Source organism: Rutidosis leptorrhynchoides, chromosome 4 (genome assembly GCF_046630445.1).
Source record: "Rutidosis leptorrhynchoides isolate AG116_Rl617_1_P2 chromosome 4, CSIRO_AGI_Rlap_v1, whole genome shotgun sequence".
Lineage (NCBI taxonomy): Eukaryota > Viridiplantae > Streptophyta > Magnoliopsida > Asterales > Asteraceae > Rutidosis > Rutidosis leptorrhynchoides.
In genome coordinates this window covers 29,659,204-29,731,292 of record NC_092336.1, presented here as the reverse complement: position 1 = coordinate 29,731,292, position 72,089 = coordinate 29,659,204, and the positions used below count along the sequence as shown (strand labels likewise).

At 32.9% G+C, this 72,089-nt stretch overlaps 1 protein-coding gene across 1 annotated transcript; it reads left to right on the top strand.

Annotated features, from left to right (window-relative positions):
• The first annotated feature begins 32,611 nt into the window (after positions 1 to 32,611).
• Positions 32,612 to 32,983, top strand: LOC139840529 (uncharacterized). Its single transcript, XM_071830792.1, has one exon. It carries the CDS (start codon positions 32,612 to 32,614, stop codon positions 32,981 to 32,983), a length of 372 nt encoding a protein of 123 aa, XP_071686893.1.
• The last annotated feature ends 39,106 nt before the right edge of the window (positions 32,984 to 72,089 follow it).

The following is a 72,089-nucleotide window of genomic DNA, read 5'->3' as shown; positions in this document are numbered from 1 at the left end:
AGCCCGCAGTGTTACTACGACGGCGTATATCCGGTTTTATGGTGTTTTTCGTGTTTTCTGGTTTTAAATCATTAAGTTAGAATATCATATAGATATAGAACATGTGTTTAGTTTATTTTAAAAGTCAAGTTAGAAGGATTAACTTTTGTTTGCGAACAAGTTTAGAATTAACTAAACTATGTTCTAGTGATTACGAGTTTAAACCTTTGAATAAGATAGTTTTATATATATGAATTGAATGATGTTATGAATATCATTAATACCTCAAGTTTAGTAGGTAAACCTACTGGAAGTGACAAGAAATGATTTAGCTTCAAAGGATCTTTGATGGCTTGAAAGTTCTTGAAGTAGAATCATGACACAAAAACAAGTTCAAGTAAGATTTTTACTCGAATTAAGATAGTTTATAGTTATAGAAATTGAATCAAAGTTTGAATATGAATATTACCTTGAATAAGAAAGATAACCTACTGTAAATAACAAAGGTTTCTTGATCTTAGATGATTACTTGGAATGGATTAGAAAGCTTGGAAGTAAACTAGTAAACTTGAAAGGATTTTCGAAGTGTTCTTGAAGTGTTCTTCCTAAGATGATTATAGCTTGATTCTTGAAGTAATTCTTGATGAAGATGATGATTAGCTACTAGAAAAATTCGTTCATAAGTGTGTGTGTGTGTGTTGAGAGAGAATTAGAAAGAGAATTGAAAGTGAAATGGAGTGAATGATGAGTGGTGAGTGGTGAGTGGGGTTAAAAGGAGTTCTAGTTAGTTGACTAGTTCATGGTAGAAGTTAAAATTGATTAGTCATGCATGACATAATCAAGAGTGGAATCCCATGCTAGTTCCTATTGGTATATACCCATAGTAAGTACGTCTAGAAGCTGTGTATAATACGGGTATGAATACGACTAGAATTCTTGATGAAAAAAGAATGGGAATGTAGCTGTAACCATTTTCATAAGTATGAGTGTTTTGATATATGTCTTGAAGTCTTCCAAAAGTATATTAATACATCTAAATACACTACATGTATATACATTTTAACTGAGTCGTTAAGTCATCGTTAGTCGTTACATGTAAGTGTTGTTTTGAAACCTTTAAGTTAACAATCTCATTTAATGTTGTTAACCCATTATTTATTATATCTAATGAGATGTTAAATTATTATATTATCATGATATTATGATATATTAATATATCTTAATATGATATATATATATATATATATATATATATATATATATATATATATATATATATATATATATATATACATTTAAATGTCGTTACAACGATAATCGTTACATATATGACTCGTTTCGAAATCCTTAAGTTAGTAGTCTTGTTTTTATGTATATAATTCATTGTTAATATACTTAATGATATGTTTACTTATCATAATACCATGTTAACTATATATATATCCATATATATGACATCATATAGTTTTTACAAGTTTTAACGTTCATGAATCACCGGTCAACTTGGGTGGTCAATTGTCTATATGAAACCTATTTAAATTAATGAAGTCTTAACAAGTTTGATTACTTAACATGTTGGAAACACTTAATCATGTAAATAATAATTTCATTTAATATATATAAACATGGAAAAGTTCGGGTCACTACAGTTAATTTTGGAATTTTTTGACAAGGAAAAGTTGAAGTGCTCTTTATCGAAAGTTTTCGGTTCATCGTGGTTGGATTGTGCGAGTCCCAAGTTTCCTTAGCGGTATATACGGGCGTATTCAACGAAGTTTGAATGAAGATCATTGTTTAGGTTAGTTTAAAATCTTCGAGTGAGAGATTGTTGTGGGTGAAGAGCTTTAACAAAACGAAAAGAAAACATTGTAGGTAGGATCTCGTGGACCATGAGAGTGTGCTCGCAGATCATGAGGGTGAGAAGGTACTCGGGCAAGATGGCTGGAACGTGAGAAAGTAGGCCGATGAAGTTTGATGTTGGAATTTACGGATCGTGAAGTGGGGCTAGCGAAACACGAGGCTGGCTTGGCTGGCAAGTTTTGCGATATTGTTTCCTTTTATGTACTCTCCTATATATCGTAACCCTAGCCTCCTGGTTATGGTGTGCCTGAAAATTATAGTGAAAAATATATGGTTTACGCTCGTGGACTAAATCCTTCTTCATGTTGGAGTTGGTATATAACCACGTTACATTGTGTTGTTTTACTTATTTATCGTTGCTCATTTATCTGTTTATTGTATTGTGTGTGTAATTCAATTACACGAGTTATGTGTGGATTGTTTTTTTTTTTTTTTTTTTTTGCTAATGAGGGAATAGTTAGTTTGGGATTTTTCGTTGCCAGTTCTTAACAACTGAGCCATCAATTAAGGTCCTCTAGTTTAGTCTTGGGTAATTTAGCTAACATGTGACGTTAAATATTCATAGCGGTTCATTTGAATATAAGATTTCTACAAAATTACGCGGTTGGTCTCTGATGTATGTTAAAAATTGCATGATAGTCATTTGTGTTTATTTTTAGCGTAGTTTGTCACTCAACTATGCAATTGTTTCGTGATTGGTCTCCCAGCCTACCCGACTGTTTAACTTTTTCTGTTTAATCATGTGTATTGCATGTGAGGCAATTTTTTCGTTTTAAGTATCCCCTGCATTCACTTCATCCCTACGATAATCATTTTCTAATTTTCTTACTTCATAAGATTCAAAATCAAAACTGAAACCCCTAAATCACGTAAACACAAAATTAAAATCAAACATTCGAAATTATCATTGTATTATCATTGTTCTTATACAATTTGGAACTCAAGTTAACGATTGTATCCATACGGTTGATTTTTAAATTTGTCAAACTTAATCACATTAGAAATTACATTCTCAAGCCATTCTCTATCTTTAACATATTTAACATAACATCTCTCCTCTACATGCTCGCTACATAAGCACAAAAAAGTTTAATATTCATTTAACTAATCCCTTCTTATCTTACACTCCACTTCAAATTTTAACTAATTTTAAATTATTATTTAATATATTAAATACGTTAAAATAACACTTAACTAAATTAATAAATAAAAATAACACATTACATTAAATAATTAAAAATGATTACATAAAAAAACAATTGAATAAAAAAAAGATACAGTCGAACTTAAAAAATAAAAAATAAAGTCTAACCTAAAAAAAACATTACGATTACACAACTAAATAAATATACGATTACATAAACGATAAAAACGAATATAAAAATTAATCGGTGTTGTATCCCTCATCACTGGTGTTATGAAGGTCTTCAAATATACTGTTACAGTACAACGTGATTCGTTCCGAGTGTAGCACAACTTTCCTGACAATTTCGTACCATTTTTTTCTTTTTTAAGAAAACGGAGTTCTTGCCCGCCTTCATCTTAAAAGGAAAAACTCGGATGCCTCAAAATCAACTTGTTGTCTTATTAAATCGGATAAAGTGCTTAAAACAAAGCTGGTAACGTCAACATCTTTTAAAAAAAATTTGGAACCGCCGTGGTATTTTGTCATGTCTCCTTCAAAAAACCACCATAGTGAACGTCGAAAGTAATAAAAAAATAGAGTCATGATGTTTGTTGAAATGGTAAAATGGTATTGAAGAAATGTGAAATAGTGAGATTGTATGAAATGAGAGAGTGAAATGGTAATGCTAAATGGTAGTGTTGGGTTGTATTTATAATTGGTAAATTATTGTAAAGAAAAGGTAAATTATGGTCGGCTTGGTTTGAACATCCTAGAAAGTGAACGTTTGTCATACGCCAATTGGTGTAGAAATGATCGACGGAAAAGTTGACGAATACTTTCAAATGGATGAAAAGGGTCATTCGATTGTCAAAAAACCTTTTGTATGTGTGTGTCAAATCTAGGTTAGGGGCAGTGTTGGTGATTTTAGCATGATCCAACGTTATTTTAGTTGATTGGATTACTATGTTGAAAGTATTTTCGAACCATTGATACGTTACACGAATTCGGAGAGTGTGGAGTACACGTTCGTAAAAGGTGAGGTGATTTGAGGTTTCCTTTGGACTTGGAAATAATGTTTGGAATTTAAGAAATGCGAATTGGACTTGAAAGAATGTGAAACGTGACTTGAAAGGCTAAACACACTTGAAAATGAGCTTAAATAAAATTTTGGTGTGCAGTAGCTTTAAGCCGCGGAGCGGCTCCTGGACCCGCGGCACGGCTTAAGGCATGATTTTCATGTCGAGACTTTTTGCATATTTTGAAGTCTAGTCCTTTGTTAGCCCGCGGCGCGGCTCTTGGGCCAGCGGCGCGGCTTAATACTGAGTCGCTGAAAAGGTGCCTTTTCAACCCAAAAGGCACATTCGAACCCCAAACATTTTGGGGTTGTTCCAGGGCATTTTAATTTGCGGTTTTTACATGTTTTAGACCATTTTAAGTCTAAATACATGAATGTTAACTACCAAGTCACTAATGGGTGTGAATCAAAGGTTGTGACTTTTTAAGAAACCTTTTGACCCATTATAAATACACCCTTTGTGTATTTGAAAAAGGTTACATAATTTTGATCCTTTTACACACTTTCAATTTCATACAATTAGAAGATACATCTCTGCAATTGTTTGATTGTTATCTTTTAGCCAAGACGACAATCTTGTCTTTGTCTTATCCCAATCAAAACTTCGTGTAACCCGTGGCTAATATGGTCGAAATATTCGATTAGGAAAGTGTTCACACGATTCAAAGATCAATCCGAAGTCATCACCGTTTCAGGCACGAAGGTGTTACAACCCCAATTTCTAACAATCTAATCGAATATTTGTGCATTCTATGCCCGGAGAAACGGTGGGAGAAATGACTTCCAATTTGGTGTGAAGTGTGAAGGAATTGTATTGTGTTGATGAAAGGATATTATGGTCTTGTGGGATTCAAATTGGATGTGCATAAGGGATATAATCTTCAAATTGATGGTTTGAAGATTCAAGTGATAAATCTGCACATTGGCATACTCATCATGACAAGTACACAATTTCTTACCCTTTATTTTATCATGATGCATATATAAGGATAAGGATTAATATCATGTTATATAGATATGTTAATATTTTAACATATAGTTTAACATGGTATGAGTATATTCATGCTTGATTTTGGATATTATAAAATGATACATGTGACTGTACGTATGTTTTATAAAGATGATTAACTTGATGATGTAATGGGCATTGAATCTGGATATTTATGTGTATGATCCCTGTAAAGGGATATAAGTTTCCCATAATGCTTAATGGAATTGTCTGCTTCATGTATTTATTGGTCAATGATTATTAATAGTCAACTTTGACAAATTGAAATTGTTGCAATGGGTGTACTGGTTATTGTGTATGACGGATTTCAATGTTTGACCAAATAAATTCTTGATGGTAGAAAAGCAGTTAGTGGGAAAAAGACATATTTAATGAAAAGTCAAAATGTTTGACTTTGTATCCAATTACTAAAATACATATATCTACGTGCATGTATGTTGGTGGTTTAATTTCATTGGCATAAATTAATGATCAAGATTATGATTATAGAAAGTTGAGTTCATATACTACTATGAATTAATACATGTGGTATAGCATATAGAGATAACACATAGTGGATTAATTTATGTGCATATAAGTCCATAATTTTTTATTTTGCTTAACGTGTTTGCCTTGAATACATGTTTGCATGAATTTTGAGGATGTGTTATGATTATGATAAGTAAACCGATCATTTCGGGGTTTTGGACAATTATCCACTGAATTGAATGTTGTTGTTATGGGACAATTATAAATTATAAATGGATAGAAGTGTCAATAAAAGAATGTTGTTAACATATTCTTTGGATATTGACATAAAGACCCCCTATTATTGACAATTGTGATTGTTGGTGAGACAATAGATTAATTGATGAAAATTGTTATGCTATTTGACGGATGGAAATAATCCGTTGGAAAAGTTACAAGACAACTTTGTATGGTTGTGAAGTGACTGTTTTTTACTTAATAAAAATGACCATGTAATCTTTATTCATTGGTGAAGTGTGTCCATAACCATTTGATGATTTATCAAAATAGTACAAGTTAGTGAAACTAATATGTTTTAATATGAAGGATTAGATGTTGCTTAATTGTTTTCGAGTATCGGTATGCCAGGGAAATTGGTGGTATAGTGTATGTGATTATATCAAGTGACCAATATAGCATAGTGATGGAAAGATTAAGCACAATCTAGTGGAATTCATTGTGATGGGACTTAAGTATTTTAATACTTGTGAAAGCCAACCATGGACTATGGTTTAATTCACAATGTGAATCCTTAAGGCATATTAAATTATTTTGAGTTTACTATTGATCAAGAGGATTATACATCTACAAGTTGTTGGATTTTAACACTTGGTATAAATGGGGTATCTTGGATCAAAAAGGTTGATGTTGAGATTATGGATATTATAAACTTGTTTTCATTACTTCTTGGTTTTAGAAGTGGATTGACTAGGGTATGTTTATAATTATAATCTCATGCCTAATGTAATGATAATAATTGTGTACACAAGGATAATGGGGATACATTATCAAGTGTGTATAAATTATATGTTTACATTGATGACTTGTGGAAAGTGGACATGTGCAAGGACTGATCAATCAATTGGTTTGAGTACTCACAAGTTTCTTATGGTATATATAAGAAGTTGGGAAATCCTTGGTTAAAAGGATTGTAAAAGAGAAATTGATTGAAGTCATAATGAATCAGATAAAAGTTCATGGTGATCCCTAGTTACGGTGTAATGACCCGGAATTTTCTGACCAAATTATACTTATGAGATTAATATTTACATAAATTAAACCATACCAACATGATAAGCAATCCAAATTGTTGAGACTTGTGTTTTTGAAAAGAGTTTTACACAACGTTTGACCGTCCAATATGACCGATGATATCACGAACTATATAACATACGATAATTATACATTTGTGTATATATATGTATTTATATATATTTAACATGATCTAAGGATGGTTTAACATCTCATTGTGTACTAATGACAATGAGTTATAAGTATATTTTGAAACTACTAACTTAAGTTTTCAAAACGATAACTATACGTAACATTCTTTGATATATATACTTATAATCTATAATGCTTATACATGTATCGTATATATAATGTATTTAATCACTTTTTAAGGACTTAAATACATAAAACAATATAAGTATATTCACAAAAGATAGCTATATTTGAATTCTCGTTCCGTTTCCTCAAGATTTCTATACGTATATCTAGGGTATATGTACCCGTATCATACCCAGCTTCTATATATATATTTACTATTGGTATATACACATCAAATCAACATCCTAATCAACATTATTACTGCCCTAGATATGAGGTAACTAGAATTTGTCAAGTAGTATGAATTATTAGTAAGAAAACAAAATTAGGAATCCTTTTCTTTCTTTATAAACTAAAAACGTTTTTATAAATGAACACCATTTCTTCACTCCATTTTCTCATACCTACACCCTCATTTCTCTCTCAAAATACTCCTAACTTCATACTTGATCATCTCCATGCATTTTCCCCATCATTTAGCTTCAATTACAAGCCTTAAACACCATAAGAAAACTCTTTCAAGAACATATCAAAATAACCACCCATTTGAAGAAGTTTACTTCCAACCTTTTGATCTAACTCCACCACTCTTTGATTCCAAGATTATTTCTTATCTTTTGCAGTAACTTTGTCCAAGTAACTTGAGGTAGTAACCTTGTTTATAATCTTATTCAATTCATATTCATATAGCTATCTTATTTTGTGGTATAAAATTTTAACAACAAGAACATAGTTTGAATGATTTCAAACTTGTTCGCAAACTAAATAGATCCTTCTAACTTGACTTTTAAAACACTTCAAGACCTGTAATATATCATAATGATATGCTAACCAAACAAGATATAACTTGGTTTTACAAAGAACATCTTAAAAACTGAATCTACGTCGTCGGAGTGCAACCGGGGGGCTGTTTTGGGTTGGATAATTAAAAACCATCTTGAACTTTGAATTGGAAGTTTATGTTCTGGAAAAATGATATTTCTTATGAATATGTTAACACATAAAAATTTCATGGTTTAACTCAAAGTGTAAGTATTTTTAGAAAAATGATCATTAAATGTTGTTTTTATGATGGAAAATGATCACTTTCATAAGTTTCACCAAAGTTTGACCTATAACCTATGATTTTGAATACAAACTAAGGTATTTTCAGTTCATATTCTTAAAATTTGACTCGATCCAAGGAAGTGGCAAGTTGAACCAACAAAAACGGAGTTGTAATGAAGAAACTACGACTAAAACAAGATTGGGTATCCGAAGCTAGTTTAGCTACGAAAATATTTGGAGAAAAAGTAAATTAATCATATCTTTTCTAATTAATATGATATTTTATATATAATTACTTATGATTTGATGTTATATATTTCAGGACCACCCGTAAACAACACGAGAAGATTAATCATAAGACCTCATGATTGTACGCAACACGTCATTTAACAACTCGGTACTTTATGTACGCAACACGTCATTTGACAACATGGTACCATGGGTCGAGATTAATTCTGATCAATACGAATACGATGGGGTCTTTATTTATTTTATTTAAGCAACTAATTGTGAACCACTAACATCGGACTGCTAACTACGGACTAAGAAAATATTAAAAGTATTAAAAGTATATATATATGTAACGATTACTTAAAAAGAAAATATGTTGATATATTATATATATGGTTAGGTTCGTGATATCTATCGGAGACCAAGTCGAATTAAATACCTTCAAGGCAAAAGTGAGTTTCATTTGCTCCCTTTTTAATTGCTTTTGCAATATATATTTTTGGGCTGAGAATACATGCGCTGCTTTTATAAATGTTTACAAAATAGACACAAGTACTTAAAAATATATTCTACGTTGAGTTGTACCACTGGCATATTTCCCTGTAGCTTGGTAACTACTATTTACATGGGTATTGTAAACGCGAATCCTGTTGATAGATCTATCGAGCCTGACAACCCCAACCGGACTGGACGACCAGTATTCAACGGTTGCACAGTACTTCGTTTTGGTGACTACACTTGGTACGGTGTAGTGAGATTTCATAATAAAGGGAATATGCGACGTTGATTAAATGTTAAGTATGGTTACCAAGTGCTCAACCACTTAGAATGCTTTACATACACTTGCGAGTGTATTATGTTTATGATTATGAAATCTTGTGGTCTATTAATATATTGAAATGATTGTTATGATAAACCTATGAACTTACCAACCTTTTGGTTGACACTTTAAAGCATGTTTATTCTCAGGTAAGAATTAAGTCTTCCGCTGTGCATTTGCTCAATATAAGGACATTACTTGGAGCCGATCATCGTAATGGGACCAAATGTTAATGACTTCGTCCAGGTGGATTAGGACGGGTCCTTTCAGTTGGTATCAGAGCGGTGGTCGTAGCAAACCAGGTCTTGCATTAGTGTGTCTAACTAGTAGTTGTTAGGATGCATTAATGAGTCTGGACTTCGACCGTGTCTACATGTCAAAAGTTTTGCTTATCATTTCTAGTCGTAAATCATCTGCTTATCATCCTTAGGAAATTACCTGCTTATCATTCATAAGTCTAGACACGTTTTACTGCATTTACTGCATTGATAGTGTATAGACGAATTCTTATCTTAGCATATCTGTTATTGCGAACTTTGACTGATATCTTTTCAAAGATTTTCCGTAATTTACGGGATTTTGGTATTATATATACATATGTAAATTATGTATTGAAGAGTACCAAATCTAACTCCTATAATCTATTCCATACCAAAAATTCATTTTCCCCATTATACAAGATGGATTCCGCATCTAGTTCGAATTCTTCAGATTCTGACAGTTATGCCCATATGGATTTCCATTCGGACTCCGAAAGCAGCGTCACTGGAATGGATCAACCAATTTCCCATCATCTATTCTGGATGAATTGGGGATAGGTTCGTAATATACTAAATCACTGGAGACAAGAAGAAGGTGATCCATTCCATCCATCAAATTGCCCTCTTGGCGATGAACCTGAAGCACTTACCGGCGAACATATTCGAAACACCATTTTCTCTCTCATTTCTAGAGTATCTCGTCACGATTATATACTATCCCATATTACAAATCTTGTTCATTCACTCGCTCCAACCGCCAATCATCCCGATGTACTAGCAGAAGTTAACGAACTCCGCGCTCGCGTGACGGCTTTGGAGAACATGGTGCGAAGGTTGCAAACACCAGCAGCAGCACCAGCAGCATAATCAGCACCACCATCAATAACATCAACAATACCATCATCACCACTAACAAACAACATCCGCATCACACGTCTCGACATCATAATCTATCCCACAAATATCAACATCATACACACCATAGATACCAAGGAGCACCAACAATAATGAACGATGAAGTATTGATCCATAACTTCATTGATATTCTGCGAAGAATATGTGGTTTCAAAAAGTTTTAGAGATTTCTTATTCAAGCTCAAATCGAAAAGCAAATGAGATTAATATCATATTAACTCATTAAATTCATGATTTCATCTGAAGAAAATATATATGTATATATGTTTTCATAAAGATTGTAATTAAAAGTTCTTTTGTACAAAATATTAATGGTGAAATTTTTTTTTTAACGGGTAGGTAATACCCGAGGAATAATTAGATTTCATCTTAATAAGTTATATTGTACATTCGTCGAAGCTGATTCAATAGTCATTTACTATCCTACTTACAACCATCGATATACGTATCCGTTCACCGCAGAATAACCATTTTTATTCAATTTCATATTTGGATTTTGACTTCCCAGAATCCAACAAGTGGCATATGAAGAAAACATATGACAAAATAAAATCTGTTAGAAACAAACAAATTAACTATTAAAAATTTTGTTAAGAATCCACGCTAACTGTTCCAGCTAACTGTTCCTAGCTAACTGATTACATTTTATTTATCGCAGTTTATTTATCGCAATTTAATTATCGCACTTTTATTTATCGTCATTTAATTTCTGTAATTATTTTACGCACTTTAAATATCGGGACACGTATACAATGTTTTGACATATCATATCGACGCATCTATATATATTATTTGGAATCACCATAGACACTCTATATGCAGTACTGATCGAGTTTTCTATACAGGGTTGAGGTTGATTCTACAATAATATATATAGTTTGAGTTGTGATCGATTCTGAGAGGTATACGGGTCACGACACGTATTAATTAATTCGTATATTATATATTAAACTATATATGAATTATTGTACTGTTACTGTGGACTATCGACTGTGGACTAATGACATTGGACAATTAAAATGAATTAAAATATTGATTATAACATATGAAACTAAACATTTCTTCAAGATTGCCACTTGATTTCATCTTAAACCTCATTGTATCTCGACAATTACAATCAGCGTTTAAATCTATCATGATTCTTAAAAACACCTCAATCGAGAGGATAAACCAACCGCACTTCATCTATGGAAGAAAAGATTGATGCATATAGTTATGCACCTGAAAAACCCTCGAAAACTGAGTAAACGTTTGACACGTATCTGTTCTAGTTCCTTTGACATTGTTATTACCGAAGATCGTTTTGCAATCCCTTTCCAAAGTAGCTAATTTTGTCACAGCTCCAGCAAGTCAACTCCGACTTTTCATCCGAAACAACTTTATTATAACCGCGATATATATGCGTACTCTTTATTGTTACTGGGGAACCTTTTATATTCCACAATATTACCATCAGCGATTAATCATTCTAAAAACACAATTCTCCTGAAACTACCTCGATTTGATAACCGATGACCCAGATCAGTTAACTTTGAAAATGCTGACGAAGCAGCATGTTGTAGATGATCTTACTGGCCAAAAGTTTGATGATAAAGAAAGGAGTGTTAGGAACGCTCGATAGAAAATTTAGTACCGAAAAGCGGATTATGTGAAACTATGAAGAAAGCCGTGGACAAATCACAAAGAATAAGTTTGCCTTCAAAGAATCCAAATGATTCTGTGCCTGCTGAAATCGTTAGCAAACATCTTATTTCTCATTCTAAACCTTCACAGACAAATCTTCTTCATCATCCATTGATATTAGAAATTCTAAGATATTCTCGTATGTTCTATTATAAATATCCTCCATATTTCTGGCGATATTTTCACAACTATTCTTATCTGAGATCATTTATCTCCCCGTAATATCTGTAACATAAAAGAAACTGTGTTAGTTTCTAAATTCTGAAACCTTCGAGTTTAAAATATGAATATTTTGAAGTAGTATTGGGAACTGAAGCATGGATTAGTATAATATAATGACACTTGATCAACGTCATTATATTACAGTAAGTCATGATGAGTTTCTAATGAAGCATGATGATTCACAGTACCGTCATCATGTGCCATTTACATGACTCTTACATTCTATCTAATCTCTAAACATATCAAGAGAATATTTTTCTGGATGACTCGGTCTTCTCCAGGGTATTCTGGTAATTTAACAAATCAAAATCATTCTATTACCATTTTATTCTTAGAGCATTAGCTATGTTCATTCTGAATTTCATATCTACGAATTCCGGACCATTACTCGCTTGACTCGAAGTCGGGAAGAGAAAACGAAAGCATGAAGCTCCGAAAAATAATGAAGAATATAAACTTCGATAATAACCCCGAAATTACAAACCGTGTATATCGATGCAGATAGCAATATAGAGACACGGGAGAATTAGAAACACTATAAACACAAGAGTATAGTAGAAGTAAATAGATTCTTCTGGTGGTAGATGAAAAAGAAGAATGACAGATATAAAAGTTAGGAGTATATCAAGAATCAGGACTGGATGTAGCATATTGATGAATGCTTTAAAGTAAGAATCAAGGGAGAAAGAATAGAAGGTGTGAGTCGTGGAAAATAAGGAAACGAAGGGATGAATTTATAGTGAAATATCCGACAGAGCAATCGAAACAGATTATTGCATATAATCAAAGAAGATCCTGATTTCCTTAATCACCAAAGAACCAAATCTTATTACGTAAGATTCTCTTTAAATCCCTTAAATCCCGGAAATCAATCATAACTACGTCATCGGTTAAGACGAATATATTTTACTCATCTCACTCTTTTACGATAGTCTCATTTATATTCTTCGCATAATCGAATCGTTTTATCTACATTACTCAATGATGATAAAACTCCATTATCACCTTATATTTGTCATGAAAACCTTCTTATTGTTATCCATAATAACCTCTATCAAATTTCGGGGACGAAATTTCTTTAACGGGTAGGTACTGTAATGACCCAGAATTTTCCGACCAAATTATACTTATGAGATTAATATTTACATAAATTAAACCATACCAACATGATAAGCAATCCAAATTGTTGATACTTGTGTTTTTGAAAAGAGTTTTACACAACGTTTGACCGTCCAATATGACCGATGATATCACGAACTATATAACATATGATAATTATACGTTTGTGTATATATATGTATTTATATATATTTAACATGATCTAAGGATGGTTTAACATCTCATTGTGTACTAATGACAATGAGTTATAAGTATATTTTGAAACTACTAACTTAAGTTTTCAAAACGATAACTATACGTAACATTCTTTGATATATATACTTATAATCTATAATGCTTATACATGTATCGTATATATAATGTATTTAATCACTTTTTAAGGACTTAAATACATAAAACAATATAAGTATATTCACAAAAGATAGCTATAATTGAATTCTCGTTCCGTTTCCTCAAGATTTCTATACGTATATCTAGGGTATATGTACCCGTATCATACCCAGCTTCTATACGTATTTACTATTGGTATATACACATCAAATCAACATCCTAATCAACATTATTACTGCCCTAGATATGAGGTAACTAGAATTTGTCAAGTAGTATGAATTATTAGTAAGAAAACAAAATTAGGAATCATTTTCTTTCTTTATAAACTAAAAACGTTTTTATAAATGAACACCATTTATTCACTCCATTTTCTCATACCTACACCCTCATTTCTCTCTCAAAATACTCTTAACTTCATACTTGATCATCTCCAAGCATTTTCCCCATCATTTAGCTTCAATTACAAGCCTTAAACACCATAAGAAAACTCTTTCAAGAACATATCAAAATAACTACCCATTTGAAGAAGTTTACTTCCAACCTTTTGATCTAACTCCACCACTCTTTGATTCCAAAATTATTTCTTATCTTTTGCAGTAACTTTGTCCAAGTAACTTGAGGTAGTAACCTTGTTTATAATCTTATTCAATTCATATTCATATAGCTATCTTATTTTGTGGTATAAAATTTTAACAACAAGAACATAGTTTGAATGATTTCAAACTTGTTCGCAAACTAAATAGATCCTTATAACTTGACTTTTAAAATACTTCAAGATCTGTAATATATCATAATGATATGCTAACCTAACAAGATATAACTTGGTTTTACAAAGAACATCTTAAAAACTGAATCTACGTCGTCGGAGTGCAACCGGGGGCTGTTTTGGGTTGGATAATTAAAAACCATCTTGAACTTTGAATTGGAAGTTCATGTTCTGGAAAAATGATATTTCTTATGAATATGTTAACACATAAAAATTTCATGGTTTAACTCAAAGTGTAAGTATTTTTAGAAAAATGATCATTAAATGTTGTTTTTATGATGGAAAATGATCACTTTCATAAGTTTCACCAAAGTTTGACCTATAACCTATGATTTCGAATACAAACTAAGGTATTTTCAGTTCATATTCTTAAAATTTGACTCGATCCAAGGAAGTGGCAAGTTGAACCAACAAAAACGGAGTTGTAATGAAGAAACTACGACTAAAACAAGATTGGGTATCCGAAGCTAGTTTAGCTACGAAAATATTTGGAGAAAAAGTAAATTAATCATATCTTTTCTAATTAATATGATATTTTATATATAATTACTTATGATTTGATTTTATATATTTCAGTACCACCCGTAAACAACACGAGAAGATTAATCATAAGACCTCATGATTGTACGCAACACGTCATTTGACAACACGGTACTTTATGTACGCAACACGTCATTTGACAACATGGTACCATGGGTCGAGATTAATTCTGATCAATACGAATATGATGGGGTCTTTATTTATTTTATTTAAGCAACTAATTGTGGACCACTAACATCGGACTGCTAACTACGGACTAAGAAAATATTAAAAGTATATATATATATATATATATGTAACGATTACTTAAAAAGAAAATATGTTGATATATTATATATATGGTTAGGTTCGTGATATCTATCGGAGACCAAGTCGAATTAAATACCTTCAAGGCAAAAGTGAGTTTCATTTGCTCCCTTTTTAATTGCTTTTGCAATATATATTTTTGGGCTGAGATACATGCGCTGCTTTTATAAATGTTTACAAAATAGACACAAGTACTTAAAAATATATTCTACGTTGAGTTATACCACTGGCATATTTCCCTGTAGCTTGGTAACTACTATTTACATGGGTATTGTCAACGCGAATCCTGTTGATAGATCTATCGGGCCTGACAACCCCAACCAGACTGGACGACCAGTATTCAACGGTTGCACAGTACTTCGTTTTGGTGACTACACTTGGTACGGTGTAGTGAGATTTCATAATAAAGGAAATATGCGACGTTGATTAAATGTTAAGTATGGTTACCAAGTGCTCAACCACTTAGAATGCTTTACATACACTTGCGAGTGTATTACGTTTATGATTATGAAATCTTGTGGTCTATTAATATATTGAAATGATTGTTATGATAAACCTATGAACTCACCAAACTTTTGGTTGACACTTTAAAGCATGTTTATTCTCAGGTACGAATTAAGTCTTCCGCTGTGCATTTGCTCAATATAAGGACATTACTTGGAGCCGATCATCGTAATGGGACCAAATGTTGATGACTTCATCCAGGTGGATTAGAACGGGTCCTTTCAGTTGGTATCAGAGCGGTGGTCGTAGCGAACCAGGTCTTGCTTTAGTGTGTCTAACTAGTAGTTGTTAGGATGCATTAATGAGCCTGGACTTCGACCGTGTCTACATGTCAAAAGTTTTGCTTATCATTTCTAGTCGTAAATCATCTACTTATCATCCTTAGGAAATTACCTGCTTATCATTCATAAGTCTAGACACGTTTTACTGCATTTACTGCATTGATAGTGTATAGACGAATTCTTATCTTAGCATATATGTTATTGCGAACTTTGACTGATATCTTTTCAAAGATTTTCCGTAATTTACGGGATTTTGGTATTATATATACATATGTAAATTATGTATTGAAGAGTACCAAATCTAACTCCTATAATCTATTCCATACCAAAAATTCATTTTCCCCATTATACAAGATGGATTCCGCATCTAGTTCGAATTCTTCAGATTCTGACAGTTATGCCGATATGGATTTCCATTCGGGCTCTGAAAGCAGCGTCACCGGAATGGATCAACCAATTTCCCATCATCTATTCTGGATAAATTGGGGATGGGTTCGTAATATACTAAATCACTGGAGACAAGAAGAAGGTGATCCATTCCATCCACCAAATTGCCCTCTTGGCGATGAACCTGAAGCACTTACCGGCGAACATATTCGAAACACCATTTTCTCTCTCATTTCTAGAGTATCTCGTCACGATTATATACTATCCCATATTACAAATCTTGTTCATTCACTCGCTCCAACCGCCAATCATCCCGGTGTACTAGCAGAAGTTAACGAACTTCGCGCTCACGTGACGGCTTTGGAGAACATGGTGCGAAGGTTGCAAACACCAGCAGCAGCATAATCAACACCACCATCAATAACATCAACAATACCATCATCACCACTAACAAACAACATCCGCATCACACGTCTCGACATCATAATCTGTCCCACAAACATCAACATCATACGCACCATAGATACCAAGGAGTACCAACAATAATGAACGATGAAGTATTGATCCATAACTTCATTGATATTCTGCGAAGAATATGTGGTTTCAAAAAGTTTTAGAGATTTCTTATTCTAGCTCAAACTGAAAAGCAAATGAGATTAATATCATATTAACTCATTAAATTCATGATTTCATCTGAAGAAAATATATATGTATATATGTTTTCATAAAGATTGTAATTAAAAGTTCTTTTGTACAAAATATTAATGGTGAAATTTTTTTTTTTTAACGGGTAGGTAATACCCGAGGAATAATTAGATTTCATCTTAATAAGTTACATTGTACATTAGTCGAAGCTGATTCAATAGTCATTTACTATCCTACTTACAACCACCGATATACGTATCCATTCACCGCAGAATAACCATTTTCATTCAATTTCATATTTGGATTTTGACTTCCCAGAATCCAACAAGTGGCATATGAAGAAAACATATGACAAAATAAAATCTGTTAGAAACAAACAAATTAACTATGAAAATTTTTGTTAAGAATCCACGCTAACTGTTCCAGCTAATTGTTCCTAGCTAACTGATTACATTTTATTTATCATAGTTTATTTATCGCAATTTAGTTATCGCACTTTTATTTATCGTCATTTAATTTCTGTAATTATTTTACGCACTTTAAATATCGGGACACGTATACAATGTTTTAACATATCATATCGACGCATCTATATATATTATTTAGAATCACCATAGACACTCTATATGCAGTAATGATCGAGTTCTCTATACAGGGTTGAGGTTGATTCTACAATAATATATATAGTTTGAGTTGTGATCGAGTCTGAGAGGTATACGGGTCACGACACGTATTAATTAATTCGTATATTATATATTAAACTATATATGAATTATTGGACTGTTACTGTGAACTATCGACTGTGGACTAATGACATTGGACAATTAAAATGAATTAAAATATTGATTATAACATATGAAACTAAACATTTCTTCAAGATTGCCACTTGATTTCATCTTAAACCTCATTGTATCTCGACGATTACAATCAGCGTTCAAATCTATCATGATTCTTAAAAACACCTCAATCGAGAGGATAAACCAACCGCGCTTCATTTACGGAAGAAAAGATTGATGCATATAGTTATGCACCTGAAAAACCCTCGGAAACTGAGTAAACGTTTGACACGTATCTGTTCTAGTTTCTTTGACATTGTTATTACCGAAGATCGTTTTGCAATCCCTTTCCAAAGTAGCTAATTTTGTCACAGCTCCAGCAAGTCAACTCTGACTTTTCATCCGAAACAACTTTATTATAACCGCGATATATATGCGTACTCTTTATTGTTACTGGGGAACCTTTTATATTCCACAATATTACCATCAGCGATTAATCATTCTAAAAACACAATTCTCCTGAAACTACCTCGGTTTGATAACCGATGACCTAGATCAGTTAACTTTGAAAATGCTGACGAAGCAGCATGTTGTAGATGATCTTACTGGCCAAAAGTTTGATGATAAAGAAAGGAGTGTTAGGAACGCTCGATAGAAAATTTAGTACCGAAAAGCGGATTATGTGAAACTATGAAGAAAGCCGTGGACAAATCACAAAGAATAAGTTTGCCTTCAAAGAATCCAAATGATTCTGTGCCTGCTGAAATCGTTAGCAAACATCTTATTTCTCATTCTAAACCTTCACAGACAAATCTTCTTCATCATCCATTGATATTAGAAATTCTAAGATATTCTCGTATGTTCTATTATAAATATCCTCCATATTTCTGGCGATATTTTCACAACTATTCTTATCTGAGATCATTTATCTCCCCGTAATATCTGCAACATAAAAGAAACTGTGTTAGTTTCTAAATTCTGAAACCTTCGAGTTTAAAATATGAATATTTTGAAGTAGTGTTGGGAACTGAAGCATGGATTAGTATAATATAATGACACTTGATCAACGTCATTATATTACAGTAAGTCATGCTGAGTTTCTAATGAAGCATGATGATTCACAGTACCATCATCATGTGCCATTTACATGACTCTTACATTCTATCTAATCTCTAAACATATCAAGAGAATATTTTTCTGGATGACTCGGTCTTCTCCAGGGTATTCTGGTAATTTAACAAATCAAAATCATTATATTGCCATTTTATTCTTAGAGCATTAGCTATGTTCATTCTGAATTTCATATCTACGAATTCCGGACCATTACTCGCTTGACTCGAAGTCGGGAAGAGAAAATGAAAGCATGAAGCTCTGAAAAATAATGAAGAATATAAACTTCGATAATAACCCCGAAATTACAAACCGTGTATATCGATGCAGATAGCAATATAGAGACACGGGAGAATTAGAAACACTATAAACACAAGAGTATAGTAGAAGTAAATAGATTCTTCTGGTGGTAGATGAAAAAGAAGAATGACAGATATAAAAGTTAGGAGTATATCAAGAATCAGGACTGGATGTAGCATATTGATGAATGCTTTAAAGTAAGAATCAAGGGAGAAAGAATAGAAGGTGTGAGTCGTGGAAAATAAGGAAACGAAGGGATGAATTTATAGTGAAATATCCGACAGAGCAATCGAAACAGATTATTGCATATAATCAAAGAAGATCCTGATTTCCTTAATCACCAAAGAACCAAATCTTATTACGTAAGATTCTCTTTAAATCCCTTAAATCCCGGAAATCAATCATAACTACGTCATCGGTTAAGACGAATATATTTTACTCATCTCACTCTTTTACGATAGTCTCATTTATATTCTTCGCATAATCGAATCGTTTTATCTACATTACTCAATGATGATAAAACTCCATTATCACCTTATATTTGTCATGAAAACCTTCTTATTGTTATCCATAATAACCTCTATCAAATTTCGGGGACGAAATTTCTTTAACGGGTAGGTACTGTAATGACCCAGAATTTTCCGACCAAATTATACTTATGAGATTAATATTTACATAAATTAAACCATACCAACATGATAAGCAATCCAAATTGTTGATACTTGTGTTTTTTAAAAGAGTTTTACACAACGTTTGACCGTCCAATATGACCAATGATATCACGAACTATATAACATATGATAATTATACGTTTGTGTATATATATGTATTTATATATATTTAACATGATCTAAGGATGGTTTAACATCTCATTGTGTACTAATGACAATGAGTTATAAGTATATTTTGAAACTACTAACTTAAGTTTTCAAAACGATGACTATACGTAACATTCTTTGATATATATACTTATAATCTATAATGCTTATACATGTATCATATATATAATGTATTTAATCACTTTTTAAGGACTTAAATACATAAAACAATATAAGTATATTCACAAAAGATAGCTATATTTGAATTCTCGTTCCGTTTCCTCAAGATTTCTATACGTATATCTAGGGTATATGTACCCGTATCATACCCAGCTTCTATACGTATTTACTATTGGTATATACACATCAAATTAACATCCTAATCAACAATATTACTACCCTAGATATGAGGTAACTAGAATTTGTCAAGTAGTATGAATTATTAGTAAGAAAACAAAATTAGGAATCCTTTTCTTTCTTTATAAACTAAAAACGTTTTTATAAATGAACACCATTTCTTCACTCCATTTTCTCATACCTACACCCTCATTTCTCTCTCAAAATACTCCTAACTTCATACTTGATCATCTCCAAGCATTTTCCCCATCATTTAGCTTCAATTACAAGCCTTAAATACCATAAGAAAACTCTTTCAAGAACATATTAAAATAACTACCCATTTGAAGAAGTTTACTTCCAACCTTTTGATCTAACTCCACCACTCTTTGATTCCAAGATTATTTCTTATCTTTTGCAGTAACTTTGTCCAAGTAACTTGAGGTAGTAACTGATAGTGCTCCAAATGAACATATATTTAGTAGCAATATCCTCCCAATATGTAAATTATTTAGTTGTAATTGTCCTATTTTAAGTTGTAATCGTTTATATTAAATAAGTGCGAAGACAAAAGGCGAAAATGACGATTTGAAGACGTAAATGACCAAAAAGCTCAAATGTACAAGATACAATCCAAGTGGTTCAATTTATTGATGAGAAACGTCTAAAAATGACAAAAGTACAAGTTGCGGAACGCAAAGTACAAGATATTAAATTATACGAAAGGACGTTCAAAAATCCGAAACCGAGACCTGAGCCAACTATCAACGCCCGACGCAACGGACCAAAAATTATGAGTCTACTATGCACAAGAATATAATATAATATATATATATAATTATATAAAATTATATATAGTATATTATATAATTAAATATAACGTCGACAAGCTAGAAAACAAAGCAATTGGGCATGGCCAGACTGGCCATGCGATCGCATGAGATTAACACTGAGAACCCATGCGATCGCATGGGCCTCAGGATCAGACCACATCTATAAAAGGCAACGAGTTTTGGCCATAAAAATAAGAATAATAATAATACTCTGTAATAAATAAATATATATATATATATAATATATATATAGTATAGGGTAGTTTTATATTAGATTAGTTCGGGTTATGTAAAGGTTATTTTACGGGTTTTAAAGTCGGAGCTCTGTCCGTGTAACACTACGCGATAAATAATCAATGTAAGCTATGTTCTCCTTTTTAAATTAATGTCTCGTACTTAAGTTATTATTATGCTTATTTGAGCCAAAGTAATCATGATGTTGGACTAAATATTAAAGACGGGGTAATTGGGCTTTGTACCTTAATTGGGGTTTGGACAAAAGAACGACATTTGTGGAAATTAGACTATGGGCTATTAATGGGCTTTATATTTGTTTAACTAAATGATAGTTTGTTAATTTTAATATAAAGATTTACAATTGGACGTCCCTATAAATAACCATATACACTCGATCGGACACGATGGGCGGGATATTTATATGTACGAATAATCGTTCATTTAACCGGACACGGGAATGGATTAATAGTCTATGGAATTATTAAAACAGGGGTGAAATTATGTACAAGGACACTTGGCATAATTGATAACAAAGTATTAAAACCTTGGGTTACACGCAGTCGATATCCTGGTGTAATTATTAAACAAAGTATTAAAACCTTGTTACAGTTTAAGTCCCCAATTAGTTGGAATATTTGACTTCGGGTATAAGGATAATTTGACGAGGACACTCGCACTTTAAATTTATAACCGATGGACTGTTATGGACAAAAACCAGACGGACATATTAAATAATCCAGGACAAAGGACAATTAACCCATGGGCATAAAATTAAAATCAACACGTCAACCATCATGGTTACGGAAGTTTAAATAAGCATAATATATTTTATTTCATATTTCATCGTACTTTTATTTACTCGCTATTTTATTTAACGTCATTTATTTATTGTCATTTATTTTTCGCTACTTTAATTATCGTCATTTATATTTTGCATTAGGTTTTAATTGTAACTTAAAATATAAAATCGACAAACCAGTCATTAAATGGTAAACCCCCTTTTATATATTATCAATATAATATATTTTGTACAAATATAATTGTTTAAAAATATAGTGTGCAATAAGCCCGCTCCCTGTGGAACGAACCGGACTTACTAAAAACTATACTACTCTACGATTAGGTACACTGCCTATAGTGTTGTAGCAAGGTTTAGGTATATCCATTTTGTAAATAAATAATTAAAACTTGTGTAATATTTCGTCGTATTTCGTATTTAAATTAATACTATTTCGTACACCCCGCTGCACACATCAGTAACCTTGTTTATAATCTTATTCAATTCATATTCATATAGCTATCTTATTTTGTGGTATAAAATTTTAACAACAAGAACATAGTTTGAATGATTTCAAACTTGTTCGCAAACTAAATAGATCCTTCTAACTTGACTTTTAAAACACTTCAAGATCTGTAATATATCATAATGATATGCTAACCTAACAAGATATAACTTGATTTTACAAAGAACATCTTAAAAACTGAATCTACGTCGTCGGAGTGCAACCGGGGGCTGTTTTGGGTTGGATAATTAAAAACCATCTTGAACTTTGAATTGGAAGTTCATGTTCTGGAAAAATGATATTTCTTATGAATATGTTAACACATAAAAATTTCATGGTTTAACTCAAAGTGTAAGTATTTTTAGAAAAATGATCATTAAATGTTGTTTTTATGATGGAAAATGATCACTTTCATAAGTTTCACCAAAGTTTGACCTATAACCTATGATTTCGAATACAAACTAAGGTATTTTCAGTTCATATTCTTAAAATTTGACTCGATCCAAGGAAGTGGCAAGTTGAACCAACAAAAACGGAGTTGTAATGAAGAAACTACGACTAAAACAAGATTGGGTATCCGAAGCTAGTTTAGCTACGAAAATATTTGGAGAAAAAGTAAATTAATCATATCTTTTCTAATTAATATGATATTTTATATATAATTACTTATGATTTGATTTTATATATTTCAGGATCACCCGTAAACAACACGAGAAGATTAATCATAAGACCTCATGATTGTACGCAACACGTCATTTGACAACACGGTACTTCATGTACGCAACACGTCATTTGACAACATGGTACCATGGGTCGAGATTAATTCTGATCAATACGAATACGATGGGGTCTTTATTTATTTTATTTAAGCAACTAATTGTGGACCACTAACATCGGACTGCTAACTACGGACTAAGAAAATATTAAAAGTATTAAAAGTATATATATATATGTAACGATTACTTAAAAAGAAAATATGTTGATATATTATATATATGGTTAGGTTCGTGATATCTATCGGAGACCAAGTCGAATTAAATACCTTCAAGGCAAAAGTGAGTTTCATTTGCTCCCTTTTTAATTGCTTTTGCAATATATATTTTTGGGCTGAGAATACATGCGCTGCTTTTATAAATGTTTAAAAAATAGACATAAGTACTTAAAAATATATTCTACGTTGAGTTGTACCACTGGCATATTTCCCTGTAGCTTGGTAACTACTATTTACATGTGTATTGTAAACGCGAATCCTGTTGATAGATCTATCGGGCCTGACAACCCCAACCGGACTGGACGACCAGTATTCAACGGTTGCACAGTACTTCGTTTTGGTGACTACACTTGGTACGGTGTAGTGAGATTTCATAATAAAGAGAATATGCGACGTTGATTAAATGTTAAGTATGGTTACCAAGTGCTCAACCACTTAGAATGCTTTACATACACTTGCGAGTGCATTATGTTTATGATTATGAAATCTTGTGGTCTATTAATATATTGAAATGATTGTTATGATAAATCTATGAACTCACCAACCTTTTGGTTGACACTTTAAAGCATGTTTATTCTCAGGTACGAATTAAGTCTTCCGCTGTGCATTTGCTCAATATAAGGACATTACTTGGAGCCGATCATCGTAATGGGACCAAATGTTGATGACTTCGTCCAGGTAGATTAGGACGGGTCCTTTCATACGGGATGTCTTTGACTAAGGCATGTATTTGAAATAAAGAAAGTCTAGACACTTATGCCTTAGACAAATTATGTTTCGTAAGGTTTATCGCGAATGAAGTGATGTATGTGGATTTTGTTGGGCTACAACAAAAGTTTGACTAAATCACTTGATGAAAGCATTAGTCGGTAGCACGCAAAAGTTGGCTAATGTTGTGGGATTGAAGTCCATTTAAATCTTCCATAGTAGGATACCCAATTCCCTTCTAGTACAACGCTAGGAGCTGAATTCAATGAGGAAAGCCTACTATCTGAAGATTGGAACACATTTAATATATGATCCCAAAGTATGTGTTCGGACCCGTGAGATAAAGGAGGTTGAAGTTTGATACTTCTTAATAGTTTTCTTGAAAAATTGCATCGCGGGAGCAAGATTAAAAGAAAACTACCTATGTGAAAATGAGGTTAAGCTGCCTCAAGAAAGCTTGGGACTTCGCTTTTGATATGTTCATGAGAGGATTGGGACACAAGGCTTATAATAGTGTCGGGTTAATTGTAGAGAGTATGGAACTAATGTGTATATTATCGACAGGTTTTCAAATGAATTGATGGGTTCAAACTATTAGAGCACCCTGGTTTTCGAATTCTTGAACGTGTAATATACTATGTGTAAATTCAATCCATGTGATATTTACACTTATGCATTAGTTTCTAATTGTTGGTATTTTAGTAATCAAGGATCATACTAAAATGGGGGGGAATTGTTGGTGAATTTAGCATGATCCAACGTCATTTTAGTTGATTGGATTACTATGTTGAAAGTGTTTTCGAACCATTGATACGTTACACGAATTCGGAGAGTGTGGAGTACACGTTCGTAAAACGTGAGGTGGTTTGAGGTTTCCTTTGGACTTGAAAATAATGTTTGGAACTTAAGAAATGCGAATTGGACTTGAAAGAATGCGAAACGCGACTTGAAAGGCTAAACACACTTGAAAATGAGCTTAAACAAAATTTTAGTATGCAGTAGCTTTAAGCCGCGGCGCGGCTCCTGGCCCGCGGCGCGGCTTAAGGCATGTTTTTCATGTCGAGACTTTTTGCATATTTTGAAGTCTAATCCTTTGTTAGCCCGCGGCGCGGCTTAACACTGAGTCGCTGAAAAGGTGTCTTTTCAAGCCAAAAGGCACATTCGAACCCCAAACATTTTGGGGTTGTTCCAGGGCATTTTAAATTGCGGTTTTTACATGTTTTTAGACCATTTTAAGTCTAAATACATGAATGTTAACTACCAAGTCTCTAATGGGTATGAATCAAAGGTTGTGACTTTTTAAGAAACCTTTTGACCCATTATAAATACACCCTTTGTGTATTTGAAAAAGGTTCCAGAATTTTGATCCTTTTACACACTTTCAATTTCATACAATTAGAAGATACATCTCTGCAATTGTTTGATTGTTATCTTTTAGCCAAGACGACAATCTTTTCTTTGTCTTATCCCAATCGAAACTTCGTGTAACCCGTGGCTAATAGGGTCGAAATATTCGATTAGGAAAGTGTTCACACGATTCAAAGATCAATCCGGAGTCATCACCGTTTCAGGCACGAAGGTGTTACAACCCCAATTTCTAACAGGCAGAGTATATGAGGAAGCCAATGATGAGATATACCGCTAGCTATATAAATCACACAATGAGAAACATGATTTTGAAAGAATACTTAGCGACATTGACTCTATGAATTGACAAGGGAAGAACCAGTGGCATTTTCGTGCTCTACAAACAAGAAACGTAACAGGTTCGAGAAGTTTCATGAAGTGAATGAAATGATGTCATGCGGTCCTTTAGTGTATGTCACAATAGATTTTCAATTTTGAAGAATTTTGCATGATCTTCGAGTTTCAACAATATGAGAAGACAATTGTATAATTGATTTGTTGGATTCGCAGAGAAAACCTCTCTAACGACAATCATATTAGGTCCTCATTAGCGAGTAAAAGCTCTGAGTCATAACATGATAACGGATTCTCAATGAGTTCTCTGGAAAAGATGATTGTCAACACGTCCAACCCGGTCCGTAATTATTTTGGGACTCGAGTAAGGATGCTGTATTTTTTTTATTTTTTATTTATTTATGTGTTTTAGTGTTTAATACTGTAATGTACTGTGTATTTAATTTAATTAATTAATCAAGTATATGTATTTCTTATTAAAAGCATTAATTAGATTGCTAATACAGCCTATCTTCACAATCTAGCTTACTACAAGCAGTGAGGTAGAAATGCCCTTCCCCAGTTTGTCTTTATATTGGTGATGTGTTTAGTCCTAGTTAATACTGAAGGGTGAATAACAGATATATGTTGGTGAGCTGTGTTTTTTAGCTAAAAAATATTAAACTAACAATTAAAGTCAAAACCGCAAAATTAGTATTATTTTTTTTATTATTATTTTATTTTTGTAGTGGGCCAATGATTTACCAAATCTAACAACTCTCCAAATCTGGGGTCATCTCTCGTGATATCCCTTTAATGTGGTCCTATACTACATTGGACCAGTGTTGTAAAAGTCGGCCGACTTTGCCGACGCGTCGGCCGATGCGTCGTTTTTTTGGGTTCTCCGTCTCGTTTTTTCTGAAAACGACTCAAAAGGCGGTCAAAGCTAAAAATTCGGTCAAAGTCTGTCAAAGACGGTCAAAGTTGGTCAAAACGGTCAAAATCAGTCAAATTTTCGTCAAGATGTGATATGTTTCTAAAATTAGGGTTTGTTTACATTTTTTAGGCCGCCCTTTTCTCTGTGTCCTTACTGATTATGTACTCAGTAACATTAATTGAGTTTGAAGTTTGATTGTATTTAAATTCAAGTTCTTATTTAAGAAATTTATGGTACAGAATCAACTATTTTATACATATATAAATATATATTCAAGAAATTATTAATAAAGTCAACGTTGGTCAACGTCCGATGCGTCACCGACGCGTCCCCGACTCGGCCGACGCGTCCTTTTTAGGTCTCGACCGATGCGTCGCCGACTCGCGACTTTTACAACCTTGCATTGGACAATTGGACAACTTTTTCAATTTTGAGCTGTTAAGTAATTGTTTCATCAAAAAAAAAAAAAAAAAAAAAAACATGTGTATCGGCAGGGACATGTTAGTCCTGAATTGACTTTGTCAACCCATCCAGCGGTCCCCGGTAGCCCACTGGAGCCTGGCGAAACACCATCACCCATTTCCCCACAGCATGCCAGGCCCGATAAACGAACCTGCATTGTCATTGTTTCAATCTTCGCATGCGTGAGATCAAGAGATCATTTGGGCCCGGTAAGAATGGTTTTAGATCCAATTATTTGAAAAATCATCACCTAGTGGGAATCGAACCCTCACCTCCCTTAAGGGAGAGTGAGTCATTCACCACTAGGCTATTGGCTCATTCTTAGCTGTTAAGTAATTGTATTGCTAATACCAAAACACTTTGTCCACATTAATCAAATTTTGGTAATTGGTAATAGTGTTTAATGAAAATGAATAAACATATTTTCAACCGATATAAGAATAAGCAGATGGAATATTGAAAGATTAAAAGAAACACAGTCTAAGTCAAACCAACTTAGATTTATCTAATTACGATTATATCATATAGGAATAGGAATATACGGAGTAATATGTTAACCAAGCCATTATTTTATAACGTATTAAATTATAATGAATAATTGTTAGTTCAGAAAAAACAACTTTTCTATGGTAAATTCATTTTCTTATACGATAAGGCATAACATTTCAACCTTGATTTTCAAAATAATACTTTACGTAATATTATAACCTTGGTTATGACTTCTGAGACAAAATAACTTTATTATATACGACTGTCATGAATTTAATAATTTGGTTGTTAGGAAAATGATTCTCAAATTATATACTCCGTAGTTTATTTTAAGATACTCCCTTAACAACAGAACGTCTAGGTTACCAACCATATAGGCTGTACATTCATTCATAGTTGATTATAATTATTCTTTGATAATTATGTAATCATATATATTTATCTTATAAATTTATCTATTGTAATTCTTAATTTTGGATAACATCTCGAGGTTCAACACTTCATAATTACATTTATATAAAAGATTTCAAAATTTAATAGGTGAATTAAACTACAAACACCATAATTTGTAGATTATACAACTTAGAGTAAGTAAAAGAGTATGAAGTGTAGGGATGGCGAAATACCCGTACCCGATGGGTAAATCCAAAACCCGGTACTTTTTGGCCAGTTTTGAGCCCAGGTATTCAGTCCTGGGCTGGGTATGAGGTTGACTTTAATTTTTTTGTGAGTTCAGGTATGAGGATGAGTTTAGATACAAATCCGCATACTCGACCAGTATACCCGGCCGGCCTTTTCATTAGGGGTTTTCAATTTCATTAATAACGATAATAAAATTTAATAATAACAATATAAGCTACAATGTGGTATTGTACTATTGTTCGATATTTATATATAGTAATTAAGATTAGGTACTTAATTTAATAGCATTATTGAAACAAAAATTGAAATAGATAAATGGTGAATGAGACTGACTAACAACGAGGATATTCGATACCCGCGAGGAAACCAGGCAACCCGAGAGTTAGTAAGTAAATGGGGTTTCCCGTTTAACCGTGGGGAAACCCGATAACCCGACGGTTAGTAAGTAAATGGGGATCCGGCGGCTATGGGTTCGGATTTGTGACATGATTTCTTAATCGGGTTCGGGTATGAGATTACCTAGATCCGACCCAAACTCGACCCGATGTCATCCCCTAAATTGAAGTGAAACAAAGTTTTATGGGTGTCAAAATCCAAAACTCATAAATTGACATTCTCTCACTCACATTCAGTTTTATGGGTTTCAATTATCGTTCCACCCCGGCATTTTCTACTCACCAGTATAACTTCTTCATTTCTTTCTGTCATACAATACTATTGTCCAACTATTTAACCAACGCCTCCTTTTATAAGATGCATATAATAATAGTCCTCTAACTAGTAACTATATTGAAAACAATAAGTTTAAGTATACCGTTATTACCAAATACGTCTGATCAAACATAATATTGTAGCTAGGGCCAAGATACACTTGAGTGATATAACAATTGGATATTTTTAGAGGTTAGCAGCTTTCAATATGTGGTCTGTCATCGTGAATAATCTAATCCTGTGAGATCCATGCGATCTCGGGGGTGGTCAAAAGCCAATTGCCAACCTAAAAAGCGAAGTCGATACGGTCGAGAGAAAAAAACCCTACACAGAGTGTAGGTAAAACCCTAGATATATGAAGGTGCGGTGATATAGAAGGGGAAAACGGATCGCCCTCCCCCGAAGATCGTAATAATTTTAAGTGTATTTAGATGTTAAATTTCGACGTCTAATGTATGTATGTGTTAAATTTGACGTTTTGCCCACACATTTTTGGTTTGTCTCAAATTATTAAGGTTTGCACCTGTCGAGATATATTCTTGAATCCACCACTTCCTATATCTAAATTGTGAGAACGATCAAAAAGGAAGTTGATTTTTTTGTGCGACTATTAAAGAATTGAGACAATTTAATTCATCTCAAAGGCTCGTAAGATAGCTCGGAGTAGTTGGGCATATAGCACAAAGTAGACGCCAAGAAAGTAGAGTGACCATGGGAGGTCGTAGGAGTGTTTTTTGTGTAGGTAGAGATCCATGTATCTATAGGGATAAACCAGGGTGATTTAGAGTTAATGGGCCAAGACTAAGTGAAACCCTAATTAACCGTACCCGAATAAGTTTCGTCAGTTCGGTATGGTATCTTTGTTAAATATCATATTGAACTCTTTATATCATTATCGTAAGAACATGTGTGCGTAAAAACTACACAGACAGATGTGCGAAAAGCTGCGCGGGGAACTGTGTGGAAAACCAAACCCGCATATGGCTGCATGATAAGCTGCGCGTACTGATGTACGGAAAACCAATATCGCAGATGGTTGTGCGATAAGATGCATGGACATCTGTGCAGAAAACTAAACCCACCGATGGTTGCGCGATAAGCTGCGCGGCAACTGTACAGAACCATTTCCGCAAAAAGACAGCGCAGATAGTTACTCGTAATATTTTCTCAAATCACATCCAAATTGATAGTTAAATTAGAGAAAAACAGACCTTCATAAACCAAACGTGCGACGATAGGAACGCGAGACATTATGTCGCACCTCCCACTGATAGGGCCATTTGATCATGCATATTTTTGTCAGTTAGGGACAAGATACACTTGAGTGAAATTATATTGTGGTTTTTTAGAGGTTAGCGCATTTAACTCTCTGATGTGCCACCGTGAATAACCCAGACCCGAGAGATCCAAACGATCTCAGGGGTGGTCAAAGGATAATCGTCGGCCGATGAGTGGAGTCGATCGGCGCAAGGGAAAAACCCCGACATGAAATGTAGGTAAAACCCTATATGTAATTTGTGAGAAAGATCATCTCAAAGGCTCGTAAGAGAGCGCAAAGTAACTGTCAATATTGGCGCAAAATAATAGCTAATGAGAGATCATAGGGAGTTGTTTTTTTTTTATTTATAGGAAGAGATCCCTATATTTATAGGCGAAAAACTAGGGTTAAAAAAAACTAGGGTTTGTAGCTCATGGTCAAGTCCAAGTGAAACCCTTAGTTAACCTTACCCGAATAACGACATCTTTGTTTTAAAACCCGAGCTAGTATTTAAATTTAACTCTAGGAATACTAGTTTTGGATTTTGAGTTGATTTAGATTTTAAAGACTTCAAACTAGTCATTTTTATTTTACAGTATTTATTTGGAAAAAAAAAGGACTTAAAACTGTATAACCAATCGGGAAAACTTCATCCAACATATGAAGCCTTGAGTAACATACAATCAAATATACAACAAAATATTCGAGCTCAATAAACTCATAAAAGAACAGAACCAAGAGCTCAAATACTACAAACAAACAATGAATTGATATGATCGGGTGGTGGGAACTCTTTTGGTGGTCCCCTGTAAATGACTCCAATCTCGCTGTTCGAAAAAAATAAATAGTGAATTTTTTTTAGCCGATGAAAACCAATTACACTTGTGCTAATATCACATTTAACATATTTAATTCATTAGCCAAAAATACTATAGGGCAGTAACAAATCCAAGAATCACATGTTTTAAAGAAACACCGTTGATCGAAATATTATATATATATATATATAATCATAATCATTCGGAAGAAATGAATGTTACTTTGCAATTAGTCAACATCAGTCATTTCACAATCTATCTATCTAATTTGCTGAAGCAAGATGATGATAATATCAGGAAGCTAATATGACACATTCTTATGTCAGATTTGAAACTGTTTACGTAAACATGCTAATATAAGAGGGCTTTCTAACCATCCCAAATATAGCTTGCCCTCACCATGTGCTCATGAGGGCATTGTTGGTGTTGCGGGTACCCTCACTACTCCCGCATATTTCGTGATGAGTTTCGTGGTTTTTGAACGCATTTGAAAATGAAAGTGATGTTATTCATTTGTAATAGTATCGTTAATAGTTGTAAATTACCTAGTATTTTATATAGTTAATATAGCGAGTCTCCTTTTTATAGAAAGAGTGTTATGATTGAGAGTGATTATGTTCTTAGGTTACTGGAAAAAAAATGTTAATATGATGATGGTGTAATAACCTCTCGGTGTGATGGTTACGAAAGACAAATAATTTTCTATTTATTTTTAAACCCTTTTCATAAACAAATATGTAAAAGATTTAATATCAATAAGTTGTGAGTTTATAAGCATGCAAATTGCTTTATAATGGTGGCTTATGTTTAAATTCTAACACACCTACTGTTGGAGTATGGAATAATATAATTCGTGCAGAAAGCAACGTCGAAGAACTTGGTGTGACTTTTGTCAACTCCTTCAAAAAGGTGGTAGGTGATGGAGACGATACATCCTTCTGGCTCGAGAATTGGATTGGTGAAGACAATTTGTGCGTTCAATAACCCAGATTATTCCGGTTAGAAACCGAGCATACTGCTCGTATATGCAATCGTATTTCGGGTAATGGATTAAATGTAATTATGGAATGGAGCTGGATCAGACAACCAATTGGAAGAGCAACGGACGAACTACAGGATCTTGTTAACAAAATTAGTTTGTATGAGTTTGATTTCAGGAAAAAGGATCGCTGGAGGTGGATTCACTCAACTGACAGCAATCTTACGGTGAGAAAACTCTCGGCTATTGTTGAAGAAAAACTCCTACCAGGGTGTGATTCGGGGCAACAAACATTGCGCAACAACCTTGTTCCAAAGAAGGGAGAAATTTTTGTTTGGAGAACACTAAAAAAGCGGTTACCGGTATTAAAAGAACTCGACAAAAGGGGAGTTGACCTAAAAGTGTACGGTGTCCAGTGTGCGATAATGATGTTGAATCCATTGAACATTCTATGATATTCTGCAACTTTTCAATGGAAGTATGGGAGCGGGTGTGACGCTGGTGAAACCTGGGAAATTTTGCAAACTTGAGCATGAACGAGATTCTTCGAGGCAATACACCTGTACAACTATCGACTCAATAGAAAAAAATAAAATCTTTCGTGGAAAGGTGTGGACAGCCCCTATGGCACTCTACGAAATACAAGTCGTTTCTTTCGGCTGGATCTCTCGGAGAATAAAGGGCAAGAAGCTCGATTGGCAAACGTGGTTGTCTAATCCATTAATATATATCACCTGGCCGAGGGTATTTGTAACAGACTGAAACCCGGGCTAGTTGTAAGTGAACTATTTTGCCCTTAGGGTTTGTGCTTAGTCTTAAGTGCTTTTATTTTAATCATTTTATTAGTGTTTTATTATAATTGTGTTGTGACCAGTTTGTGACAAGGGTCCCAGAACAGGTTTGTTTATTTAATTTGGACCTCGTTAGGGTATTTTATCAGTTGTGTTAAGTTGTTAGATAACTGGTAAATACCCGTGTGTTGTGAGGTGGGAAAATAGCAGCCTTAAGTGACTAGTGTACTGCCTTATTCTTCCCATTTCTAGAAATTTCCTAAACCAAACCGTACCCACTTCATCACCCATCTCTAACCCTAGATTCCTAAATTGTGTTCTAGAGCTCAAATTGTTCTTACCATCTTGTTTCTTACAGATTACTGAGTCTATCAAGGTAAGTAACATGTGTTTTTGTGTTCAATTCATTGTTAAATTCATGGTTTTGTGTGAGTTTTGTAAAAAGCTTGAATTTGTGTCAAAACAAGTGATTCAAGTGTTGTTATGGTCAAATTGTTGTGGGTTTTGAGTCTATATCAAGTTGTGAACAAGTTGTGGTCGATTTTGGTGTTTAAAATGAGCTCTAGATCGAGATTTGAGGATTTCATCGTGAAGTCCGTAGCCTTTGTTCAGTTTCTGAGGAAGATGAACACAGTCGGCCGACTGTCGGACGACAGTCGACCGACTGAGGGTGAACCGACCGACTGGCGAGTGAACCGACCGACTGAGATTTGCCTTCGGCCGATTGATGTATTACCCAATGAATCGACCGACTGGACAGGTCAGTCGACCGATTGTGTAGACAGTCGACCGACTGTAAGTGTCAGTCGACCGACTGTGTGTACAGGGCAGAATGTTTTACCAAAGTGCCTTTTTTCTAGCCGTTATGCTGCCCGTTTATATTTTGGTGTTCAGGATGTAAATTTTGAAATGAAAATTTTAGCGGACGCATTTTTTTTATGAATTTGCTATAATTCGCTGTCAGTGTGTCTAATCTTGATGGGAACACTATTCTAACTTGGTTTTTGCTGTTCTCAGGAGATAAGGACAAGGAAGAAGCTCAGAAATAATAACTGAGCAGTTGCTGGTAATTGGTGAGTGGGTCTATCTACGGATAGAGTTTAAGTAGCATATCATGCTACTGTGGTTGACTCTTTTACCATGCATAGTGTAGGAATTGCCATGATAGAATAATATCGTTTGCCTAATGTTGTATGTGAATTATGTGTACACTGTGTGAATGACACCAGTTGGGCATAGGGAGACTGGGGACTCGAGACCGTGCCTAGGAGAGGTTAGAGTCCGTATGAGGTCAACCGTGCCTAGGGGAGGTTGGGTCCATAGGCTACTGATTGTGGAGTATAGTGTGAATGATGCATCCCCTGCATCTGGATAACTATACTGTGAATTGAGTAGCAGGGACTATCGGTAGACTCAGGCCCGATCAGCTGGGAGTCGTGTGCTCGTACAAGCCGCCGATCCTCGTATTGTCTTATTGTATGCTAGTTAGTAGTTAGCAAGTGTTGTTGTTAGTATATAGCTTGTGTGTGGCTTAAGCTATATCTGTTAGATAGATTCCATTCACTTAGCGGTGCGCTAATCCCCCACATATTCTCCCCTTGCAGGTTTAGGTACTGCTAGTCGGGAAGGGTGCTATTGCAGAAGACATGTTTGACAACCCAACTCTGATGTGGACTTTTGTATAAATAATGTTTTGTGATAACGTAACACCGTTGTGTAAACTTAAACGTAATGACGTGACTTATATTGTGTTTATTATTAAAGTCTTCCGCTGTGTTTTAAAAAAAAAATGGCCGGTGTTACAAGTTGGTATCAGAGCATGGTTTGGCAGCAAGTGTGTGCGCGAACTTTGTTCCCAAACCCTGAGGCAAGTCAAACATGTCTGTGGGAGTGGGGGGCTAAGTGAAAATAGGATATACGTGTGTTAGTTGTGATTGAACTAACTGTTATCCACTAAGCTTTTGTGTGAGCTGTTTTGTAGCATAGGTATGTCTGATAGAAATGCAACTGGCCCATCCAACCCCGGAACATTTAGAGCACCAGAAGAGGGTGTTGAGTCTGATGATGATCAGAGTAGTTACATCCTTCAATTAGAAAGTAAGCTAAAAGAGGCTGAGGACAAAATTAATGAGCTTGAATTGGCAAGGCATTCTGGAAATGATGATACACCACCTGGATTCCCAACCGCGCAATCCCAAACGATACCTAATGTGCACCAGAACCAGTTTCAAAATCAAATACCTAACCAATATTATATGCCACCGCAAAACACTTTTACTTACCAAAATCCCATGATGATGAATCCATACCAAATGCAAATGTTCCAACAACCTTACATGCAACCACCCAAAAAGTGTACTTATAAGAACTTCCGTGATTGCAAACCCTCTGAGTTCTCTGGAAGTACTGATCCGACTGTAACTCTCAATTGGTTGCGAGAAATTGAAAGGGTATTTGAAGCGTGCCAGTGTGAACCCGAGCTGAAAGTGACATATGCTAGTCGAATGTTGAAAGGTAGGGCTATGATTTGGTGGGATTCCTTGATTTCCAGTATACCAAAAGAGCAAGTGAGTATGATCACATGGGAGCAGTTTCATGGGAAGGTGTGTGAACAATATTGTAATCCATTTGATATGAACCGAATCAAGACTGAGTTTCTTGAAATGAAGATGACACCTCAAATGACGATCGATGAGGTAGTAGGGAAGTTTATGGATAAACTGAGGTTTGTACAACAATGGGTGCCAGACGAAGCATCTCGTATCCAGCATTTTGTTAATATCATTCTGCCTGAGTACAGAACTTTTGTTAGAACAGCTACATCATTGTCTCAAGCTGTTGTGATGGCTAAGATGGTAGAAAGTGATGTTCAGGCTGCCAGAAACAGAATGTTTGGTAATGTGCTACAACAAGGTGGGCAAGTATCTGGTCAATCACGATCTAAATTCAAGAAGTCTAGTGGGTTTAAATCGAAGGGTAAAAGTGGTCAGAGTAGTACTGGATCTGGATCAGGTAAAGGGAATTGGTGTCACACGTGTCGATCTTCTCACAGTGGTCAGTGTTCTGAGGCTACAAGAAGATGCTTAAAGTGTGGTGTTGTTGGGCATGAGTCTTCAGCATGCCCGTATCCGAATAGTGTGTGTTGGAGTTGTCACAAACCAGGGCATCGTGCAATTAGTTGTCCGTCGAAGAGTGGTAGTTCCGGGGCAGGGTCAGGGGCGCGTTCGGCATCAGCCAGAGGATCAACTGCCTCGAGTGGGCAGAAGAGGAAGAATCCTCCAACAGCAGAGGCTAGAGATTTTCAGATGTCGGTTGAGAATGCTGTGGCAACTGACGAAGTGATCACCGGTATGTTTCTAATCAACTCAATACCTGCTCGCGTATTGTTTGATTGTGGTGCCAATAGGTGTTTTATGTCCCTAGATTTCTGTGCTAAGTTGAATTTACCAGCTACTGTGTTACCCAAGCCGGTTAGTGTAGAAGTAGCCGATGGTAAGATCACACCCGTCACAATATATGTGTCTGGGGTTTGTATAGAGATCGAAGGGAAGTCTTTCCCGGTGACTTGTTTAGTGTTACCTATTCCTAGCTTTGATGTAGTATTAGGAATGGATTGGCTGAGCTCGCTTAGGGCTAATATTAATTGTGATAGGAAAATGATTACCTTTCGTTCGACCGATGGAACCCGTGTTGTGGCCCGGGGGGAGCGGGGCGGGTATAATTTTCCGTTGATAACCATGATGAAAGCGAAAAAGTCGATGGAAAAGGGTTGTGATTCGTTTCTTGCGTATGTGATTGATGCGAAGAAAGAAAAGAGAACAGTGGCCGATATTCCAGTAGTATCAGAATTTCCCGAAGTGTTCCCAGATGAGTTACCAGGTCTGCCGCCGGTAAGGGAAGTCGAATATAAGATTGAGTTGGTTCCTGGAATAACTCCAGTTGCAAAAGCTCCATACCGATTAGCGTCGTCTGAAATCCTTGAAATGATGTCACAGATTCAAGAGTTATTAGATCGTGGGTTTATCCGACCGAGTTCTTCACCGTGGGGTGCTCCGGTATTGTTTGTTAAAAAGAAAGATGGGTCAATGCGTATGTGTATTGATTATCGTGAATTGAACAAAAGAACTGTGAAGAATAAGTATCCGTTACCTCGAATAGATGATTTGTTCGATCAGTTACAGGGTGCTTCATTCTTTTCTAAGATAGACTTACGATTCGGATATCATCAGGTTCGTGTTGCTGAATCAGATATACCGAAAACAGCGTTCAGAACAAGGTATGGTCATTATGAATTTCTTGTCATGCCTTTTGGGTTGACGAATGCGCCAGCAGTCTTCATGGATCTAATGAATAGAGTGTGTCGTCCATTCTTAGATAAGTTTGTGATTGTGTTTATTGATGACATATTGGTGTATTCGAAAACAGAGAGTGAACATGCTGAACATCTGAGGTTAGTTTTGAACTTGTTAAAACGTGAGCAACTATTTGCAAAATTTTCAAAGTGTGAATTTTGGTTACGTGAAGTGCAGTTTTTGGGTCATGTGATTTGTACCGAGGGTATAAAAGTTGATCCAACAAAGATAGAAGCGGTAATGAATTGGAATTCTCCGAGGACTCCGACTGAGACTAAGAGTTTTCTGGGATTGGCTGGTTATTATCGCAGATTTATCAAAGATTTCTCCAAAATAGCGGGTCCATTGACTAAGTTGACTCGTAAAGATGTAGCCTTTCGATGGACTGATGATCAGGAAAAGGCTTTTCAGATTTTGAAACAGCTACTGTGTTAGGCACCAGTGTTAGCTTTACCAGAAGGTTCAGACAACTTCGTGGTATACTGTGATGCATCATATGCTGGGTTGGGTTGTGTATTAATGCAAAGAGATAAAGTAATCGCCTACGCCTCACGACAGTTGAAAGTTCATGAGAAGAATTATCCAGTGCATGATCTTGAAATGGCTGCAGTAGTGTTTGCTTTGAAACTGTGGAGACATTATTTGTATGGAACTCATTGTGTTATTTGTACAGATCATAAGAGTTTGCAATATATCTTCTCACAGAAAGAATTGAATATGCGTCAGAGACGGTGGCAAGAGTTGATCAAAGATTATGATTGTGAAATTAAATATCATCCGGGTAAGGCAAATGTGGTTGCAGATGCGCTAAGTCGTAAAAAGTCAAGTGAAAATGTGAAATTCCTTCGTTTGAATATAACTTCAGATTTGATTAACAGCTTAAGAACCGTTCAGGCCTGTGCTTTGGAGGACGAACATATTAAATATGAACAAATGATCAAACGAAAAGTGGACTTAAGTGATGACTCACGTGGACTAAAGACTTTAAACAATCGTGTTTGGGTACCTAAGCTTGGAGATTTGAGGGATTTAATTATGACAGAAGCTCACAAATCCAAATTGACAGTACATCCGGGTAGTAATAAGATGTATCATGATTTGAAAGCAGTGTATTGGTGGCCGACAATGAAAACAGATATCGCTCGATATGTTGAAAAGTGTCATATATGTGCTCAAGTGAAGGCAGAACATCAGAAACCTTATGGTTCGCTACGTCAGTTACAGATTCCAGAGTGGAAATGGGAACATATAACGATGGATGTTGTGACCAAACTACCAAGAACTCAGAAACGACACGATATGATTTGGGTAATAGTGGATCGTCTAACTAAAAGTGCTCATTTTCTTGCTACTCGTGAAACAGCTTCGTTAAGTGAGTCAGCCGAATTGTATGTTAAAGAAATAGTTAGTCGACATGGCGTGCCATTATCGATCGTTTCAGACAGAGATTCCAGATTTGTGTCGAATTTTTGGAACAGTCTTCAACAGAATTTGGGTACACGTGTGAATTTAAGTACAACTTATCATCCTCAGATAGATGGTCAGAGTGAAAGAATGATACAGACTTTGGAGGATATGTTAAGGGCTTGTGTGTTAGAATACGGTGGTTCGTGAGATACACATTTACCGTTGGTCGAATTCGCGTATAATAATTCATATCATTCGAGTATAGGGATGCCGCCCTATGAAATGTTGTATGGTCGTCGTTGCAGAACACCGACTTGTTGGTTAGAAGCCGGGGAGAAACAGTTTGCAGGTCCCGAAATTGTTCAAATGACAGCCGAAAAAGTTGCAATTGCGCGAGAAAAGTTGAAAGCCGCTAGAGATAGACAGAAAATGTATGCTGATCCGCGTAGACGTCTGGTAACCTTTAGTGTAGGTGAACGAGTGTATTTAAAAGTTTCGCTGTGGAAAGGGGTTATTAGATTCGGTAAACGTGGTAAGTTAGCACCAAGATTTATTGGTCCGTTTCCTATCAGTGAAGTGTTGAACGATCAGACTGTGGTGTTAGATCTTCCGCCAGAGTTAGCCGGTATTCATAATACATTTAACGTGTGTTATCTTCGTAAGTGTAAAGTCGATGATGAAACGCAACTCCTTCCTTTAGAAGATTTAAGGGTCGATTTGAATAAGAAATTGGTGGAAGAGCCGGTTCGTGTAGTTGACCGAAAGGTGACTAAGTTGAGAAATAAAGAGATACCGATGGTGTTGATCGAGTAGAAACACAGTTTGGGTTCTAATCTTACGTGGAAAACGGAAGAGTTGATGAGAAATCGTTACCCTCATTTGTTTGACCAAGACCAGATTCCGAGGACGGAATCTCCTTAAGGGGGGTGGATTTGTAACAGATTGAAACCCGGGCTAGTTGTAAGTGAACTATTTTGCCCTTAGGGTTTGTACTTAGTCTTAAGTGCTTTTATTTTAATCATTTTATTAGTGTTTTATTATAATTGTGTTGTGACCAGTTTGTGACAAGGGTCCCAGAACAGGTTTGTTTATTTAATTTGGACCTCGTTAGGGTATTTTATCAGTTGTGTTAAGTTGTTAGATAACTGGTAAATACCCGTGTGTTGTGAGGTGGGAAAATAGCAGCCTTAAGTGACTAGTGTACTGCCTTATTCTTCCCATTTCTATAAATTTCCTAAACCAAACCGTACCCACTTCATCTCCCATCTCTAACCATAGATTCCTAAATTGTGTTCTAGAGCTCAAATTGTTCTTACCATCTTGTTTCTTACAGATTACTGAGTCTATCAAGGTAAGTAACATGTGTTTTTGTGTTCAATTCGTTGTTAAATTCATGGTTTTGTGTGAGTTTTGTAAAAAGCTTGAATTTGTGTCAAAACAAGTGATTCAAGTGTTGTTATGGTCAAATTGTTGTGGGTTTTGAGTCTATATCAAGTTGTGAACAAGTTGTGGTCGATTTTGGTGTTTAAAATGAGCTCTAGATCGAGATTTGAGGATTTCATCGTGAAGTCCGTAGCCTTTGTTCAGTTTCTGAGGAAGATGAACACAGTCGGCCGACTGTCGGACGACAGTCGACCGACTGCGGGTGAACCGACCGACTGGCGAGTGAACCGACCGACTGAGATTTGCCTTCGGCCGATTGATGTATTACCCAATGAATCGACCGACTGGACAGGTCAGTCGACCGATTGTGTAGACAGTCGACCGACTGTAAGTGTCAGTCAACCGACTGTGTGTACAGGGCAGAATGTTTTACCAAAGTGCCTTTTTTCTAGCCGTTATGCTGCCCGTTTATATTTTGGTGTTCAGGATGTAAATTCTGAAAGTGCATAAGTGTTAAGCATGAAAATTTTAGCGGACGCATTTTTTTTATGAATTTGCTATAATTCGCTGTCAGTGTGTCTAATCTTGATAGGAACACTATTCTAACTTGGTTTTTGCTGTTCTCGGGAGATAAGGACAAGGAAGAAGCTCAGAAATAATAACTGAGCAGTTGCTGGTAATTGGTGAGTGGGTCTATCTACGGATAGAGTTTAAGTAGCATATCATGCTACTGTGGTTGACGCTTTTACCATGCATAGTGTAGGAATTGCCATGATAGAATAATATCGTTTGCCTGATGTTGTATGTGAATTATGTGTACACTGTGTGAATGACACCAGTTGGGCCTAGGGAGACTGGGGACTCGAGACCGTGCCTAGGAGAGGTTAGAGTCCGTATGAGGTCAACCGTGCCTAGGGGAGGTTGGGTCCATAGGCTACTGATTGTGGAGTATAGTGTGAATGATGCATCCCCTGCATCTGGATAACTATACTGTGAATTGAGTAGCAGGGACTATCGGTAGACTCAGGCCCGATCAGCTGGGAGTCGTGTGCTCGTACAAGCCGCCGATCCTCGTATTGTCTTATTGTATGCTAGTTGGTAGTTAGCAAGTGTTGTTGTTAGTATATAGCTTGTCTGTGGCTTAAGTTATATCTGTTAGATAGATTCCATTCACTTAGCGGTGCGCTAATCCCCCACATATTCTCCCCTTGCAGGTTTAGGTACTGCTAGTCGGGAAGGGTGCTATTGCAGAAGACATGTTTGACAACCCAACTCTGATGTGGACTTTTGTATAAATAATGTTTTGTGATAACGTAACACCGTTGTGTAAACTTAAACGTAATGACGTGACTTATATTGTGTTTATTATTAAAGTCTTCCGCTGTGTTTTAAGAAGAAAAAAAATGGCCGGTGTTACAGTTGTCATCTCCACAACTCCTTGTCCATTCGAACTTCTGTTGTAATGTTTATGTAGTTTACTTTCCTGTTCGTGTTTTGGAGCTTACTTGAATGCTCATGTATATGTACATCTTTGCAAGATATCATATGTATATATATATATATATATATATATCTTGCTTTTAAAAAAAAATTGCTTTATAATTAGTAGACTCCTTTAAAAAATAGATTTGTATGATTTATTAATTATAGCCCTCTCATCGAGAATTTAAATTTTAAATTCTACTACTTCTCATTTAATTAATCCTATAATACTAAATGTGGTGCACGTTTAAGTCGTTTAAGCCTCTTCAGGATTTTCATACGACAACACAACAAATTTATAAAACTGCCCCTTAAACAATATAAATTTGTCAACTTCTCAGGGGTAAAGAGTGTAAAATTATTATTTTATTAAAAAAACTTCACCAGAATATTTAATGGCTCATAATTGTCCGTTCGCCACACGTTAAATTTTTCAGACACTACCGTTCAACTCGAAATAATTTTACGAACACAATGCAACTAACTATACGCGAAACGGACATTTTTTAAAAACGCTAAATATTTCGGACTATCTTTTATACATATACATACACGTATAATAAACAACCCAAATTACGCGATTTTCCTGGTGTTAAAAACGCGCATGCCATTATGTATACTAAGTACTAACCAGGTGTATCCAAACACACCCGCTGCAACGCGTTTTTAATTCTCTAAATACAAAACGCTACGTTAAATATGAATATTCAACCCGGAAGGCCTCGCCGCATCGCGCGGGCCGATCCGGATCTAGTTAGTACTATGTTAACCATTTCTCATATAGTATTTATTTATGTATATGTATTTCAAACTATATTTAAACAAAACTCATCTTATCTCACGTTTTCATAGATCAACCTAAAACTAGTTTTATTCGTTACACAGTTTTATCCTGATCATCAATAACCCAAAACAAGATACAAAGATATTGTAACTGGGCATCAAAGAAAATGATTCAACTACCCGTATACTTTAATATATATATATATATATATATATATATATATATATATATATATATATATATATATATAACCAAAAAGCTACGTAACTAACTAAGGTGCACAGATTTACACTAGTGGACATTAAAAAAGTTTGTATTAGTGCACAAAAATACACTTGTGCACAATGGTACCCATTAAAGAAGTTATGTATTGAACTTTTGGATAAAACACTCCAATAACCATATACACGATGTTTAAAATAAACATTATATATATGGTTATTGGAGTGTTATCCAAAAAGATGAAAAAGAGTGTTTACTAAGAAACGAAACAAGAACAAAACCAAAACCTAAGAGTACCGGGTGTCGATACTCAGCTCTGTCATTTTCATCAATCGACGTCGGGAATGGGATGGCCAAAGACCTGCGCTGACGTCCTTGGACCACCGTCGGGAATGATACGTTGGTTTGTAGTTTAACTTTTTTTTAAGTAACGTAGCCGTTAGTATTGAAGCTTTCAACATTAAATTTATTTATTTGATGTTATATTTATGCTCATATATACATATATATTGTTGTGTATCCTATTTATCTTAAAAAAAACAATAAACACTCCGTATCTTACATTGTACACTTCTTTAATTTTATTTATTAATGACGTCATATTCTTCTTCTGATGATGAAGATGCACTAATGGCGTTCGATTTGATAGATAGTATCGATGATTCTGAAGATAATGAGTTAGATTCAACTGCTACTTCATATACTCGTCATTACATATGCCGTGAACATCAAGAGGTTCATGATCGATTGATGGATGCTTATTTTGTAGAACTGCAAATATATTATTGACAATTTCAAATGAAGATTTCGGATGAGACGACGTGTTTTTCTCAGATTATGGATGATATTTTAAGTTACGCCGCAAATACACTGCCCTACTTTTTAGATGGTTTCGTTAAAGACTTGATGCAAAAGGCGATATGAGTATTAGTACCGAATTAATAATTACATCGACTTTACGTCAGCTGGTTACAGTAGTAACCAGATGTGTTCAATGAGTAATTGAAAATTTCAAAAGGAGTGTCACGGGAAACTCTACAAAATTTCACAATGTGCATAATTGATTTGTATTCAAATGTGTACATGAGAGAACCTACACATGATGACATTGTACGTTCGTAAGTCGCTCATGAAACACTTCATTGATTTTCGGGAATGATGGGGAACATTGATTGTATGCATCGGGCATAGGCAGAATGTCCAAACGCGTGGAGAGGCCAATTTACCTGAGGTGATCCCGGTTACCCAATATAATGCTTGAAGCCATTGCCTCGTATGATAACTGGATTTGACATGCTTAATTTAGTGTAGTCAGCTCAAACAATGACATAAATGTTTTAAAGACTAGTGACTTGCTCAACTCAATGCTCAACGAGGAGATGCTACACGCTCCTTATATTGTAACTGCGTAGAGTACAAAAGAGGGTACTATTTAGCTGACGGGATTTACCCAACGTGGTCAGTATTTGCTAAGTTGTATTCAAGTGTTGTTGATCCAAAGCATGCTCACTTTTCGAAGACACAAACTTGTGTTCGAAAGGACGTCGTAAGGACTTTCAAATTTCTACAAGGTCGGTGGCATATTCTTCAACAACCGACAAAGGCTTATGAGGTGAATATTATGAGACGACTCTTGTATTGTTGCATCATATTATACAACATGATTGTTGAAGACAATGGTTATAACATAGCTGAGAATGAGTTAATGTATGAACTTGTTCAAAATATGCAGCGCACTTGGTTCGATAGGTGTTCAACTCACGATCGAAGAAATAAGGAACTATGAATTTATTCTTAAATTTATAAGAATAAATGTTATTTTTATGAATCTAAATTTAGTTATTTTGCATTTTTTTTAATATTAATGAAATGTCTTTTAAATATTTCATTTATAATTAAATCAAAATAATTTGTATTGAAATTAAAATAAATAAATAAAATAATTAAAATGAATATTGAAAATGGACATTGAACGATACATACATTTTCTCTCTCCTCAGTTAATTTCAGTGTCTCAAATAGATACTGAAAATGAACACCCGAACGACACTTTTTGCTTTAATAAAACATTACAATCGATTGCATTTAACAAGCATAAAATGACAAACAAAGGTAACAGACGGTAAAACGCCATCCGCCACTAACCAAACCTAAGGGACTAAACCATCTCCGAGAAAGCACTGATGAAATGCCCCGTTCATATACATTATAAACGATTCACAATAGTTGATTTCATCGCGAGGTATTTGACCTCTATATAATACATTTTACAAACATTGCATTTATTTTTAAAAGACAAACTTTCTTTACATCGAAAGTTGACGGCATGCATACCATTTCGTAATACATCCAACTATAATTGATTTAAAAATAATCTTGATAAACTCAACGACTCGAATGCAACGTCTTTCGAAATATACCATGAATTACTCCAAGTAATATCCTTAAAATGAGCTAATGCACAGCGGAAGATTTCTTTAATACCTGAGAATAAACATGCTTTAAAGTGTCAACCAAAAGGTTGGTGAGTTCATTAGTTTATCATAAATAATCATTTCCAATAGTATAATAGACCACAAGATACTCATATTTAGAAAACAATCTGTGCAGGTCTACTCCTGCTGTAAAATCATTCATATGAAGAACACCGGAACCTTTCAAACAACTCACCAACGGTAGCTAATGCGTAGTGCAATGACAAAATCATCTCACCGTGGTAGTTAATACAATATAATTTTACAACGGTAGCTAGTGCGTGGTGCAATGCAAAATCATCTCACCGAGGGTAGTTAAAACGGTAGCTAATGCGTAGTGCAATGACAAAATCATCTCATCGTTACTAACTACAAAATCGAATAAAAATCTAATACAATACATCGGTAGCTAGTGCGCAGTGCAATGCAAAATCATCTCACCGATGGTAGCTAAAATGGTAGCTAGTGCGTAGTGCAATGACGAAATCATCTCACCGATGGTCGATAATACAATCTTTATAGAAATCGAACCTCTGAATCCAAATAATTCTATCATAGAATGTAGTTTTGAATATTTGTGTCTATTTCGTCAAACGTTTATAGAAGCAGTTCATGTATTCTCAGTTCAAAAATATGTATCTCAAAAGCATTTAGTAAAACAGTTATAAAACAGCGCATGTATTCTCAGTCCCAAAAATGTAAAGAGTAAAAGGGAATCAAATGAACTCACAATATTGCATTTCATATTAATTATGCATATGATGGCATTGAACAAGTGCAAGGTTGGCCTCGGATTCACGAACCTATATCATTTTTATATATTAAAACACATGACGACAATTAACCAGTTTTTGTATTTATTTTATTTATACATCTTATACTAATAATTTATTAGCTATTTTCACTTATATATTTTAATTACTTATAATTTATGTATATATCAGATTTGAATTATACGATATGCCATTTGTTGTAAATACCTTATATTGATGTTTAGTATATAATATATTATATATTAAAACTTTATGTTATTATATTTGTAATATTTATTTGTTTTAATAATAATGATATTACTAATCATTTTATCAATGATAATAATATATATAATGTAAATTTTAATAAAGAATAAAATGATATCTTTCTAATAATGTTAAATTTTGATAAAAGTGATAGTTTTAACAAAATGATAACTTTGATAATTTCTGGTTATAATGACACTTCTAATAGAATTGATAATAATAATAATAATAATTTTAATAACGGTAATAATAATGATATTAATAATAATAATACTTATGATAATAATAATAATAATGATGATAATAACAGAAATTTTTAAATAAAATGTAAAGTTTAATAATAATGATAATGAAAATAATATTTTTGATAATAAATGCCTAATACTTAATAATAGTAAGGATAATAATAATAATAACAATCTTATTACTAATGTTAATTTTTAATAATAATACTACTTAGTGAAATTACTAGTAAAGATAATAATATTAGTAATACAATAATAATAATAATAGTCCTAATTGTAATTATAATACTTATACTAATAATATCGATAATGATAATACTCTTAATATGATCAATGACACTTCTAATATATTAGGGTGATAACAATTATCATAATAATAATAATAACAATAATTAATAATAATAATAATAATAATAATAATAATAATAATAATAATAATAATAATAAAACCAGTTCACTACTAAAACCAGGATCGGAACTTGCGGGGGCCCCAAGCAACTTAACACCATTTAAAGGCCGAGCAATATTAGGAGGAAAGACACCTACTTGCCTGCTGCGAGGGTCCTCCGTAGGCCAGAAAATTTCTGTTTTTTCAACGTTGAGATGCAGCCCAAAACGAGGCCCATCCTCCATAATCAAATGCAAAACCTTCCCCACCACCAAAGTGTCCCCAATAATAGTACCATCATCCAAATACCACGCCTGAAGACAAACCTCAAAATTATCTCTGATTTTAGAAACCAAGGGTTGTAGGACCAAAGCAAAAAGCAGCGGACCAAGGGGATCACCCTGTTGCACCCCCTGAGAAGACCATAATGTGTGGTTCCCATAATACAATCTGGCTGGATTAGAGTAGCAAAATTCAACCCACCGAGAAATGCTCGGACAAAGGCAGCGAACTTCACGTAACATGACCGTACGATCAACTAGATTGAAGGCATTTTGAAAATCAACTAATAACATAGAGATTCGATGGTCTTCAGTTTGGTGTTGGTGTTTCTTCAGGTGGTGAGGCTATTCTTCATGCTGTGAATCGGCTGATTGAGGATTGTGGCTCTGATGTTGGCCTCTCTATGTTATTAGTTGATTTTCAAAATGCCTTCAATCTAGTTGATCGTACGGTCATGTTACGTGAAGTTCGCCGCCTTTGTCCGAGCATTTCTCGGTGGGTTAAATTTTGCTACTCTAATCCAACCAGATTGTATTATGGGAACCACACATTATGGTCTTCTCAGGGGGTGCAACAGGGTGATCCCCTTGGTCCGCTGCTTTTTGCTTTGGTCCTACAACCCTTGGTTTCTAAAATCAGAGATAATTTTGAGGTTTGTCTTCAGGCGTGGTATTTGGATGATGGTACTATTATTGGGGACACTTTGGTGGTGGGGAAGGTTTTGCATTTGATTATGGAGGATGGGCCTCGTTTTGGGCTGCATCTCAACGTTGAAAAAACAGAAATTTTCTGGCCTACGGAGGACCCTCGCAGCAGGCAAGTAGGTGTCTTTCCTCCTAATATTGCTCGGCCTTTAAATGGTGTTAAGTTGCTTGGGGCCCTCGCAAGTTCCGATCCTGGTTGTAGTAGTGAACTGGTGATGCAAAGGGTGACCAAGTCCATTGCGCTTATGGATAAGGTTGCTAAGCTTGATGATCCTCAGTGTGAATTATTGTTGCTTAGGGCATGTACGGGAGTTTCTAAACTCTACTTTTCCTTGCGTACTTGTCCTCCTAGTATATTTGAGGCGGCTCAACGCGCTTTCGATGGAGCCCTTCGATCTTCCTTGGAGCGTATTGTTACTGCTTCAGGGCCTGGGTTTGGTGATTGGCAGTGGCGGCTTGCCACCTTGCCATTTGCATTTGGAGGGCTTGGTGTTTATTCTGCGGGAGATGTTCGTCATTAGGCTTTTCTGGCTTCTCGATTACAGTCTGCTGGATTGCAGACCAAGCTCCTACGTCATGCGGGTATTGTTGGTCTTGGTCGTGCTTTTGAAGATGCATTGGGTCTGTTTAATGAAACGGTTGGGTTTGATATTTTAGGTAATCCGAGTGAGGTCGCTGCCCCAATACTCATGAAGAAATTGGCAGATGTTTATTTCACAAAGGTTACCGCTTCTGCAGAATCCACTTTTTCGTTATCTCCCCGACAATCGGCCTTATGGAAATCACAGCAGAGTGATCACATCTCTGCTTGGCTAAGGGCAGTCCCTATTTTGGGGTTGGGTCAGACGATGAACGCAAAGACTTACCGATGTGTGTTGTGCTACCGGTTAGGTGTTCCATTGTTCTCTATCTCGACGGCATGCTCTGCCTGTTCAAGGGTTTTTACTGGGGATATTTTCGGGGATCACGCGGTGTCTTGTGCTGGTATGGTGGGTATTAAGCATTGACATAATATTGTCCGGGATTCCCTTGTTGATGTTTGTTATCGATCTGGGATTTCAGCGAGAAAGGAGGTTGACATTGGGTTGTCTGGAGGGAACGACAGGGCCCTCAGACCTGCAGATGTGTTACTTTATTCCTGGGATTGTGGTCGCGATGTTTGTGTTGACTTGACAGGGTCTTCTCCTTTGACACAGTCTGGGCTTTCTGACTTTGTCCCTGGACGTGCTGTGATTAATGCGGCTCGTCGGAAGCGGGTCAAGTACGAATCTAGTTGTCTGGCGATTGGTTATGGTTTCATTCCTTTCTCATTTTCTTCCCTTGGGGAATTAGAGAAGGAGGCTGTTTCTTTGCTAAAACGGGTTCAGAAGAGTTCGATGGCGCAAGATATTGGTGCAGGTGCTGCTGCTCATATTTTTACTAGGATATGTTTTGCTATTGCTAGAGGTGTGGGGGCCCAGATTGTCTCTAGGTTTCCCACTAATTTTTTGTAAGTTTTAAAACTTTTAAGTTTATTATAATAATAATAATAATAATAATAATAATAATAATAATAATAATAATAATAATAATAATAATAATAATAATAATAATAATAATAATAATAATAATAATAGTAATAATAACAATATTAACAATAACACAATAACAATAATAATTTATAATAATAACAACAACAATAATAATAATAATAATAATAATAATAATAATAATAATAATAATAATAATAATAATAATAATAATAATAATAATAATAATAATAATAATAATAATAATAATGATTGTTAAAAAAATGAAAAACTACCTTAGAAAGCCCATTTTAAAAAGAATTGCACCAAGCAAGGATTGAACCCGAGATCTCTCGAAACCCGACACCATCCTCTAACCACCCGTCTGCCCTTTTCATTTCTGATTAATATCACTGCCTATTAATATTTAACCCGACTTATTATGTGTTCATTCTCCTTCTTCTTCCAAAAACTAGTCAACCAAAGAATCAGTTTTAACCTCAACTTGTTTTTGATTTAGCATTGGTATAGAAACCGAAACAAATTGTACATACGTTTGAAGATTAATTAGTGAAAGAAAAGAAAAAAATAAAATTAAATAGCTGAAGAACACTCACTGTTCATCGAATGAAACCCAAACCTCAATTTCGATTTTAAGAATGTTTTAAACCCAGATTCCTGAATGAAATACATTTTAAATGGTTACTGGAAACTTTATAGACCTTCAATTTTACTTAAAACACGAAAACGAATTTGAATTTTACAAAGAACAATTTATTTGACTTTTTATTTCGAATCTTTGACTCCAAAATTCAAACTTAGTTTAAGGAATTGAAAGATGAAACTTTGAAGATTGATTCATTAGATGATTCCTAACATGACTACATTAATAGATTTTTAAAATTATTAAGAATTCGATGAAATTAAAAAAATGAACACGAACAGAGTAGCACCTGTTCTTCATGCTTTTCTGATTAAATTTGTTTAGATAAAAGCTGTGATAGGGTTTTGTGTTTGATAGTGGATAATGTAAGATCAATTGGCATCGTTTACAACTGGTATTGATTTGATTATAAAGTAAAATTAGTCGACAACTTAATTTTTAATCAGGACGTATTTGGGATAAAACAAAACTATGAATTGACATAGATTTGTACGAATTTGTTTGCTAATATGACTTACTTGAATTCGTTGAACCAGTTTGTAGCTAGAAATCGATTTAAAATATAGTTTGACAAAGACTGAAAACAGAATACGTACATATATGTATTTATTTATGTATATACAGTATTTATATATAATTAATCATATATGTAATTATATATATGTATCTATGTATCTTATATATGTATATGTATTTATATATAACTGTATATATATATATATATATATATATATATATATATATATATATATATATATATATATATATTGATTATATATATCTGTATTCATATATCAATATTTATAAATTATAATTAATTTTATTAATTATAACTATATTAATATATAAATCTTATAAATATAACTATATTAATAATACTCTCAATATTATAAATAATAATAATAATAATAATAATAATAATAAAATTTATAATAATATATTAGTAATAATAATATTATTATTAATGATAATGATAATAATAATTATAAAATTTATAATAATAATATTAACCATAATAATAATAATACTAGTTATAATAATACTAATTATAATTATAATAATACTAATATTATAAATGATAATAATAATATTAGTAATAATACTATAACAATTTACGTATATCAAATTCGTATCTATAGATTATATATTTAAAATAATATTAATAACACTAGTATTTATATTAATATTGCAAGTAATAATAACATTATTATAACAACTATATTTATAATAAAATCTTATATTTTAATATTACATATTATTTGTTTAGGTAATATATCTATATAATATACATTACATAATAAGTTATAGTAAATATTAAGTTTTATATATTTTAACATATATTAAAATATACATATAATAATAATTACATATAGAAATCATATATTTATATATAGATTCATTTTTAATTACAACTTAATTATTTATATCTTATCTTACATATTAAATTCTAATGTTTAAATTATATTTTATTATTTCCATTCACTATATATGTGATATATATATATATATATATATATATATATATATATATATATATATATATATATATATATATATATATATATACATACATACATACATATTTATTTACAAACAATTGTTCATGAATCGTCGAGCACGGTCAAAGGGTAATTCATTACATGATTATAGTTTCAAAACTTTTTGAGATTCAACTTTACAAACTTTACTTATCGTGTAGGAAACATATAAAGATTAAGTTTAAATTTGGTCGAAAATTTCCGGGTCATCACAGTACCTACCCATTAAAGAAATTTCGTCCCGAAATTTGATTGGGATGGTCATGACTAACAATAAGTAGGTTTTCATGACGCATACAAGTTCAAAATTATAGTTTTATCATCAGCGAGTAATATGGATAAAACAATTCGATTTTTGTGAAGAGTACGAGTGAAGCTATCACAAAATAGTGGAATGAGGAAAATAAGTTTCGTCATAACTTTTGACGTAGTCATGGTTGAATTTCGAAATTCAAGGGATTCAAAAGAAAATCTATAAGATCTGATTCTTCGAGATTTAAGAAAATTAGGATCTCTTTAATTAAATGCGATGATCTGCCCCGATTATTACGTCTGATATTTCCATTATAAATTTACCTTTTTCGTTCCATTAGTTTTCACCACTTCTATACTCAATTCCCAAATTCAAAAGATTTGAAAATGCTTAATCCAATTCTGATCCTTGTCCTTATCCTGACTATCGCAACAATCATTCTCCTTTTCCAACTTCCACTGAAGGAATCTGTTTACTTCTACTTCGCCCTTGGGGTTATAGTATTTTTAATTCTCCCGTGTCTTTATGTTGCGATAAACATTGATATACACGGTTTATAGTTTCTGGGTTGTTGTTGGGTTTTATATCTTCCCTTATATTTCGGAGTTTCATACTTTTGTTTTCTCTTCCCGACTTTAAGTCAAGCGAATAATGGTCCAGAATTTGTAGATATGAAATTCGGAATGAACATAGTTAATGTTCTAAGAAGGAACTTGTAATGGCACGGTCTTGATTTGTCAAATTATCAGAATACCTCGGAAAAGACCGAATCATCAAGAAATATTTTCTTGATATTTTAGAGGTTAAATAGAATACAAGAGTCATGTAACATGGCACATGATAACGGTATGGTCTGTGAATCATCACGTTCCATTTAGAAACACAGCATGACTTACTGTAATATAATCACGTTGATCAAGTGTCATTATATTATACTAACTCATGTTTCAGTTCCCATCACTACTTCAAAAACATTCATAATTTAAACTTGAAGGTTTCAAAATTTTAGAAACTAAAACAGTTTCTTTATAATGTCATACAGATAACGCGAGTAGATAAATGATTTCAGATAAGAATAGTTACGGAAATATCTTCAGAAATATGGAGGATATTTATAATGAAAGATATGTTGATATCTTAGAATATCTAAGATCAGATAATGATGAAGAATATTGTCCACAAGGGTTTAGAGTAAGGGGCAAGGTATTAGTTAATGACTTCAGCAGACAATGAATCATTTGGATTCTTTGAAGGTAGATTTCGTCCTTGTGATTTGTCCACAGCCTCCTTCATACTTTGTTCAATCCGTTTTTCAGTACCAAATTTTTCATTTGAGCTTTTTCCAATCTACTATTCTTTATTATCAAACTTCTGACCATAATTGTTGTCTACAGTCCTTACCACTTCATCAGTCTTTTTCGAAACTTCATAGTGCTGTTTCGTAGGCTGGGGTGTTTTTCAGAAACTTCACATTCGAAGTATATAAGTTTAGGAGATAGACGTTATATGTATATATATAACTGTTGAAGTAGAAATGCTGTGAGATTTCAAAATACTGATTGCTGATTCCCGGTAATTGGTATGGTAATTCTTGTTACAAGATGCGGATGAGTATATGATGGGGTTTTAATGAATAACTATAATGACTTTTCAGAGAGGCAAAAGTCAAAGGGTAATGAAGTTACTGGTACATCTGCTGATAATGTGGTGGAATGTAAAAGGTTCCCCAGTAATAGAAGGGTAATCGTATATATCAAGGGATTTGGGTGATTCTTCGGTAATTAAGGAAATTAGGATCCCCTTTGATTAAATGTGATGATCTGTCTTGATTGCTTTGTCTGATATTTCACTATAAATCCACCCTCTTCGTTTCCTTTATATTTTGGAGTTCCATACTTTTGTTTTCTCTTCCTGACTTTAAGTCAAATGAATAATGGTCTAGAATTCATAGGTGTGAAGTTTCGAATGAACATGACTAATGTTCTAAGAGAGAGATTGTAATAGCACGATCTTTTTTGGTTAAATTACTAGAATTTAAGAGAAATGATAGAACTATCAAGAAATTATGTTCTTGATATGTTTATATATTAGATAGAATGTAAGAGTCATGTAACATGGCACATGATGATGTTAGGGTCTGTGAATCATCACGTTCCATTAGAAACTCCGTATGACTTACTATAATATAATCACGTTGATCAAGTGTCATTATATTATACTAACTCATGCTTCAATTCCCAACACTACTTCAAAAACATTCATACTTTAAACTCGAAGGTTTCAGAATTTAGAAACTAAAATAGTTTCTTTTATGATGTAACACGGATAGCGCAAAGAAATAAATGATTTCGGATAAGAATAGTTATGAAAATATCTTCAGAAATATCTGGGATATTTATAAATGAAGATACGATGATATCTTAGAATTTATGATATCAAGGATGATGATGAAGATTTTTCCATAAAGATTTAGAATCAGGAGCAAGGAATTCGTTAAAAACTTCAGTAGATACAGAATCATTTGGATTCTTTGAAGCAAGTTTAGTCTTTGTGATTTATCCACAGCCTCCTTCATGGTTTGTTCAATCCGTTTTCCAGTTTCCACTTTTCTGAGCTTTGCCAACATACTATTCTTTATTATCAAACTTTCGACTGTTAAGGTCGTTTACCATTTTTGCTGCTTCATCAGCACTTTTCAAAATTCAGAGAACTAATTCGTAAACTGGGTGCTTTTCAGACTTTCAGAATAGAAGATCATAATTCTAAGAGATAAATGATATATGTATACATATAACTGTTGATATAGAAACGTTACGAGATTCAAAATACTGATTGCTGATTTCAGGAAATTGGTATGGCAATTCTCGTTATAAGATGTGGATGAGTATATGATAAGGTTTTTAATGAACAAATATAATGGTTCTTTGGAGAGACTTAAGCCATGAGTAATGAAGTTGCTGGTAAGTTTACTGCTAATGTGGTAGGATTTAATCTGTTCCCCGGTAACGATGACGAAAGGAAAACTTATATATCAGGGTTATAATAAGGCTAATCGAAATGAAAGTCGAAGCTGACTTGCTAGAGCTGTGACAAATCTGACTATTTTGAAAAGAAATTGCATTGTTATTTTTGGAAATAACAATGCCAAGGGGCTAGCATAGATACGTGTTAAACGTTTGCTCAGGTTCTGAGTGTTTTCAGGTGCATAACTATATGCATAAATCTTTACTTTCGTAGATGAAGTGCGGTTGATTCATCCTCTCAATTGAGGTGTTTTCAAGAATCATGAAAGGTTTGAACGCATATTGCAATCGTCAAGATACAAATGAGGTTTAAGATGAAATAAAGTGGTAAACTTGAAGAAATGTTTAGTTTCATATGTTATAATCAATATTTTAATTCATTTTAATTGTCCAATGTTAGTAGTCCACAGTTGATAGTCCACAGTTAGCAGTTCAATAATTCATATATATAGTTTAATATATTATATTCGAATTAATCAATACGTGTCGTGACCCATTGTATACATGTCTCAGACTCGATCGCAGCTCAAAGCATATATATTATTTGAGAATCAACCTCAACCTTGTATAGCTAACTCGAACATTACTGCATATAGAGTGTCTAAGGTTATTCCAAATAATATATATAGATGCGTCGATATGATATGTCCAAACATTGTATACGTGTCCCGAATTATCAGACGATATTTAAAGTGCGTAAAATAAATAACAGAAATTAAATGACAATAAATAAAATTGCGAGAATATAAATTGCGATTAATAAACTGCGATAAATAAATTGCGATAATAAAATGTATTAAGGAATTAACAGTTAGCTAGGATTTTTGTTAGCGTGGATTCATAACAAATTTTCTCATTGTTAATTTGTTTGTTTCTAACAAATTTTATTTTGTCCATTATTTTCTTCATTATACCACTTGCTGGATTCTGATAAGTCAAAATCCAAATATGAAATTGAATGAAAATGGTTATTCTGTGGTGAACGGATTCGTATATCTGTGGATGTAAGTAGGATAGTAAATGACCGTTGAATCATATTGAAAGAATGTACAGTGTAACTTATTAATGTGAAATCCAAATATTCCTCGGGTATTACCTACCCGTTAAAATATTTTCACCATTAACAGTTTGTACAAAAGAATTTTTAATTACAATCTTTATGAAAATATACTTTCATATATATATTTCCTTCAGATGTAATATAGATTTAATGAGTTAATATGATATTAATCTCATTTGATTTACCATTAGAACTTGAATACATAATTTCTAAAACATTAGAGATTACATAATTGCTATGAAGAACGAAGATAATTGATGTAGAACGATACGTAGAACGATGATTATACTCGAGGTATAGAATGAGATGTTGAGGCATGGATTGTTGATGGTACTGGTGTTGTTACTGATGGTACTGTTGATGCCGGTGATGTTGCTGAAGCTGGTAAATTTTGCACCATATTCTCCAAATTTATTACTCGAGCGCGAAGTTCGTTGACTTCTTCCATTATTCCGGGATGATTGTCGGTCGGAACGAGCGGATGAATAAGGTTTAGAATTTTAGATAGAATATAATCGTGGTGAGATACTCTGGAAATGAGTGTGAAAATGGTGTTTCGAATGGGTTCGCCGGTAAGTGTTTTAGGTTCTTTGCCAAGAGAGCAATTTGGTTGGTGGAAAGGATCGCCTTCTTCGCGTCTTCATTTATAATAATAATAATAATAATAATAATAATAATAATAATAATAATAATAATAATAATAATAATAATAATAATAATAATAATAATAATAATACTTACATTAATAATCATAATGATACTAATAACAATAATAATAATACTTATTTTAATAATAAGAATGATAAAATTACTAATAACAATAATAACGCTTATAATAATAATGATAATAATAATATTAATAATAACGATAATAAAATTTTATGATGCTAAGAGTTATACCCTCCTAAACGTCATCGATCATTATCGCCATTCATCATCACCATTGTCCATGATCATCACGATCATCATTTCGATCATCATTATCGCCATCATTATACAAGATGAGATTTGGTTTCGGCCCAAAAAGGAAACCGAAACTTGGCAGCCCAGTTAGAAGTCGAAGCATAGCGGTCCAATAATAGCAACATGGACAACCGATTAACAATAGTAACATGTAGTAATTTAATATGTAAGGTTTCGGTTAGTTATGGTTTTATTTGAATATCATCATCATCGTTTAGTTATCACAATCACCATCATCTCGTATCACTTCATCGTAACACAATCATCATCATGATCATCTATCATCGTTATCACCTTCATAACGTCGAACCCATCATAAAATTATGATTATCATTTTCTCTTTTATGTAATATTCATCGTCACCGTTAACATTCCTCACCTTACATCATAATTAACTCACTAACATGTCATTAAACTCGTTATCATCTCAACGAATTTCCTCATGACACAAAGTGGATTAAGTGTTTGAATATAGAGCTTAATTAGTATAGCCCAATCGATTAAACAAAACAAGCCCAATCCATTAAATAACATAAGTCCATTCGATTAACAGATAAGTTTAAGAGGGGAACAAAATCGTCGGTGAGATTTGGTTTAATATAAAAAGAACAGAATCACCGTATAGCATCGACAGGGAATTAGTGGAGGGTTATGAATTGTCGGCCAATCAATAAAAGGAAATAAAAGAACACGCAAGCTATTCCATTTATTGCTTTAAAATTTATCAGGTTTTATAGTGGACTATCATCCACATATTTTGAGGTTAGGCTTTTGGGTTCAGTTAAAAAAAAAAAAACAAAGGAAGCAGACGAGTAAAAGTCGTAATTGCCTCAGCTACTGTTTTGAAACAGAATGAAATAGCGTATAGTTTATGAGAGGTTGGGTTGTGATGGTTTCGATTGTGATTAAAACAACAAAAGAAGTTCGAGCAGGTGGTGGTTTATGTAGGTGACAGTTATGGCAATAGGAGAGGGAGAGATGGTTTTTGATTAATAAAAACGAAACAAAAGAAATAGTGATACAGCAGTTTACGTTTCGATAATAGTTGCAGGTTTTAGGTTTGTGTTTCTCGACCAACAGAAGGCTGAGTATGCAACAGCATGTGATGGTTTTATGATGATGATCGTGGTTGATTTTCAAAGTTTACGAACAAAGAGGGAGATAGATTTCTAGAGAGAGTGAGAGAGGAAGGTGGAAACCTGATGATGGTTGTATCGAAACAGAAAAAGAAATCGAGTGACAACAAAAATTGTTCCACAGAAACATACAGTTTATTACAGTAGTTTGTTCGAGCTATAACTAGGAGACGATGGTGAGGTGTGGTTGCAGGTGGCAATGGTGGTGAAGTAGAAGAGGAGATGGTGATAAATGTCTTGCTGAAGGTGGCTTAATGGTTGTTATGGATTTTAATAAAGATGGTGAAGGTTGCATAATGCTTCGATAACGTTAATTTCGTACACAAATCTTCAAACAAATTGTACGAGAAAGATGAATGAATGGTGATCGATGGGTTACAGCTTCAGTAACAGAAACAGCGGCGGTGATAGGCCAACAATAATGGTGATCGGTCATAAACACCTAGTTTGGTTCATGCTCGAAAGAATAAAGAGATGAAGTGATTTGTTTAAATGGGTGGTGTTCACGAAAGTAGGTTATGGTAATGAGGGTTGTAGAGTGTTCAATAATGGCGGTGATAAGGTTGTGGTTAGATGGTTGAAGTGATATCATAATCTAAACTTTGTATATGTATATAATCTCTTATCTCAATATATATATATATATATATATATATATATATATATATATATATATATATATATATATATATATATATATATATATATATATATATAAATTGGGTAGTTGATGATAAGATAAAAGGACAACCACAGTACCAATGTAATATTATAATCAATCATAAATTAAACGTGTGTATCCTAATAATTAACTCTGCCGACACTTATTTTCAGATAGTAATTCATGATCCGTTGTTAATCAGTGGCGCATAAAAGTATTTGGAAAAATCCCAAATTTTTAGATTGACTATATTTATTTATTTTGGTCATTATGGTATAAATTTTGATCCTTAAATTGTTAAATAAAAATTACATCAACTGTCCCTCTCATATCTGGGTAAAATATAAAAAGTGTTAAAACTTAACAAATAGTTCCTAAATACATTTTTAATAAGCCTAAAATTTATAGAACTCATTTTCGTATCACCGTTTATTTTAAAATTACATAAGTTTGAATTTGACTTTTATAATATCAATCGGGACATCAAATGAGTATTACAATCATTTAATATTTATTTTTAATATACTTTATATATATATATATATATATATATATATATATAGGTATATTTTAAATAATAATAATTATAATATCTTATTTTTATTTATTTTACATAATTAAATTTTAATAGCAATAACATATAATATTTCAAATTATATTTTCAATTACCATTTATATATATATATATATATATATATATATATATATATATATATATATATATATATACACACACACACATACACACACACATATCTATTTACAATTAATTGTTCGTGAATCGTCGAAACTGGTCGAAGGTAATTGAATACATGAACATAGTTCCAAAATTTTCGAGACTCAACATTATAGACTTTGCTTATCGTGTCGGAAACATATAAAGATCAATCTTAAATTTGGTCAAAAATTTCCGGGTCGTCACAGTACCTACCTGTTAAAGAAATTTCGTCCCGAAATTTGATTGGGATGGTCATGGCTGACAATAAGTATGTTTTCATGACACATACGAGCTAGAAATTAGAGTTTTACCATCATTGAGTAATATGGATAAAACAATTCGATTGCGCGAAGAGTATAAGTGAAGCTATCACAAAAGAGTGGAATGAGAAAATAGGGTTTCGTCATATCCTTTGACGTAGATATGGTTGATTTCTGGAGTTCAAGGGATTTGGAGAAAATCTTCGTGATAAGATTTGATTCTTCGGTAATTAAGGAAATTAGGATCCTCTTTGATTAAATGCGATGATCTGTCTTGATTGCTTTGTCTGATATTTTACTATAAATCCACCCTCTTCGTTTCCTTTATATTTTAGAGTTCCATACTTTTGTTTTCTCTTCCCGACTTTAAGTCAAATGAATAATTATCCAGAATTCGTAGGTGTGAAGTTTCGAATTAACATGACTAATGTTCTAAGAGAGAGATTGTAATAGCACGATCTTTTTTGGTTAAATTACTAGAATTTAAGAGAAAAGATAGAACTATCATGAAATTATGTTCTTGATATGTTTATATATTAGATAGAATGTAAGAGTCGTGTAACATGGCACATGATGATGTTAGGGTCTGTGAATCATCACGTTCCATTAGAAACTCCGCATGACTTACTGTAATATAATCACGTTGATCAAGTGTCATTATATTATACTAACTCATGCTTCAATTCCCAACACTACTTCAAAAACATTCATACTTTAAACTCGAAGGTTTCAGAATTTAGAAACTAAAATAGTTTCTTTTATGATGTAACACGGATAGCGCAAAGAAATAAATGATTTCAGATAAGAATAGTTATCAAAATATCTTTAGAAATATCTGGGATATTTATAAATGAAGATACGATGATATCTTAGAATTTATGATATCAAGGATGATGAAGAAGATTTGTCCATAAAGATTTAGAATCAGGAGCAAGGTATTCATTAATAACTTCAGCAGATACAGAATCATTTGGATTCTTTAAAGGCAAGTTTAGTCTTTGTGATTTGTCCACAGCCTCCTTCATGGTTTGCTCAATCCGTTTTCCAGTTTCCACTTTTATGAGCTTTGCCAACATACTATTCTTTATTATCAAACTTTCGACTGTTAAGTTCGTTTACCGTTTTTGCTGCTTCATCAGCACTTTCTAAAATTCAGAGAACTAATTCGTAAACTGGGTGCTTTTCAGACTTTCAGAATAGAAGATCATAATTCTAAGAGATAAATGCTATATGTATACATATAACTGTTGATGTAGAAACGTTGCGAGATTCAAAATACTGATTGCTGATTTCTGGAAATTGGTATGGCAATTCTCGTTATAAGATGTGGATGAGTATATGATAAGGTTTTTAATGAACAAATATAATGGTTCTTTGGAGAGACTTAAGCCATGAGTAATGAAGTTGCTGGTAAGTTTACTGCTAATGTGGTGGGATTTAATCTGTTCCCCGGTAACGATGACGAAAGGCAAACTTATATATCAGGGTTATAATAAGGCTAATCGAAATGAAAGTTGAAGCTGACTTGCTGGAGCTGTGACAAATCTGGCTATTTTGAAAAGAAATTGCATTGCTATTTTTGGAAATAACAATGCCAAGGGGCTAGCAAAGATACGTGTTAAACGTCTGCTCAGGTTCCGAGTGTTTTCAGGTGCATAACTATATGCATAAATCTTTACTTTCGTAGATGAAGTGCGGTTGATTCATCCTCTCGATTGAGGTGTTTTCAAGAATCATGAAAGGTTTGAATGCAGATTGCAATCGTCAAGATACAAATGAGGTTTAAGATGAAATCAAGTGGCAAACTTGAAGAAATGTTTAGTTTCATATGTTATAATCAATATTTTAATTCATTTTAATTGTCCAATGTTAGTAGTCCACAGTTGATAGTCCACAGTTAGCAGTTCAATAATTCATATATATAGTTTAATATATTATATTCGAATTAATCAATACGTGTCGTGACCCATTGTATACATGTCTCAGACTCGATCGCAGCTCAAAGCATATATATTATTTGAGAATCAACCTCAACCTTGTATAGCTAACTCGAACATTACTGCATATAGAGTGTCTATGGTTATTCCAAATAATATATATAGATGCATCGATATGATATGTCAAAACATTGTATACGTGTCCCAAATTATCAGACGATATTTAAAGTGCGTAAAATAAATAACAGAAATTAAATGACAAATAATAAAATTGCGAGAATATAAATTGTGATTAATAAACTGCGATAAATAAATTGCGATAATAAAATGTATTAAGGAATTAACAGTTAGCTAGGAGCAGTTAGCTAGGATTTTTGTTATCGTGGATTCTTAACAAATTTTCTCATTGTTAATCTATTTGTTTCTAACAAATTTTATTTTGTCTAATGTTTTTTTCATTATGCCACTTGTTGGATTCTGACAAGTCAAAATCCAAATATTAAATTGAATGAAAATGATTATTCTGTGGTGAACGGATTCGTATATCTGTGGATGTAAGTAGGATAGTAAATGACTGTTAAATCAGATTGAAAGAATGTACAGTGTAACTTATTAATGTGAAATCTAAATATTCCTCGGGTATTACCTACCCGTTAAAATATTTTCACCATTAACAGTTTGTACAAAAGAATTTTTAATTACAATCTTTATGAAAATATACTTTCATATATATATTTCCTTCAGATGTAATATAGATTTAATGAGTTAATATGATATTAATCTCATTTGATTTATCATTAGAACTTGAATACATAATCTCTAAAACATTAGAGATTACATAATCGCCATGAAGAACGAAGATAATTGACGTAGAACGATACGTAGAACGATGATTATAATCGATGTACAGAAAGATGTTGAGGCATGGATTGTTGATGGTACTGGTGCTGTTACTGATGGTACTGTTGGTGCCAGTGATGTTGCTGAAGCTGGTAAATTTTACACCATATTCTCCAAATTTATTACTCGAGCGCGAAGTTCGTTGACTTCTTCCATTATTCTGGGATGATTGTCGATCGGAACGAGCGGATGAATAAGGTTTAGAATTTTAGATAGAATATAATCGTGGCGAGATACTCTGAAAATGAGTGTGAAAATGGTGTTTCGAATGGGTTCGCTGGTAAATGTTTTAGGTTCTTTGCCAAAAGAGCAATTTGGTTGGTGGAAAGGATCACCTTCTCCGCGTCTTCATTGTTTAAATCGACTACGAGCCCATCCCCAATTCATTCAGAATTGGTGATGACTGATTTGTTGATCCATTTCGGTCACACTACTTTCAGAACTCGAGTGAAACTCCATATCGTAATAGCTATCGCATCCCAAAGAACTTGAACTAATGATGAGTTCCATTTCGTACGATTAGATAAAGGGTTTTCGATATGAAATGATTTTCGACTATCGGATGATATTCTAACTACATAGAATACTTATATATAGCGCAAAGATTCCGCAGGTTATGGAGAAAATATTGAAAGCTGTCAGGCAAAGTCTACAGTAACAGATACGCTAAGATATGAATTTTGTATATACACTATCGATGCACTAAATGCAGTAAGAGGTGTCTAGACTAAGAATGATAAGCAGGTAATTTTCCTAAGGATGATAAGCAGATGATTTTTGACTAGAAATGATAAGAAAAACTTTTGACATGCAGACACGGTCGAAGTCCAGACTCATTAATGCATCCTAACAACTACTAGTTAGACACACTAATGTAAGACCTGGTTCGCTAAGACCACCGCTCTGATACCAACTGAAAGGACCCGTTCATATATAATATAAACGATTCACAATAGTTGATTACATCGTGAGGTACTTAACCTCTATATGATACATTTTACAAACATTGCATTCGTTTTTAAAAGACAAACTTTCATTTCAATGAAAGTTGATGGCATGCATACCATTTCATAATACATCCAACTATAATTGACTTAATAATAATCTTGATGAACTCAACGACTTGAATGCAACGTCTTTTGAAATATGTCATGAATGACTCCAAGTAATATCTCTAAAATGAGCAAATGCACAGTGGAAGCTTTCTTTCATACCTGATAATAAACATGCTTTAAAGTGTCAACCAAAAGGTTGGTGAGTTCATTAGTTTATCGTAATCAATCATTTTCATAATTTAATAGACCACAAGATTTCCTTTATTCAATAATCATACACTCACTAGTGTTTAAAATTCATTCATATGGATTGAACACCTGTTAAACGACATTAACAAAATGCATCTAGAATATCTCCATATATAAATATCAAAGTACTAAAGTAGTTCAAATTCTCTGACTGGGGCGTGTCAAAGCCCATAGATCTATCTTTAGGATTCGCGTCAATCGGTGGCAATTATAATAAACACCAATTCTTAGGCTACCAAGTTCAACAAGGGCGATATCCGATATAACAATTCAACCATAGAATGTAGTTTCAATTACTTATGTCTATTTCGTAAAACAGTTATAAAAGCAGCGCGTGTATTCTCAGTCCCAAAAATATATATTGCAAAAGCATTTAAAAAGGGAGCAAATGAAACTCACAATTCAATATTTTGTAGTAAAAATATTCATACGACGAAACTGAACAATGCAGGGTTGGCATCGGATTCACGAACCTATATCATTCATATATATATATATATTATATATATATATATATATTTAAACATATACCTGTAATTGAACAATTATATATATTATTATTAATTGTTATTGATAGTGCTCCAAATGAACATATATTTAGGCACAATATCCTTCCAATATGTAAAGCTTTTAGTTGTAATTGTTCTATTTTTATGTAATATTCGTTTAAATAAATAAGTGCGAAGACAAAAGAAGAAAACGACGATTTGAAGATGCAAATAACCAAAAAGCTTAAATGTACAAGATATAATTCAAGTGTTCCAATTATTGATGAGAAACGTCTCAAAATTACAAGAGTACAAGACGGAAAACGCAAAGTACAAGATACTAAATTATACGCAAGGACGTTCGAAAATCCGGAACCGGGACGAAAGTCAACTCTCAACGCTCGACGCAACGGACTAAAAATTACAAGTCAACTATGCACAAGAATAAAATATAATATTTAAATAATTATATAAATTATTTATATATTATATATTATAATAAAAACCATCGGCAGAATGCAAACAAAGACATGTGAGATGGATTCCAGGGCCATACGATCGCATGGCCAGCATGACCATTTTCCATGCGAACGCATGGCTAATAGTATCAGGCCAGGTCCTATAAAGTTCGCGAGTTTTGGACGAATTTTTACATAATTTCCAATCATCTCTCTATCTATCACTCGTATATATGTGTATATATATATATATATATATATATATATATATATATATATATATATATATATATATATATATATATATATATATTATAATTTTAATTTTAATTTTAAATTCTAATAATAAGGGTATGTTAGCGAATGTTGTAAGGGTGTAAGTCGAAATTCTGTCTGTGTAACGCTACGCTATTTTTAATCACTGTAAGTTATGGTTAATGTTATTTTTAAATTAATGTCTCGTAGCTAAGTTATTATGCTTATTTAATGCCGAAGTAATCGTGATGTTGGGCTAAATATTAAAATTGGGTAATTGGGCTTTGGACCATAATTGAGGTTTGGACAAAAGAACGACACTTGTAGAAATTAGACTATGGGCTATTAATGGGTTTTATATTAACTAAATGATACCTCGTTGATTTAATATATAGACTTATAATTTGACGTATTTATATATAACCACATACGCTTGACTGGGCACGGTGGGCGGGATATCTATAAATACCAATAATTGTTCATTTAACCGGACACGGAACTGGATTAATAGTTAATAGACTTGTTGAAACAGGGGTGGATTACATTCAAGGGTAATTGGTGTAATTATTAACAAAGTAGTAAAACCTTGGACTACACGCAGTCGATAACCTGGTGTATTCATTAAACAAAGTATTAAGACCTTGTTACAATTCGAATCCCCAATTAGTTGGAATATTTGACTTCGGGAATAAGAATAATTTGACGAAGACTTTCGCACTTTATGATTATGACTGATGGACTATTATGGACAAATCCATATGGACATATCGAATAATCCAGGACAAAGGACAACTAACCCATGGTAATAAAACTAAAATCAACACGTCAAACATCATGATTACAGAAGTTTAAATAAGCATAATTTATATATTTCATATTTAATTGAACTTTTAATTATCGCACTTTTATTTATTGTCATTTTATTTAATTACATTTTTAATTATCGTACTCTTTAATTATCGCAATTTTATTTTATCGCACTTTTATTTATTGCAATTTCATTATCATTATTTAATTTACGCTTTAAATTAAGTTATATTTATTTTTAATATTTTACATTAGGTTTTAACTGTGACTAAAGTTTTAAAATCGACAAACCGGTCATTAAACGGTAAAAACCCCCCTTTTATAATAATAATACTACTTATATATATTTTTGTATTTTTACAATTATAGTTTTTAAAAATATAGCGTTAAGCTTGTTTAAAAGATCCCTGTGGAACGAACCGGACTTACTAAAAACTACACTACTGTACGATTAGGTACACTGCCTATAAGTGTTGTAGCAAGGTTTAGGTATATCCACTCTATAAATAAATAAATCACTTGTGTAAATTTGTATCGTATTTAATAGTTTTTCGTAGTAAAAATATAACTATTTTATACACCACCTCGCACACATCAGTTATTTTAGTAATTTATATGTTTCATTAATAACTATATTTACTCTATATACTTTAGATACATAATTAGTATTTATTATAAAATATTAATATAGTTATGTTATATTTATTAAATATGGTTTTATATAACTAATAGTCATTTGATAAAATAATATTGATAATAATAAATAAATAAAAAATTTGTTTCATCATATAATAATAATAATAATAATAATATTAATAATAATAATAGTTTTAATAGTAAAAATGATAACTTTTATAAAAATAATACTTTTAACAATAATGAATACTAATAATAATAACTATAAAAATAATGATTTTACTAATAATAATAATACTAATATTTATTTTAATAACTATAATGATAATAATACTACTAATATTAATACTAACTATTATGATAATAATAATAAAAATAATAATGATAATGATAATAATAATAATAACACTAATACTTAATTACTTAATAATACTAATAATTAATAGTTAATACTTAAAACTTAATAATAATAATAATAATAATAATAATAATAATAATAATAATAATAATACTTACATTAATAATCATAATGATACTAATAATAATAATAATAATAATAATAATACTTATTTTAATAATAAGAATGATAAAATTACTAATAACAATAATAACGCTTATAATAATAATGATAATAATAATATTAATAATAACGATAATAAAATTTTATGATGCTAAGAGTTATACCCTCCTAAACGTCATCGATCATTATCGCCATTCATCATCACCATTGTCCATGATCATCACGATCATCATTTCGATCATCATTATCGCCATCATCATACAAGATGAGATTTGGTTTCGGCCCAAAAAGGAAACCGAAACTTGGCAGCCCAGTTAGAAGTTGAAGCATAGCGGTCCAATAACAGCAACATGGACAACCGATTAACAATAGTAACAGGTAGTAATTTAATATGTAAGGTTTCGGTTAGTTATGGTTTTATTTGAATATCATCATCATCGTTTAGTTATCACAATCACCATCATCTCGTATCACTTCATCGTAACACAATCATCATCATGATCATCTATCATCGTTATCACCTTCATAACGTCGAACCCATCATAAAATTATGATTATCATTTTCTCTTTTATGTAATATTCATCGTCACCGTTAACATTCCTCACCTTACATCATAATTAACTCACTAACATGTCATTAAACTCGTTATCATCTCAACGAATTTCCTCATGACACAAAGTGGATTAAGTGTTTGAATATAGAGCTTAATTAGTATAGTCTAATCGATTAAACAAAACAAGCCCAATCCATTAAATAACATAAGTCCATTTGATTAACAGATAAGTTTAAGAGGGGAACAAAATCGTCGGTGAGATTTGGTTTAATATAAAAAGAACAGAATCACCGTATAGCATCGACAGGGAATTAGTGGAGGGTTATGAATTGTCGGCCAATCAATAAAAGGAAATAAAAGAACACGCAAGCTATTCCATTTATTGCTTTAAAATTTATCAGGTTTTATAGTGGACTATCATCCACATATTTTGAGGTTAGGCTTCAGTTAAAAAAAAAAAAAACAAAGGAAGCAGACGAGTAGAAGTCGTAATTGCCTCAGCTACTATTTTGAAACAGAATGAAATAGCGTATAGTTTATGAGAGTTTGGGTTGTGATAGTTTCGATTGTGATTAAAACAACAAAAGAAGTTCGAGCAGGTGGTGGTTTATGTAGGTGACGGTTATGGCAATAGGAGAGGGAGAGATGGTTTTTGATTAATAGAAATGAAACAAAAGAAATAGTGGTACAGCAGTTTACTTTTCGATAATAGTTGCAGGTTTTAGGTTTGTGTTTCTCGACCAACAGAAGGCTGAGTATGCAACAGCCTGTGATGGTTTTATGATGATGATCGTGGTTGATTTTCAAAGTTTACGAAGAAAGAGGGAGATAGATTTCTAGAGAGAGTGAGAGAGGAAGGTGGAAACCTGATGATGGTTGTATCGAAACAGAAAAAGAAATCGAGTGACAGCAGAAACTGTTCCACAGAAACATACAGTTTATTGCAGTAGTTTGTTCGAGCTATAACTAGGAGACGATGGTGAGGTGTAGTTGCAGGTGGCAGTGGTGGTGAGGTAGAAGAGGAGATGGTGATAAAGGTCTTGGTGAAGGTGGCTTAATAGTTGTTGTGGATTTCAATAAAGATGGTGAAGGTTGCATAATGCTTCGATAACGTTAATTTCGTACATAAATCTTCAAACAAATTGTACGAGAAAGATGAATGAATGGTGATCGATGGGTTACAGCTTCAGTAACAGAAACAGCGGCGGTGATAGGCCAACAATAATGGTGATCGGTCATAAACACCTAGTTTGGTTCATGCTCGAAAGAATAAAGAGATGAAGTGATTTGTTTAAATGGGTGGTGTTCACGAAAGTGGGTTATGGTAATGAGGGTTGTAGAGTGTTCAATAATGGCGGTGATAAGGTTGTGGTTAGATGGTTGAAGTGATATCATAATCTAAACTTTGTATATGTATATAATCTCTTATCTCAGTATATATAAATTGGGTAGTTGATGATAAGATAAAAGAACAACCACAATACCAATGTAATATTATAATCAATCATAAATTAAACGTGTGTATCCTAATAATTAACTCTGCCGACACTTATTTTTGGATAGTAATTCGTGATCCGTTGTTAATCAGTGGCGCATAAAAGTATTTGGAAAAATCCCAAATTTTTAGATTGACTATATTTATTTATTTTGGTCATTATGGTATAAAATTCGATCCTTAAATTGTTAAATAAAAATTACATCAACTGTCCCTCTCATATCTGGGTAAAATATAAAAAGTGTTAAAACTTAACAAATAGTTCCTAAATACATTTTTAGTAAGCCTAAAATTTATAGAACTCATTTTCGTATCACCGTTTATTTTAAAATTACATAAGTTTGAATTTGACTTATTTAATATCAATCGGGACATCAAATGAGTATTACAATCATTTAATATTTATTTTTAATATACTTTATTTATATATATATATATATGTATATTTTAAATAATAATTATTATAATATATTTTTTTTATTTATTTTACATAATTAAATTTTAATAGCAATAACATATAATATTTTAAATTATATTTTCAATTACCATTTATAAATATATATATATATATATATATACAAACATATCTATTTATAGTTAATTGCTCGTGAATCGTCGAAACTGGTCGAAGGTAATTGAATACATGAACATAGATCCAAAATTTTCGAGACTCAACATTATAGACTTTGCTTATCGTGTCGGAAACATATAAAGATCAAGTTTAAATTTGGTCAAAAAATTCAGGGTCGTCACAAATTGATTTAAAAATAATCTTGATAAACTCAACGACTCGAATGCAACGTCTTTCGAAATATGCCATGAATGACTCCAAGTAATATCCTTAAAATGAGCTAATGCACAGCGGAAGATTTCTTTAATACCTGAGAATAAACATGCTTTAAAGTGTCAACCAAAAGGTTGGTGAGTTCATTAGTTTATCATAAATAATCATTTCCAATAGTATAATAGACCACAAGATACTCATATTTAGAAAACAATCTGTGCAGGTCTACTCCTGCTGTAAAATCATTCATATGAAGAACACCGGAACCTTTCAAACAACTCACCAACGGTAGCTAATGCGTAGTGCAATGACAAAATCATCTCATTGTGGTAGTTAATACAATATAATTTTACAACGGTAGCTAGTGCGTAGTGCAATGCAAAATCATCTCACCGAGGGTAGTTAAAACGGTAGCTAATGCGTAGTGCAATGACAAAATTATCTCACCGTTACTAACTACAAAATCGAACACAATCCAATGCAATACATCGGTAGCTAGTGCGTAGTGCAATGCAAAATTTATCTCACCGATGGTAGCTAAAACGGTAGCTAGTGCGTAGTGCAATGACGAAATCATCTCACCGATGGTCGATAATACAATCTTTATAGGAATCGAACCTCTGAATCCAAATAATTCTATCATAGAATGTAATTTTGAATATTTGTGTCTATTTCGTCAAACGTTTATAGAAGCAGTTCATGTATTCTCAGTTCAAAAATATGTATCTCAAAAACATTTAGTAAAACAGTTATAAAACAGCACATGTATTCTCAGTTCCAAAAATGTAAAGAGTAAAAGGGAATCAAATGAACTCACAATATTGCATTTCGTAGTAATTATGCATATGATGGCATTGAACAAGTGCAAGGTTGGCCTCTGATTCACGAACCTATATCATTTATATATATATATATATATATATATATATATATATATATATATATATATATATATATATATATATATATATATATATATATATATATATATATATATATATACATATTAAAACACATGACGACAATTAACCAGTTTTTGTATTTATTTTATTTATATACATCTTATATTAATAATTTATTAGCTATTTTCACTTATATATTTTAATTACTTATAATTTATGTATATATCAGATTTGAATTATACGATATGTCATTTGTTATAAATACCTTATATTGATGTTTAGTATATAATATATTATATATTAAAACTTTATGTTATTATATTTGTAATATTTAGTTGTTTTAATAATAATGATATTACTAATCATTTTATCAATGATAATAATATATATAATGTAAATTTTAATAAAGAATAAAATGATATCTTTCTAATAATGTTAAATTTTGATAAAAGTGATAGTTTTAACAAAATGATAACTTTGATAATTTCTGGTTATAATGACACTTCTAATATAATTGATAATAATAATAATAATAATAATAATAATAATAATAATTTTAATAACGATAATAATAATGATATTATTAATAATAATACTTATGATAATATAATAATAATGATAATAACAGAAATTTTTAAATAAAACGTAAAGTTTAATAATAATGATAATGAAAATAATATTTTTGATAATAATGCCTAATACTTAATAATAGTAAGGATAATAATAATAATAATAATAACAATCTTATTACTAATGTTAATTTTTAATTATAATACTACTTAGTGATATTACTAGTAAAGATAATAATATTAGTAATACAATAATAATAATAATAATAATAATAATAATAATAATAATAATAATAATAATAATAATAATAATAATAATAATAATAATAATAATAATAATAATAATAATAGTCTTAATTGTAATTATAATACTTATACTAATAATATCGATAATGATAATACTCTTAATATGATCAATGACACTTCTAATATATTAGGGTGATAACAATTATCATAATAATAATAACAATAATTAATATTAATAATAATAATAATAATAATAATAATAATAATAATAATAATAATAATATTAACAATAACACAATAACAATAATAATTTATAATAATAATAACACTAATAATAATAATAATAATAATAATAATAATAATAATAATAATAATAATAATAATAATAA

What these genes read in the sequence shown, in the direction of transcription:
- LOC139840529 (XM_071830792.1), top strand. Translation starts at nt 32,612, where the DNA reads ATGGAATGGAGCTGGATCAGACAACCAATTGGAAGAGCAACGGACGAA.